Source organism: Monodelphis domestica, chromosome 4 (genome assembly GCF_027887165.1).
Source record: "Monodelphis domestica isolate mMonDom1 chromosome 4, mMonDom1.pri, whole genome shotgun sequence".
Taxonomy (NCBI): Eukaryota; Metazoa; Chordata; class Mammalia; order Didelphimorphia; family Didelphidae; genus Monodelphis; species Monodelphis domestica.
In genome coordinates this window covers 135,758,791-135,830,879 of record NC_077230.1, presented here as the reverse complement: position 1 = coordinate 135,830,879, position 72,089 = coordinate 135,758,791, and the positions used below count along the sequence as shown (strand labels likewise).

General features: G+C 36.1%; 1 long non-coding RNA gene across 1 annotated transcript; it reads left to right on the top strand.

The window, feature by feature from the left end:
• Nucleotides 1–35,003: 35,003 nt before the first annotated feature.
• LOC103102681 (uncharacterized) lies at nucleotides 35,004–58,122 on the top strand. The gene is made up of 3 exons (XR_008911175.1): nucleotides 35,004–35,085; nucleotides 36,125–36,204; nucleotides 58,046–58,122. It is a non-coding gene; the product is annotated as an uncharacterized LOC103102681 (long non-coding RNA).
• Nucleotides 58,123–72,089: the final 13,967 nt, after the last annotated feature.

The following is a 72,089-nucleotide window of genomic DNA, read 5'->3' as shown; positions in this document are numbered from 1 at the left end:
TCCGTCTCTGTGTCTCTCCCTGTCTCTCTGTCTCTGTCTCTGTCTCTGTCTCTCTCTCTCTTTCTCTCTCTCTCTGTCTCTCTCTCTCTCTCTTTCTGTCTCTCTCTGTCCCTCTCTGTCCCTCTCTGTCTTTCTCTCTCTCCCTCCCTCTTTCTCTCTCTCTCTCTCTCTCTCTCTCTCTCTCTCTCTCTCTCTCTCTCACTCTCTGTCTATCTGTCTGTCTGTCTGTCTGTCTCTCTCTCTGACTTTGGGCTTGCTCAGTGACATTTGGTCTCTCTCTCAGCAGTGTGGGGAACTCTGGGTGGCATTTTGGCCTGCTTGGTGGGTTTTGGCATTTGTGGCTTGGTGGTGAGGTTACTGGGAGAAGCTTTGTAGCATGGTTTAGGTGAGGCATCTTCCCTGAGCAACCTTGGTGAGTTCCTGATTCCTCTTTTTCTTTACCTCCTGAAAGGAGACCCCTGATCTTGGAGGAGGCCTTGTGGCTGGAAGCCGAACTAGAATTAATCTTCTGAGAAGGCCCCTTGGTAGAGGCTTCTGAACTCCTGCCTGGCTCAGACTGGGCTGGAGCAGTCCAATTCTCTTTCCTCTCTCTCTTCTTCCTAATTTCTTCCTTCTATTGTAATTAAACCACTATAAAATCCCAATCTGAGTTGAGTATTTTATTTGGATTGAACTTAAATCCCTGGGGACCACTAAAATAATATATTCAGTCAACAACCCTAATTTTACCCCTTACACCAGTAGCCGACTATATTACTAGATTAAAAGTGATAATAATGATTTACTTCTATAGCATGTTTCCTCCAAGAAACTGAGCACTTTCATACGTATTATGTTTTTTCTGGTGGATAGGGAAATATCTCATCTTATTCTTCTTCATTTTATCCATGGAAAAACTGAGATTTATATTAACAGAACTTAGGTGACTAGACCAAGGTTACAGGCAGATGGGACTAAGCCAGGTCAGCTTAAGTCAGATATCATTGCACTGTACTTCATGCTCTCTGTGCCAGTGAGTTGTCTGTCTCTTAGTCTAAAAAAGGCATCATCTTGCCAAGCAGATGCACATTTCTTATGAATGCTTAAAGGAGTGTAAATATGTTGATTTCCCCCTTTGTTGGGAATTTTCAAATTCTATTTTCCATAAATGAGAATCATGTAACCCAGAAAGATCAGGCTTGTGTTTGATCAGGCACAGTTTCGGATATTTACATATTATTTGTGCAACCTTAAATGATGCTGATTGTTAGCTCTGTCAGGAGAAAGGCAGCCTGTTTGTAAACCTAGAATTAACTCAGGAAGACAGGGTGAGTCAGTGAATATGATCAGCATAACCTACTAGTACAACTTGGGAAAAGAACAAATCGATCACTGAATGAATGAAGCAGGCATTTACTAAACACTATGTATAGAGCATTGTGCTTAGCCCTAGAGATACACACAGAAAATAAGACAATTATTGCTCCTAAGGAGCTCACCTACTAATGGAGGTGAAAAATGGAAAGTTTGAATTGTAAGTCATTTGGAAAACCCTCCTGGTCCTTAGAGTACAATGGCAGAGAAAATATTAATGCCTCTCCTTCAATGTTATTTAATGTTACTATTCCAAAGACTTTGAGGTTCAGGGGCAGAAGAGAAATGGTAAAGGTGTTGATGATGGCTCGACTTGCATAGCATATGCTACCTTGTGTTCAAGAGAATAAGTTAGATGTGGGAATCAAGGAATAAATTCCATGTATCTTTTGGTAAAGATAACAACGGCAATAACTACCATTTATATAACACTAGGCTTATAAAGCACCTAAAATATTTTCCTATTTTGTCTTTACAAGAACCCTGAGAGGTAGGTGCTATTTTAGCCCTATTTTAAAGATGAGAAAACTGAGGCATCAGAGATGAAATGACTTGCCTATGGTCATAGGATAGTAAATATCTGCAGTTGGATTTGAAGCACTCTGTTCATTGTACCATTTAACTGCCTCTAAATTTTTTAGCTGGTCTCTCTGCGTGACATAGTGGGAATAAGGCAGCTGGTTTAGGTCATGTGCAGACCATAACAGTCCATCATTGCTCTACTATTTTCTGTCTGTGTGACCTTGGACAAGTAACTTCCCATCTCTGCTTGTTACATTACGAATCTGCACATGAGGAATTGGAATTATCAGAACTCTGATGTCCTTATAGCTTTAAACATATGATTCAATTATCTTGGTGTGGATGATTGGGTAGGGGTTTGGAGATTCCTGCTTGCATCCTGATTCTGTTAATACACAGCTATGTGAATTTGGGTAATTCACTTAATTTTCCTGAGGCTCAGATTTTTCATCTGTAAAATGGGAATAATAATGCCCATAATACACACCTCTTAGAGTTTTGCTACAATCAAATAAGATAATATGTAAAGCACTTTGGTGAACTTTAAAGGAATATAACTATTTCAACCACCATTATGGCATGGAGATATCAATTCATTCATTTCACAAGTATTTGTTAACATTCATTATTCTCTGGCACTGAGTAAGGTGCTGAGCATATAACAACAACAAATACAAGTCTCTGCCCTCAAAGATATTCCGTCCAACTGGTCCTGTCTTAGCCTTTCCAAGCCTTTCGCTTCATCTCTAAAGCTTCTACTCCTTTGCTTAATCTATTCACTCCTTGAAAAATCCTAAAGTTCAGACCAGACAGTGGAACAAAAATATGTTCCAGATATTTGGACAAAATTAGCCCTAGGGATTCCTTGACATTCTTTCAGCTAATAAAGGAAATTCATATTCAGTGCAAAGAATTGTAAAAGGGACTGATGTAGGAAGAGATATAAAGTTTAAGTAACTTGTTTGTCCCTGACCTCATGGAACCTAAGGTCTATCCAGTAAGACAAAATGATACATCACAATTAATCATAAATCAAAATGATAAGAAAGTGAATCCGAGAGATTAAAAACAAAGTGCTTTGTGAAAATCCACAGTGTAGAGTTCTTGGCCAGCTCCTAGCATTGATCCCATTGGCAGAGCATGGATAAAATAGAAATAAATGTTTATTTAAAAACTGCAAAGTTAAATTTTGGTTCATATTGATTTTCATTTTTAAATTTTGAATGCTAAATTTATTACTTGATGGTACAATGACCCTATGACTTAGGACCAAAGATTATTCATGGGGTTAAGGTGGCTTCTCTCTCAGCTCTCTCTCTCTCAGACTGATAATTACTCCTTTGCCACCAAGTGAAGCATGACCCTGAGAAGTTTAAGGCAATCAAATCTTTAGGGGAAAAAAATACTGAACAACTTCAACTTTCAAAGTTTTGCTAAGATGTTCTATTATCTCAGCATATACCATTCCCACAACTGTAAAAAAGCTCATTGGATTGCTATGTTCCTCCTTCCAATTACATTGCATCCAGCTGTACTTGTTTGTGAAAATACTCTAATTACCAAGCACACATTTAATTAAGCACCTTCTTAGCCACTTAGCATGAAATCCTGAAATTTCTAAGAGTGAGAGTCAGTCATATGAGACAAATAGGAAAAAGTATAATAGCCCCACCTGTTCAGAATTGGTGGAATAAAATGTATGTCTGGAGCAATAAATATTCTGTATAGCATCTTCTACTTTATTGTTTTGCAAAATTGCTTTTAAGTCACCATTAATGCTTCTGGTAATTAATGAAACCCAGATGGAGAGTGTGAGAGACTGAGGCCTATCCTTCATTCAATCTTCTCTGAGGAGAATGAAGTTGAACTTGAGAAGTCATTGTTTCCCTCAAGATTAGTCTGAAAAGATTCTGGTCCCCTTTCCCTCTGGCTTTCGTTTGACCTTCATGAAGGTCTCGACTTCTCTGACTTTCCATTTCCAAGCTTCTTTTACTGAAATCCCTGTTTTTAGGACCTTTATTTATAGTTTGTAGTATGTTATATTTAGTTTCTTTATTATTTAGTAATCAGATGCCTCCTGGCAACTTCTTTCCTCAGAGTGCTCTTTGCTATATAGAATGTCCTGGAGGACAAATGGGAGGACATAGAGGAGTTTATAGAGTGAATAAGGAGGGAAGGAGTCAACTTATGATGCATTGTATAGATTTCATCTTGAAATATAGTGGACAGGGTTAGGAAAACATTTTCCTTAGGAGATAAGTTACTTTGATGATGATAAGCCACAGTTTGCATGCCACTCTGAAAGGCAGTGAGGAAATATAGACAAGAAAGATGGCCTCAGAACCAGGAAGATGTGAGTTTGAGTCCTGCCTCTGGCAGGTTCTTGAAGTGTGATGGTAGCCAAGTGATTCAACCTCTGAGTGGTCAGAGGAGTTGTTGACCTGCATTGGTAGAGAGTTATTTCTTCATAGAGTTCTCTATGACACAAAATCACAATATCTGGATATTCATGTAAAAATCATCTAATGACCCAATTGGTTCTGAAAAAACATGGTAGGAAACATTGTTAGCACATTAATTGGCTTCATAGGAGCAATGTAATAAGTGAGCGAGTGGACAAATAAATTTATGCCAGGGCTTTGTGTCTTTGTGGCTTTGTTTATATTAACAATATTATGGCAAAGTCCATTTTGTCCATTTATGTGTACTGGACAAGATGGCTGTGTCTTCAATGGTCTGAGGCTGCAGAATATCTTAGAAAAGAACAGGGTATCAAGGATGAAGTTTTGGATGATTTCCACATCTAATAGCAGAAGAGCAATAAAAAGAACTGCAGAAATGAATAGAGATGGATCAAAGTAAGTGGTGTTCTTGGATCAAAGGTAAGAAAGATTTGGTTTCTTTTCATAATTGGCGAGTCACCTTGACCTTGAAACTATGCCACATCAAAAGTTGTGATGTAGTAAAAGGTAGTCAGAACGAAGGATCAACCTTAGTTTAGGCAATTAGGTGGCTGGGAACTTTGACTAGTTTAGACTCAATAAAATGGAGGTGGGCAACAGCTAAAGAAGAGATGGTTCAGAACAGTTGTCTATATAAAGAGTGACTCTTATCTGTAAGTATCATAATAAAGCCACAGAGTCAGTTTTAACTGTGATATCTAATTGCTCGTAATCTCAATATATCGGAGTAGCAGTTCTTTCTGTTTCTGGCACTGTCTTCAGTCCTTACATGGTTTCTTGAAAACTCCATATCCTTCTTTTCCTCCTTTCTCCAACTTCTTCTGAATAAACATTTCCTTTCCCTACATAGCTTGATATTGAGCAAGTCTTTTTCTATTGTTGTTATTTGTTTTTTTCCCTTAAGGATGATAAAAGGGAAAAAAATTAAAATATATAAAATTGTAGAAAACAGAAAGGGTGAAGGATATAGAATTTTATCAGAATATATCTGTAATCTTCTGTTGCCTATAAATGCTTGGTACATTTATTTGAAGCACAAGTAAAATATACAGAAAACCCAAATCAGTAGTTAAGGAATGAGATATTTAGCCAATTGTACTAATTCCCACAGGTCAAGAAATAGAGTATTGGAGAGGATATCTCTCTTTTTCCTGAATTAAAGCTTTTTCAATATGGCTCTATTAAATGATTAGCAAGAAGAGAATCTGTCATTTAATGTAAATCACTTCATCTGACTACAGACACGGGGGCATTTCTTTCTCTCTTCTCCAGCAGTTAGGAAGTCTATAAATTTGGTGCCGAGTGACAGGTGGAAAAGGTCTAGCTAGAGCCCAGAACAGTTCATCAAAAACATTCCTGTCCCATTCAGCAATCTATCACAGAGTGGTGTCCTGGCAGAATATGATATTTCAGCCAAAGCAAAAGGAATTGATATAGAGGTGGAGGAGAAAAAGAGGGCATACAAGAAGCCACAAAGTCAGACAGCAGCAATAGACCAGAACAAGAAAGTAGGTTCTTTGGGTGGCATTTACTTGCCCTGCTCTCTTCTCTGTGGTCATAGGCAAATGTTTGCTAGACTTTTCTGACTGTAGTCTTTTTCCTGCATCAAATTGCCTCCACCATTTGCCTTTATTCTGTAAGAGTAAAAATTGCCTTTCAGGAGATTTGTGGCAACTTTGGACACATAGCAGAAGAGCAAGGTGACTGACTTAGGAGGATCAGGGCATGACAATCAGTAAGACCATATAACAAAACAATTAATAATAGACTGTAGTGACTTTTGACTAGTGAAGAAGACTGGTGGAATAAGCAGATTTTGAATGAACAGTATTGAGAAGGGTTTCTTTTTATTTTAATGTATTTTTAAGTTGCATGTAAAAACAACTTTAATATTCATTTTCTAAAAATTTGAGTTTCAAATTATTTCCCTCCATCCCCTTTCTGAGATGGTAAGCAATTTTATCTAGGTTATACACATGCAATCATACAATCATATTTCCCATATTGATCATGTTGAAGAAGACACCAAAAAAAAAAAAAACCAGGAAGAAAATAAAGTTAAAAAAACACACACTTCAATTAGCATTCAGTGTCTCTCAGTTTGAGAAAGGAATCTTATTTCAAACTTTGTTTACTGGTTCTTTCTTTTTGTAGGATAAGATGTGACACTTAATTTTTAGTTGATATGTCTGAAATTTACTAGAGCTGACTAAAATGCTTGTTCTCTTTCTAGATGGTTTTCCAAAGTTGCACTTTCAAAATGAGATGGCTTATTAGAGGTACACAGATTTAGAGCTAGAAGAAACATGAAGATCATCTAATAGAAACTGAGACTATAGGAGACTAAGAAAGGCCTAGGGTCACAAAGATAATAAATAGAAGAGATGGAACTTGATTCCAGGTCCTCTGACCTTGAGTCTATTCATTGTCTTCCATACCAGAATCAAAGATATTTCTGAGTAAGGCAGCATATCAAAGTGTAGACTGTTAAACCAGAATCCAGTGGTACACAGAGCTTTGGAGAAATGTTAGGGGAATAATATTATTAACAATAATGGCTTACTGGTGCCCTCTTTAATAATAGCTAGCATTTATGTCACACTTAAAGGTTTGAAAAACACTATATATGTGTTATCACAATCGATCTTCACAATGACTTCTGGAGTTTGGCATTTTTATTATACCATTTTATAAATTTTGAAACTGAGGCTGATGAAGATTCAGTGACTTTTTCAAGATCACATATTAACTGTCTGAAGCAGTATTTGAGGCTTACCCAATTTCAAGCCCAATGTTCTATATACTGAGGCTCTTCACTACCAATAAAATGATAACCACTTCTGCCCCTAAGAATTCTAAAACACATATTGATTTCTGTTTTAAACTTTCTGAAAATATTTTTTTCCAAAAACATTAGGTCATATTTTATTATAGTGTTTTTGAAACCAGAAATACTTGAGGCATCTAAGAATTTTTTTCTTAAACATATTTTATATAGTATAAAACTTAATAATGAAGCACCGGCCACACAGTGTTTTTGTGCACAATCATCTACTTCACAGATGAAAGTGCACAAAGACAATCGTCATCCTTGGTTACCGAGAGAGACTACTACTACTACTACTACTACTACTAATGAAGCACCAAGGGTAGCTATAAGAACTATGATACAAACCAAATGTGTATTGGGTCCATTAACTTATGTGGTGGTTGAGATTTGAATTTATCTACTATTTAAAAGTTTGGTGTAATGGAATGAGCATTGGATCTGCAGACAGAGGATGTAGGTTTGAATCAGATCAGCTATTTACTATTAAAGTGACCTGGGATAATTCATGTACCTGGCGGTCAGCTCCCCCTTCTCTAAAATGAGGAGGGCAGTAGACTAGATGAGCTTCAACATCCCCTTCCCACTATACACCAGATGATCTTCAAAAGATAGGTGATGAAATCAAATGGCAAGTTACTGGCTACACAATCCAGGACTGCTTTATTCCTCCTTTTACAAAAATTGTATTTTTCTGTTTCCAGATGACCTATAGATATAATTGTTAATAATCGTTTTCTGACATTTTGTGATCCATGTGCTCTTCCTACCCCTTCCCAAGACAGTCGGTAATATGATATACATTATACGTATAGTATCATGAAATAGATGTTTCCATATTCATGTTGTAAAAGACATATGTTCATTATATTAAAAAATTATGAATAAAGTAAAAAATAGAATGCTTCAATCTGCATTCATACTCCATTTTTATCCCCTACAAACACAGAATTCCTCACTTCTCTCTATCCTGCCAGAGCATATCAATTCAATTGGAAACATATTAAGGATCAACAAAATGTGTTTTATTTAATAACAACTTCTTGGACATCTTAAATGGTATGGTCCCCATCAATTGACTCTTAAGAATGTAGAGAATTCAATCCAAGTGGCAATCTTATCAGTTTTATGAGGCTTTATGGTCAAAAGATTAAAGTTTCTCCACATTTCATCACAACGACTCTGGGCCATTAAGAGATATTCTGATTTATTTACCGTTTTTGAGAGGGGATAGGATTGGGGAAAACAGCATCATCTCATCATCACAGCAATGTGTTTCCTAAAGGAGATAATGTTTCTGATGTACCATAAGAACTCTGACTGATTCGATTTTTAATTTCTGGGAATAGGTTTATATGAATCCATCTATACTCTCTTACCTATTATTTACCCTCTTTCCAACCTGTGATCAACAGCCTACATTTGTGAATTCACCAGCCACAGTAATGGATTCATGTTGTCAGATGTGTGAGTAAAATGGGGCAACTGAGGCTTTGCTCTAGCACACTAAAAACAAAACAAACCCTTCTGCTGTGTTTAAAAACATTAAAAAATTTCTCACCTTCCATTTTAGAATCAATTCTGTGTATTGGTTCCAAGGCAGGAGAGTGATAAAGGCAATGGGGGTTAAGTGACTTGCCCAGGGTAACATGGCTGGGAAGTGTCTGAGGTCAAATTTGAATCCAGGAATTCTTACCTCTAGTCCTGGCTCTCCACTGAGCCACAAAGCTGCCCCATCAACTACTTTTATCTTAATTGCTTCTTATGTTAATTTTAGAGAATGTGTGACTTTTGCTACTTGCTCCTACCCCACTTCCTCAAGGGGACAGAATTGGTAGTTCTGATTCTGCAATCTGTAGCCACAGAATATATAAGCCACAGCTTATATGGAAATTACCTTTTATAATGTAAATTTTTATAACAGTATGTTCAGATGAACTGAGTTAATCAATCTTGACTATTCAAAACCAGTTTCAGCCACATCAGCAAATGTTCACTCGAACTTACAATTTATCCAATTAATTTAGCTTACTCTTCATTCTTGTAAAATGTGCCTTATCTCCCTTGGGACCCTTTATTTCACATCTGCCAACCGAAGAAGACATGCAAGTCAAAAAGCAAGAGGAGTTAGAAATCAGGGTGTAATGAGATTATGGGAAAATTAACTTTATTCTTAAATTTACAAATAATATGGTGATGTGAGTTTTGGTATTGCACTGGGGCCAGGGAAATACATTGCTGAGAAGAACTGGCACTAGAAGCTTTATCAAAGAACAGGAAATTATGACCTAGCTGAAAAGACTCAAAGAAGAGAACACAATATTCTCTCTTATTGGTCTTAAGCAAAGAAATTAATATCTGCAAGAACTGAAGCCAGGTTCTATTACTCTAAGAGTTATCTGTTTTGTTATTTTCAGAAAAAAATAACTGATTGTGTTTCATTTCCTGTGAATAGCTTTATTACTACTTATTTCAACATTCACCCATTTAGACTAGAAGGGTTATAAATGTGCCATTTTTGTGTGCCTATTTTAGCTAAGGAGACTTTCCTTTTGTTTATTACTTCTCAAAGGAAATTAGCATATTAGGTTAAAAACAGAATCTTCTCTTTTAATTAATAAGCCTATGTATATAATTGCCAAACTCTGGAAGAAAAGACATAGGATCAAAAAGTAAACAATGTAAAAGACAGCAGAACTCTGCATCTAATTGACTTAATTTATTAGTATAGATTCACTTATTACTGATAGTTCAATAATAGAAAGTGCCTTAGAGATCTGCTATATCAACCCAAGTATTTGATCAAGTAATTGAAAAATTACTTCATTTTTACTTATTAGTTCATTCATTTATACAAATTAGGGAACTAACCATCTAAGATGTTTGATTTTTAATTCTGGGTAGTCCCACTGCCCCCTTCTGGTACCTTGCTGCTCATCCCTCTTTCTCCTCAACTTCAGGATCCTTTCATTTTGATTCCCTCTTCCCATTCTCTACTCCTATAGACCGGAACTTCCCAGACATTATCCAGTGATTGAGATCTTTATTGCATAGACACACTTCCTGAAATAGAAAGTATTCTCTCCCTTCTCAAATATTCTTTTGTTTAACATTTAGTCTTTTACTCAAAAAGTGTTACAAGCAACCTATGTGGCAAATAATATTCAAGGTGCTAGAGGTACAAAGATACAAATGAAACAATCCTGGTCCTAAAGGAATTTAAAATCTTTTGGAAAAAACAACTTGCATTTTTATTCTAGGTCTCTCCTTTGTTCCTCTAAGCTCAACCTTAGCATGGTATTGTCTGAATCCCTCCCTACTAGAATGTGAGGCAAGGATAGTCATATTTAATCTTTCTATCTTTACCCCTGCCTCATCATTTAGAATATTGTCTATCAGTTAGTAAGCATTTAAATATTATGTTGTTATTATTTCTAAAATAGGATATTGACTCCTTTCCTGGTATTGGTAGATCTTGAATGAATCATTAAGATTTTAAGAGAGATTATTTTTGGTCAAATATACCCATGGCTGCTAGTTCTCTACATTGTAAACAAACAAACAAACAACAACAACAACAATAAAAACAAAACTCCCCCCCCCCCTTCTGTGTCCAATCCACTGTAGAGTTGTGGACAAGTGAGATACAGAAGCAAGGACTTGATTTATAAGGAAACCTCATGCAGGAAGGAAATGGAACTTTGGTTGGCAACAGGAGATGGGACTAGAACCTCTAGTTAAGAAAAACAGACGGACAGTTGAAAAGGAGTTCTATTCCCTTCTGAACTGAAAGGGAGAAGAGCATCTCATTGAGATTAATCTGATGTGATCCCTCATCCATCTGAAGAACTCAGAGTAGCCATATTTCCTCAATAGGGGTGGATAGAGACTTTTTCCCTTTGGGGAAGACAAGAGACTCTCCACCCATTTCCCATTAATATCTTCAATAGCTTTATCTCTCTATATTAGGAAATTACACCAGCCTGACTCCACAACATCTTCAGGGACCCAGGTCCCTAGACCTTAGGTTAAAATAGAAATAGGAAATTACTATTTTTCCCTCTTCCCTGAACCTATCATTTCTGAATCTCCAAACAATAAATAGACTTTATTAATTTAGAAGAACTGAACATCTCATTCTTCCAATGTACTAAGGGGGTCAAGATAATATTCATCCAGGGAGAAGAACAGAAACCAGAGATTGAAGTGGGTTTCCTCTTTACCTTTTAGCTCTGGACTTTGATCCAACCTCACTTTCTCTTGGGCAGTTCTGCCTCGGGGGAGGAAGTAGTGATCCTATTTATCTGTTCCCTTCCTCTCTTGTACCTGTCAAGCTTTGGTTCCTGATTCCCCGTTAGTACAGTACATGTAATTAGTTTAATTTCAGAACTAATTTTAACTTCTAGACGATTAGTTCTAGAAAAGACCCCAGAAAGTCCAACCCCCTCATTTTATTACCAAAATAATTGAATCTCAGAGAATAGAAGTAATTTAACCTAGATAATGGAGTTATGTATCATAATACAAATGAGCAAGCTGAAGCCTTTAAAATTATAGGTATATTTTATAATGGTGCCTTTATGAATGGCCTCTGGGAGGCATCATTAATGTTTTGGCAAGTTATCTTGGCCTCTTTCACTAGATTTAAGTGAATCTCTGTTCTTATTATAATTCATTAATTAATCATTTATTTATTTATTTTTTGGTATTTGGTCTCCTGATCATTTCTGAGGTGAATTTTAATGGCTATTCATGGCTCTATCCCACTCTGTTGACTCAGAACCTTTAATTTGCTGTGTTTTTTTGGACCTGAGTTTTTTTAGGCATCCTGATGACCCTCTGTTCTAGGGGGCCCACCATGTTGGTGCCAGTCTCAGTAAGGACTCAGGAAACCCCAATCTGCTTTAGTCTTACTGCAGCTCAGAACTTAGAACTCAAGTGATCCATCCGTCTCGGCCTGTTCCAAGCAGGGATTAAAGACCATGCGTTAGTGGTCATAAATAATTTCTTAGGATGGGTTACTTTTCAGCTAGCTGATTCTATACTTCTTTTTACTATTTTAGGTTTTAATTTCAAACATGTAGAGATAACATGTATAGAGTATCATGATTATAAGTTCTTGTAGTACAAGTCTAAAAGTTCCTCTTGTTTCAATGTCTAGGTCCTTAAAATTGCTATCATCACTACTATTGTACACTGTTGTTCTTTCTTTATGGTGGTCACTGGATCACAGTCTTAGAGTTTTGGGTTTGTTTGTCTTTTTCTGACAAATTCAACAAACTTTCTAGCTGAATCAAGCCGTTATCACTGTCTTTGTGGAGGAGTACTGGCCTGTTTGGGCTCCAAATTCAGTTCTGAAATAGAAAGTGTTAATCTGTTGTGAACTATTTCTTTTTGCAATGACTGATGTACACTGGCTTGAGACTAGAGAGAGCTAATAGTATGGGATACTTGCTACAGAGATAGAGAGATGTTGCCACAGGGGAATGCTCTGGGGTCTGCCTACTGATCTCTATGTGAGGCTAATGGATCAACATTTTCCTAATCTCCTCCTACCCTCTTCCTTCCTCTCTCCCTCCCTTAACCACCAGCTTCTTGAAGCCTTTTGGCTTCCTCCCTGAGTGGACAATAAAATACTCTAGTTTTCTTTCTCAGGTAAGGGGTTTTATTGGAAAACAACAGGATGGGAAACTGAGGAAAGAGGGATGAGGGTTTCCCTAATCTATAAGGAGAATTTTAGGGTTTGAGAAATCAGTCCAATAACAACTGTGACAGAGGGACTGTTAGAGAGAGAGAGGACAACTGTTTCAACTGTTTAAAATCTTCTTTCTTCTTCATAAAGCCACCAAGGTCTCTTAGCCTAATTTCAGAAGCACCCCCTCAAGGGTCCTTCAGCCTGGGACAAAAACTAACAAGATCAGTTCAGCTTCTTCCCCCTCAGCCAGCCACCAAGAAAAGTCTCTCCTTCAGCCTGGCTTTCTTCCTGTCTTGGTCAGTCACCCCCCAGAGAGAGCAGTGGTTTCTCAACTGCTCTCTCCAGCCAGCTCAACCGCTAACTCCTGGGAACATTCCATTTGGAACCTTCTTCTTGACTTACAGACAGGTCCCCAGCCTTGATTCTTGCATCTTGGCTTATCCTGCAGAACCTCTCTCTCTTCAAGTCTCTATCACAGTTTTTTGTTTTCCAGTGGGTTATCATTTGGATAGCCCCTATTAGGAGCCTGCCTACTTAGCCATCTGTTGCTATATCATAATTATCTTTTGACATCTCATTACCTCCTAATTCTTTCATCAGGTGGATTAATATCTCATTTCTCTCAACTTCAGTCCCAGACAAAAGTAAGCAACTCATGGGAAAATGAATAGTGAATTATGTCAAGTGCATTGAGGAAGCAGGTAGCTAAAAAGCAGAGTTAGACCACCTTGATTCAAACTAACTTGATCCTTTAAAGAGTACAACACTCTCCGTTACTGGCCATCATGTCTGACATAAAACATGGAATGCAGAAGGAACGTAAAAGCGATGTTTCCATCACTGAAGACTGGGCAAAAGAGGCAATAGCAAGAAGGAAGGAAACTGATTGTCTATATCAGAAGTAGTCTGGCTGAAAGTAAGCAGAGTTTTAATGTGCAAAGATTTTATTTTTAGGTCCTTATTTGGAGGGAGAAAAATTGGATAAATTTGAGTGGGATGAGACATTAAGAGAAATGGAAGACCTGCAGAGGCTAAAATACTGAGACATTAAAAGGTAAAGTAAAACTACCTGCAATTGTCACCCCCAAACTAAGAGACACCAGGGAAAGCCTTCAGATGCAAAATATAAAGTCCCTATCTTAGAAAAGATGGATGATTTGCATATCTTCATTGCCTATGAAGGTACAGTAGGGCAATGAATGTCTCACCAGGACTTAGACTTTATTCATGTTGTCCTCAATTTACATAAAATTCCCAAAGAGATGTGAGTAATGAAAAGTACTGATTACCACAAGGAAACACCAAGGGTTATTTACAGAAGGAAAGGACTTTTGAATAGGAGGGATTTGTGTAAAAGGGAAAAACAAATCCTGAGAAATAAACTCACTGAAGTGAAATGTTAGAACTTTGTGGGAGTCAAAAGGAAGAAGCTTCAAGCTTTTGCTGCTCCTAAGCTAAGGGTTATGCTTTGCTCAAAGAGCCTCTACAGCCCTCTATTTGAAAAAGAAAAAAAAGGCAAGATGGTACAGCTCCAGCTAAAAAGAATGTATCTCCCTTTAGCTTTGGCAGTCACTGAAAGTGGAAAAAAAGTCAAAGGCTTTGAAAAGTAAGTTCAACTTACCCTGCAGAGATGCTGTAATCAGAGAAGAGCCAAGAGCTTAGCCTAGTAGAAGCTGCCCAGAGGAAGAGCAAAGTGGCCTTGCCAGCAGCAATAATCTAGTGTCAGTGGCTTGTCCAATACTATTGAGCAGCCTGGGGCTGCTGAAGGGCCCCCAGGGAAAGAGTGAAGTGCTTATCCAGTTTTCTAGTCCCAAACTTTTTTTTTTGACCTATGTACCTCTGTCTTCCCATTTAAAAAATGTAAAAATAAATGAAATAAAGCAGCAGCAACATGTTAGACAACAATGAATTGTGCAGTGAGTGGAAGAGAAGGCTGACTAGAAAAGAAAGATTCATATGGCAAGAGCAGAAGACAAGAGATTGACAGTTAAGTAGCATTTCAGAATTTTCAAGACAGAAGGTAGGGGTGGAGCCACAACAGTGGCTTAGTAGCAGGGAGAGCTGAAACCCCTCTGACTATCCTTCCAAACTAATCTTTAAAAGCTCCTCCTAATGACAAGAATCAAAAACCAATGGCAATATGGAATGAGGGGACTTCCACTGAACACAACTTGAAAGGTAGGCAGAGAGAGTTGATTTTCACAGGCTAAAGGGGAACTGCAAGCAAAACTGCAGCCTGAGGAGTGCTGACTGACCAACCTCCACTTGCTGCACCAGGTTCAGCAAGTGTGCATAGACTAACTTTGGGATCCCAGGACCAGGACTACACCAACAAAAGAGCTGCTCAGACCCACCCCTTGAAGTCTTAAGCTCTGGCACCAGCCTGCAGTGACCCTTTCAAGCCCTCTTTGCTTCTGTGAATAACTAGCCCCAGGGAAAAATAGCTCACAGTGCTGATCCCTGCAAGCCAGCCGCAGAGGAAACAGAATCACTTAGCTGTTTTTGGGATTCCCAGTCCACAGTGTAATATTAAAAAATTAATATTATACCAAATGTAATATTTAGAAATTGGTTTGGAAATATTAGTTTAAAAAGATTATTGAGGTTACTGGTTGTAAAAATAATTAACCCTTATGTCACAAGGATGATAGTAGCTTTTAACAATTTAATTTTAATATAAATATAGTCTAAGAAAGAAATAGAAAAAAATATTTTCTAGCCTACAAGAGTATCTTCTACTTCAGCCATCAACCACCAGAGAGTGAGACCAGCACAGAACTCTAGCCCAAAAAACCCCTTTCCTCCATGCCACTTCCTTTTCCTGTGTGCTAGTCTAGTGCATCAGGAACCAATCAAAGTCTCTGTTTGGAGCATTCCAGCTAAGCTAATGGGCTGGTTCGGATGGGCAGAAAGTTCACAACACTGGGAGGAAGGGATTCCCTTTATTCAACAGAGAATAAAAGGCTGGGAAAATGAGCAAACAGCAAATAAAATACTTAAAGCTTGAAAATTTCTATAGCAACAAAGAGCAAAGAGCAGAACCAGTAGGAGATGGTGAGATCTAAACAATCACATGCAAAACTTAAAAAAAAAAACTCTCAGTATACAAAAGGTACAAGAGGGAGGCCTCAAGGGCATGGACTGATGTGGGGTTTTCCATAGGCCTAGACTAGTCCAGAACCTATAGGTCCTGATGAGAAGTCATTGTAGGCACCTTATGACCCATCTGGCTCATCTTTGATAGACTGACCCATCCAACCAACCCTTGAGCAATTTATAGCATACTTTATGAGGATCCTTGGAAGAGCTGCCTTGGCTATATGGGTCCCTGAATATGGGCCTCACTACCCTTGTACTTTTAGTTCCTAACTCCTTTTTTTCTTGGAAACTCCTACCTTCTGTCTTACAATCAGTACTGTGTATTGATTCCAAGGAAAAATAGAAGTAAGGATTAGACAATAAGGGTTAAACAACTTGCCCAGTATCAGATAGGTAGGAAGTGTTCTAGGCTAGTCTTGAACCTAGGACCTTCTGTTTCTAGGCCAGGATCTCAATCCAATAAGCCATCTGGCTTATCCATTGAGTAAATGTTTTTGCTAAAGATCTGAATCTACTACATCTGTGAGGATCACTATTCATAAAACCCCTTAGAATCCTGGGAAGAATAATAGCCATACCTGTTAGAACCCAATCAGTGACCGGGTTAGTTTGGCAAATGAATCCAGAAGGGCTCTTACATAAACATATTCTAGAATGAACATACTACAATGCAAAAAACATTGGCCCTGGAGTCAGAGGACCTGGTTTCAAAACCTGCCTCAGTCACTTGATATTTGTGACTTGGAGAAAACCAATTTATATACTTGGGCCTCAGTTTCCTTATCTGTGAAATGAGAGGGTTTACTAAGTGGCCTGAGCTCTTCCTGCGCAAAATCTATGATTCTCTTGCTGCTTAATTTTTCTATATGTTAATTAATAAATCATTTGCCTTCAGAATATGGTATTATGAATAGGAGACTGAGGTGATGGGGGGTACAAATTAATATTAATCAGAGCGGTCTGAATCTTTCATAGTTTTCATTTTTTCTCTCAAATGACTGAATGAACATTGTCATGCCTACATGTGAAATATGATCTTTAAAGGCAATATTTGGAAATGGATCTGAGGATGATCACTCACCCTTTCCCTTGGGGGCACTTTGTATCCAGTGGCAAATCAATGAGTAGCTGCTTCCTATCCTATAGACTTATTCACCACTGTGATATTTGAGAAATTTTACTCATGTGCTGCAAAAATAAAGTTCAAAAGATAAATATAGATCATAGATCCAGAAATGTAAGGGACTTAGAAGCAATCAAATCCAACCTTTTCATTTTACAGATGATGAAATTAAGGCACAGAAATGTTAGGAGATTTTCCCAGGGCCATACAATGAGTAAGTTCCTAAAGTGGATTTGAACTAACTTTTTTCCCCCCCTGACTCTCAGTCCAGCAATCTAATCTCTTCTCCATGAAGTCTTTATAAGGTCTTAACACGGAGACAAATTATCTCTGTTTCTCTCTGGTTATTGAAAAGTATTTCAAGAGGTCAAAGGACTTTTGGAGAACATGTAGATTTAAGAAGGAAGAAATTTCACTTCGTGGAGAGCTTCTAAATGCTATTAGTACTAATTCAAAGTAACAGAGCAGAGATGGAGTTACTCACCCATTTAACCCGGAATTGTCATCAGCCATAAAAATAAGTCTTTGGAAAGTATTAAATTATGTAAGTACATCAATGAAGCGGCTTCAGTTAGTTGTGTTGGATCACTATTATTCAAAACTCACTTGTCTCTTACAAAACGGTGACAGTCTCACTGATTAGCTCTCAGGTTTGGCAGAGATGTTGGAAGGGGACATTATTTCCAACACTTAGGAAGCACTGAAGCTCAAGCTATATATATATATATATATACATATATATATATATATATATATATACACCTATATGTGAAAGAAGGGAATTACAAATGACTTATTTTCCCATTAATATTTCCATGCTCACTTTATCACCACCTACACCCAGTCTGTTGACAAGTCCTATTGATTTTAACCATTACAATGTCTTCTTTTATGGAAGAAAAACTTTTAGTAGAAATCAAAAATTCACAATGTCTTTTTATATACGTCTCCTTTTTCTCCTAATATTGCCACAATCCAGATATAGATTCTTTATCACCTCACTCTTGGATAATTGTAGTAGCTTTTTACTACAATGATACAAGGTGAGGAAGAAACTGTATAGTTGGTTTGTCTCCCTGCCTTGGGTCTCTTCCTCATTCCAGTCTATTTGCTACTCAGCTGCCAAAGTGACCTTATTAAATTGAAGGTCTGATTTCATCATCATCTTACTTGATAAACTCCAGGAGATCCTTATTACTATTAAGATTAAATGCAAAATTCTCTTGTCTGGCTTTTAAGTCTCTTTACAAACTGGTTCCCTCCTACTTCCCCAGTCTTACATCTTACTCTCTTTTTTATATTCCATGATCTAGTGACATTAGCTTTCTGGTGATTTTTCATATATAATACAAAATCTCCCATTGCTGCATTTTCATTGGCTATAATTCACCCTTGAAAAGTTCTTCCTCCATGTCTCCCTCTCCTGGATTCCCTGGCTTCCTTTCTGTCCCAGTTAAGATTTCTCCCTTCTGCCCCACATATCCTGTAGGTTTGAAGTTGCTTGAATATTGTCTACCCCATTCAGATGTCATTCCTTTGAAGGTTGAGGAAATATTTTTGCTTTTCCTTGTTTCCCTAAGGACTTAGTACTGCCTGGTGCATGTGAAGGACTGAATATATGCTTGTTGACTTGACTTTTGGGGGTGAGACAGAATGGAAATGGGAAGGAATTTCCCCTTTCTCTATAGAGCTCATGAGAAGATTCTAATTTCTTTTGGTGGTCTCTCAGGATTCAATTTAATTTAATAAACATTTATTAAATTTCTACTATGTGCCAGGCAGTCTTTGCCTTCAAGGAGTTTACAATGTAATGTGGAAAGTAAATACTTAATAGGAAGCTGGAAAGTGTGGAGGAGAAACCAAGAAAGCCTGACTTAGGGGCATCTTGTTCCATCAAATTAAAACCAACAGAGCTGCAGATAGAGAGGACAGTGAGCTAAAAGTCTGAATCCATCCTTCTATAAAGGAAGACTTTGAGAGAAGATGTGTGCTCTACCCTTTAGCTCTCTAATCAGAGGGGACAGGTGGTGGGAAGGTGAGTATCAAAATTTTTGCCCAAGACTATTGTGAGTCATAGGGTCATTCAATGACTTTGGAACTAGAAGGAGGATTAGAGGCTATTATCTCATTTTACAGATGAGATAACTGGGACCGTGAGGATTTAAGTGACTTGTCCAGGACTGCATAGCTAGTACCTGAGGCAGAATTTGAAAATAAATTCATCTTGCAAAGCTCTCCATCTATTCAATATTCTGTGTAAACTAGGTCTCAGGGCAAGATTCAACTGATTACAATAGGAATAAATTAATTCCATTCCCCAATTGATTTATTGCCCTAATCAACTTCATTCAGAAACTGGGAAGTTGAATTTCTTTCTCCTGGATTGGGAGCTGTTTCATGCCACAGCCTTGATCTAGGCATTTTGCTGCAAATGGTATTCAAATGAGTTTAAATAAATGTTTGACTGGGAGACTGAAATGATCTGTAGTTATAAGTAGATCCCCTTATTCCCAACCAAATTTCTAATTAGGGCCTGGTAATTTATCCATGCAAACTTTCTTCTTTACCGTCAGGTAGTCACAGATAGGACCCTCCTCCTTCTCCCCTTCACAATCTGAAAGGCAGTACAAGGAGATTAGATTTCATTTGATTCCACTAGGTGGCTGGGATTAGGTTTCTCTTGCTAAAGCATTTAATTTGGGGTTTAGCACTTTTATATGCCTTCTCTGTTGAAATTCTTGGTGCCTTGTCTACTTTAATCTGAAGAAAGGATGTTTGTTCTGTCTTGCTTTGGTGATTTCGTTGGCTTTGCATAAAAAACAATAATAATTATGAAATGTAAAGCTGTCTCAATGCTATTGACAAGCCAAGGGATAGCAGGTTGATCTCAAAAGCTTTAAGCACAGCAGCAGGCTTATGCAGAGGTTAAACAGTGAGATACCAAGGATTGAGCAATATGCCTCCAATGAGATTTAGGAAAATCAAAGGGCAAGCGCCACTTATCAGAATCCCACTTAGAAAACTGCCTCATTTTATAATTTTCAAGAGCTTAAGGATGGAGTTATTCACCCCCTTCCCCACCACACACACACACACACACACACACACCCCAGCACTCTCCTAAAATGTTAATGAGGAAATCTGGCCTAGACAAAGAATTTTAATTTTGTTTCCTCATCTGTTTAGTGGCATTACCAATATGATGCACTTTCCCAAGATATTATGGGGTTTTGTTTATAAAAGGCTTTTAATTCCCCCAGAGTATGAGTTTTTTTCCCTTTCTTATCTCAGCAGCACAGAAAAGGACTTTTAAAGGTCATCTAGTCATTCCCCTGTCTCTAAACAAAACTTTAACTATCCATGAAGATAATAATCTGTCTTAATTCAAAACCTATTTCCTTTCTTCTCTTTGAGGAGATTCTCAAAGTAGACTATTTTTAGATTTTTCAATAAAAAGTTTCCCATTTCTGGTATAATATTTCCATTAAGAAAAAAAATGGAAAAAAGAAAGCAGTAGTGGCAATGTCACTGGGTGCTGGGTTTAAAAATAAATCCAGTCTCATCACTTTGATCAATTTGAGGGAGTCACTATCATCTCTTTTGGCCATCAGTGCTGATTTTCTTGATGGTCTGCACAAGCAAAGCAAATAAATAGGGAGTGAGAGAGACACAAGTAGATTCTAGAGTCTGGTCACTTCATTATTTCAATAAGCACTTAAAGAACCGTTAAGATTTAACAAATTCTTTTTAAAGACTTTTGGGCTATAAAGAAAAAAAAACAGTTCATATTTTCAAGGAACCAATGATGTTTTAGGGGAAACAATATAACCACATATGAGTAAATGCAAAATATTTGCAAAGTACATAGAAAATAACATAATAATAACAATGATAATAAGGACAATAACAAGCTAACATTTAGATAGTGTTTACTATGAGCCAGGCACAATGCTAAGTACTTTACACTTATGATCTTATTTGAACTTCACAACAACCCTGGAAAATAGGGACTATTATTATCCACATTTTACAGATGAGAAAACAGAGGTTAAAGGGTCAAACAGCTACTAAGTGTCTGAGGCTGGATTTAAACTCAAGTCATCCTGACTTCAGGTCTAGCACTCCATCCACTAGACTATCTAGCTTCCCCTAATTTCATGGGAGAGGGTACTAGTAAGGTCATGGGATGAGAATAAATCTCATGTAGGAAGGTGTGCATGAGCTGAGCCTTGAAGGAAACTAGTTATTCTATGAACCAGAGGTAGAGAAAAAGAACATTTCAGACATTTGGAAAATCCTATTCCAAGATCCAGAGATATAAGTTGAACATTAATGAGGGATATCTAGCAAGCCCTTATTGCTGGGCTATAGCATGAATGAAAGAGTATAAAATGCAATAATCCTGGAGCAGGAGATGGGTGGTAGTCTGTGAAGCACTTTAAATGTCAAATGGAGTAATTTGTATTGTGATAAATAGAAAGTTATTGTTAGCGTTCAACTTGTTTATGTTTAAGAATGTCATTTGAGCACCTGTGTGGCAGGTGGATTTGAGAACAGTGAGACTGGAATCTGGAAAACCAAGCTCTCATATTGACTAGGTGAAGGGTGATAAGGGTCTGAACTAGGAATGCAACCTTTTAAGGAGAGAAAGTAATCGCTGCAAGAAATGTTAGAGGTTTATAAAAATCAGCAATGCTTGGCAACTGAAAGGAAATAAGGAGAAGAGGGTAAAGGAGGAAAAAATGATTAAGGATTAATCTGAAGCTATAAACCTGTTGATTAGAAGGATAATGGTATTCTCCCCGACAGAAATAAAGAAGGTTGGAGGATGGATAAGTTTGGGAGAAAACAAAATATTTTATTTTTTGAACATGCTGAATTTGAGATATCAGTTGAACATAATAGATGGAGATTTTTAGTTGACAATTGATAACTGGTTTTTCAGAACTTAGTTGAGAGATAAAAGATATTAATGTATATTTAGATATATGATAGAAAGAATAATTTAAGTCCTGGGAACTGAAGAGATCTCAGAGAGGAGATAAGAGGACTCATGTCAGTGGTCCTCAGTTGCTCTAGTCAGTCATTCAATTAATCAATCATTTATTAAACATATACTAATTAATAGCTACTTTCCTAGGCACTAGGAATCCAAAGACAAAAAGGAAACAATTCCTGCTTTCAAATAGCTTACAATCTGCAGAGGCGAGAGGACATGCATGAATAAATATATTTTGTGATTGGCTAGAAATTTTGTTTATAAAAGGGAAAAGATATAGCATGATATCTTGGGGGGATGATAAGGTCAAGTGAAAGTTTTTCACAGATATGGGAAACTTCCAAACAGATGATCAAGTCAAAAAAGAGAGATCTTAAACTATTGTTGGGAGCTGGCTTTTCCCCAACTCAAAAATGAAATTACTTGGACCTTCTTAATGAATTCAAGTCATTTTAAATTCTCAAAAGAATCACACTGAAAACTTGATGTTTTCTAAAGTTTCTGAAGTTCTAAGGAATCATATACGTTTCCCCCCATTCAGCTCCTAATTATTGCAAAATGTGACAAGTAATTCACACTTCCCCAACTCTGTTCTCTTTTCCTCCTTCCTCCCCCTGAATTCTTTAATCATCTTAATACTGTCAGCTATGTCAGCGAGATTGTGTCCTTTAGTACCAAGGAAGAATATAACAGCCAATCAAAAAGAGGGAAGTTGTCCAAAAGTTCTTCCTTTCAAGCCCAGGATGGTAGACAGGGTATATAGTAAAGCATATTCACAAAGCCAGTGTCTTTTAAGAGAATCTCTTGAATTTAAAGAAAGACAAAAATATTCATCAAACTGATAATTCACAGAAGAAATTTAAAAGTTTGAGACAGTTCTAATTTACATTTTCATTGTAAAATGCATATCTGGAGGTATCAAGTATCTGCATTTGTCAAAGTAAAATACTCCCTCATTCTTTTCTTTATCAATGTTTTCAGTGGTCAGGCATCCTCCTCCTCCACAATTCTGGTCTGTGTTTCCTCAGAAATCTTTCCTAGAGTACCTATCCAGCAAGGAATACATCACAGATCATGGAATTTTGAGTTGGAAGAGACCTTAGGGATCGTAAAGTCTAACCATTTAATTTTTTAAATGAGGAAAGAAACTCAGAGGGGTTAAATGACTACTTGATATCACACAGGTATAAGGAGAATAATTGGAATTTGAACACAGGTGTTTCAAGTTTAAAAAAAGGAAATTATATGATAGATGTTACATGATCTTTCTATTGTCATCTTTGCTTTTCATTGGTAAGCTAATAAGCATTTAAAAAGTGCTTACAAAGTGCAAGACATTGCGTTAAGCAATGGTGATACACATAGAAAAGCAAAAAAAAAAATCTCTTCCTTCAAGAATCTCACATTCTAATGAGGGAGAAAAAATGTAAAGTGGGTACATACTGAATAGGAGAGAGACAGAGATCCTGAGATATATAGCCAGATTACAAGTGGGGAAGCTTCCACTAAGGGAGGGACAGCAAGAAACTGGCGAGATCTCTTGGAATATAGGAGGATCTTAGGCTCCTTCATTAGTAGGGGATGGGGCAGGGGGAAACATTCCAGTCTTTTTGGTGCAATGGGTGACTCTCTAGTCAGTCACTCATGATAAATTCAGGTGAATGGAGGGACAAGTAGACACACCTAGAGAGCTTTGTTTTTTCTCTATCATTTTTTGTTACCATTTATATACACATATATAACATAATGCAATATGTAACACAACAATAATATGATACATATGATTTCCTCTATGTAAAACTTATAATAAATATGCTAATCCAAGAGAAGCAAAGTCTCACATTAGCTGTCTGAAAATGTTTCATTTTTCCTCCTTCCCCAAGAAGGCAAATAATATGATATAGGTTGTACTTTTTTTCATTAGTTTATATTTACATAGAATACATATTTCCCTGTTTGTCTTGGTGTGAAACAAAATACATATCGCTAAAGAATGCAGAACTTGGTTTCTTTATCTGTAAAATAAAAGGTGTGGCCTCAGAGGTCTTCATGGATGCTTTCATTTCTAAAAATATGACACTGAAAACAAAATACGTATTACACTAAAGAAAAATGCATGGAGGAAATAAAGTGAAGAATAGTATGTTTCAATCTGCATTCAGACTTTATATTTTCCTATAGGAAGCTGGATATAATTTTTTGCCAAGAATTCCTTGATGTTGTCCTGGATCCTTGCTTTGCTGATAATAGTTAAGCCACTCACAATTGTTTATCATACATTATATGTTATAGTTGTTACTGTGTACATGTATGTTTTGGTTCTGTTCACTTCATGTTGCATCACCTCATGAAAGTCTTTCCAGGTTGTTGTTATTGTTGTTGTTGTTCTTGTTCTTGGTGTGTGCATGTGTGTGTGTGTGTGTTCATCTTATTTATCATTTCTAATGGAACAATAGTAATCTTTTACAACTATATAGCAAAACATTTTAGCCATTCCCCAATTCACTGATGAGAGCCTCAATCCTCTAAACTATAGGAAAGGACCACTGGGTCTTTCTTTCTGCCCAGAAGATGATCCTTTCTCTATGTGTTGTCTCTCTCTATTAAAATTGTTTCAGTGAACTGTGAGCTGTTTGAGACAGAAGTGTCTTCCTTTCAAATGTGTAGTCCCAGACATTAGCACAATGCTTTGCCCTTCATAAGCATTAATGCATTTTCATTCATTCATTTATTCAGTCAATGAAAAAAAATTTTTGGAGCAACATGTTGGTTCTCTTTATATAGTACCTCAAATATACACATATATAAATATATACACACTCACATACATATATGTTTATATATACATGGACACAAGTCTATTCCTATGTATTGATATGTGTGTGCACATAAGATGTGTCTAGCTATACATGTATGTGTAAAGAGACCATGGATGAGGTACTGAGAAAGAACACAAGCTCTCAGAGTCACAAGCAGCTTTGGCAGTGGAGAACTCAGGATGCAGCCCAGAGTGACCTCCTCTGCAAACCTGTACTTAATCATACATGAAAAAAGAGATGTTCACTAATAAGAAACACTCGAATCATTAAAAACATCAACTGAAGAGATTTATTTGCTTCTTATATACCTCCAGGAAGATAAATAAAAGGGAGAAAATAAAGGCAATAGGCAAAGATAGTACTAGAAGCAGAATTATAACAGAGATCAGTAAGAGACTTCTTTCTAAAGGTATCCAAGGAAACAGGGATGAAGGCAGAAATCTGGTAGAGGTAACAGTGAAGGGAGAGAGCTTAGGAATTGTGGGTAAAATCTGCTGACACTCCAAACTGATTGTCCCATCCATTTTGCCACCTGAATAATCAGTGTCTTTTTCATAAGTCAATTCTGACAGGCATTTCTGGTTTCTGTTTCAGGAAGACATCACCTGAAGATTAGTAGGGCAGGTAGTGGAGAACCTGTGGTCATGGTATATATTGAGATAATTATATAAGAATTACACTAGAGATAGGTAGACTGCAGTGCTTTGTAAAATTTGTGGGGCAAATAAGAGAAGATTTACTGGATTACAAAGTAACAATAGGAATTCAGGAGGAAGAGGAGTTAAAGGAAGAGGCAGTTTCTTTAAATACAAAAGTTTTTAGTTTTTCTCTCTCTCTTTTTTTTTTACAAAATAACTCAAAAAGTTAAAAAAAAAGTAGAGCAACATTTTTCAAACATCTGAGTATACACAATCTGAGTTACTACAATACCACACCATTATTGCACATGAAGAATTTGATATTATATGTATTTATCTCATCATATGAGCTAATATTCATAAAGCACTCCACATAGTGCCTGGAAAATAGTAGGCATTATATAAATATTAGTTATTGTTATTATTATTATAAAAGAATATGTATAATTAGAAAATCTTGAACCCTTGGACTTCATCTCCCATAATCCTTTTCCCTTCATTCATGTTTGCATTTGTTACCTGTGTATATAAGCTGGTAACTTCTCCCTTTTCTTTCTTTTCTCTTGCAACCAAGACTGAATTGACTCCCTTTTAACTTTAGCTTTTTATTTTAGCTATTATTAACAAATCTTATTAAATACAATACTTGAGGTTATTGTATATTAATTTTTAAGCTTACAGTGGTGAAGTGGAAAGACAATTGGATTTGGAGCCTGGGTTTACCCAATCTGCATTGGGTAATTTCATTCATTTATTCTTCATTCATTAAGCAGGTTTGAATCACAGCTATCCTCAATTTCTACCTGTGTAACCTTGTGCAAATCTTGTTAACCTTCCTTCTTATCTATAAAATGAGGGATTCAGCTAGATGGCCTCTAAGTTTCCTTCTAGGTCTAAATATGTGATACTATGCTCAGGCTAGCTAAAATTGGAATCAACTTCTAACAAATCTTATTTTGCTGTAAAACCATGGGCACTTTGGAAATCAGCGAAGTATATTATAATTTCATATTGACACAACAAAGAACTGGTCAATGAATAAAATGCTAATTTATTCAAGAAGTAAAAACTCAAGATTGCATGCTCTATGCCCTCTTATTAAGTTAATTTGATTAGCCACCAAAGCTAATTCCAAAGATCTTTGATCACATTGGTTCAATTATATGTAGGGAACAAAATTAATTTATCACTCCTGGACCCGTTATGCTTCTTGTTTTCAACCCTGATCCCTGGTGAACACTTTCATTTATTTTAGTAGGTAAAATTTGGCCTCATGCTCTCTGACATACCTTTATCTGCAAGACTGGGATTTTTCCTTCACTCAGCAAAACAGCATTTTCGACTGCACCAAAATTCAGCAAAAATGCTCCAGAATGAAATCTTCCTTTCATTTTTATAAACTCTAACAGTCCAAATGAGTTGGCCTTACCTTATCAGGAAAACATTCTGCCTAGTTCTGGTTGGTGTGTTCAAGAAGCTAAATAATTAAATGAGCAGCACAGTATTTTATTAATTGAAAAGCAATCTTTCTCCCTCTCTGCCTTGCAATGTGGAGTCAGACAATATACATTGGTTAAACCTTGTAAATAGCAGAGTACATAGTCTCTTATCTTAAAAAAAATAGAAAATGTTTATCTATGTTAATTGAAACTGTATAGAGATTTTTGCTGCTTTCTTTATTTCTATATCCTGCTAAATAATCACAATTTTTACCTCATAACTGACCTCAGATGCTCACTTCCTTAGTCTCTGTATGTCTTTATCTTTTGACTTTTGAATCCTTTTTTCTATTTCATAATTCTCTGTCTTCACCTTCCTTATGCCTCTTTTTCTCTATCTGTCTTATTTCTGCCTGTAACTGTTTTATCTTACCTATCTACCTTCTACTAGTGATGATATGACATGTACACTCCTGGTTCTCCTCCTACCTAATTGCTCCTGTCCATGTCCTTTGCTGGATCTCCATCTGGCTCATTCCCTCTAATTGTAGATGTTCCATAGGACATTGTATTATTCCCTCTTCTCTTTTCTCTCTATGCCTCACTTCACTTGTTGGTCTCATCAACTCTCCTGGAGTTAAATATCATCTTTATGCTAGATCTCAAATCTACCTATTCCTTATCTCATTCCCTAACCTCCCATCTCCAAATACCTTTCAGAAATATCAAACTGACTTTGCAATAGACACCTTAAACTCAATATGGCTAAACCTGATCTCCTCCCCAGCCTCCCAAACCTTCCCCCTTCACAGCACGGATGCTGAAGGCAACATTATCCTCCCAGTGCTCTAGGCTCCCACACACAAGATGTTATTCTTGAATCCTCAAGATCTCTCATGTTCATATCCAATCTGTTGCCCAAGTCTGTTGATTTCACCTTTGCAACTGCTTTCAAATATTTGTCCTCTCCTTTGGGACTGTTGCCACCCTGTTGCAGGCTTACATCTCTTCACAACTGGACATTGAAATACAGTAGTCTGTGAGTTGGTTGGCAGGCCACAAGTCTCTCCCCACTCCAATCCACCCTTCATTCAGCAGTCAAAATGTTTTTGTTTTTTTTCCCTAAAGCACAGATATAACCACATCACCCCTATAAACTTCAGTGATTATCACCTTCAAGATCAAAGATATAAAAGAAACAGTCCAAATGCAAATTGAAAAATACCATTCTTCATTTTCTTTCCTTCATCAATTACGCTCTAGTGTAAGTAATATGTAGGCTGACTCAGGGAAATATTTATTATATGGCCATATAGGTATGATGTTACCTATCTCCTTGTTACCTGTCTCCTTGGGGAGGGAGATGGGATGGGAGTGAAGAGAAAAAAAGAGAATGAGAAAGATAACTTATGTGAGAATTTGTTTCTCTTGGATAAGCATATTTATTACATATCTATAACAATATATAATATTATTGCTATGTTGTACATTATATATGTGTATATATACATATATGATAATTATCCCTCAAAAAAATTGAAGACAAATTTTCTGATATTCGAAGCCCTTCATAATCTAGTATTGCCCTCCCTTATCTTTCCAGTCTTCTTATGCCTTACATCCCCTCCCTGCCACATACTTTTCCATCATCCAGGGACACTGGTCTCCTGGATGTTTTATGAACAAGCCATTTCATCACTGGGTTCCAAGTATTTTCTCTTTACCTCCTTTATGACTGGAATGTTCTTCCTCCTCATCTCCTTCTACTGGCTTCCTTCAAATCTCACCTAAAATCCAACTTTTTTAACAGTTAACTTTTCATAGTCTCTCTTAATTCTAGTGCCTCCCACCTGTTTATTTTTTAAATTTGTCCTATATAGAGCACATTTATATGAATGTGTTTGTTGTCTCTCCTATTAGGTTTTCACTCATTGAGGGCAGAGACTGTCTTTTATCTTTTACTGGTGTTTTCCACAGTACCTGGCACATATTATTACTGCCTGACAAATGCTTATAATGCAGATTATTACATGTTTCTTCTCTTTTTAGTTCTCCTTTATTTGTTGCCTTCCCCAATAGAATGTAAGCTTCTTTAGGGCAAGAACTGTTTTGCTAACTTACATTTGTATTCCCACCACTTAGCACAGTGCTTAGTATGTGCAATGCTTTAAAATGGTTTTGTTTTAATCAAGCAGTCACTTAATTAATTCTGGGGCTCAACCTCTTTGGGGTTGGCAGTTTGCAATATTGTTGTTGTAATTGAGTTGCTCAGTTGTATCTGACTCTTTATGACCCCATAGACCATAACATACCGATATTGTCAATGAAATTTTCTCAGCAAACATACTAAAGAAGTTTGTTGTCTCCTTCTCCAGTGGATTAAGCCAAAAAGAGCCTCGACCTTGTCCAGGGTCACACATCTAATAAGTGTCTGAGGCTCAATGTGAATTCAGGCCTTCCTGACTTTAGGCACAGCATTATTTACTGAACTACTAGTTGCAACTATGGTATAGTCAATCTATTTCCAGGGATTGCTTTACTACTACTGGGATTTCCATTTAAATCCTTATTTTTGAAGGACTCTCAAGTTAACAATTAAAAAGAAATGGGAAATTCTGAATTTCCCACTGCCAACTCACTTCCCCCCTACCCCAACCAGTTACCTTGAATACAGTGGTATATCTTTGTCGTCAGATCATATTCTAGCTTTATATTGATAAGAAAGGATTTCTTTCTAATTCTGAAACAACCCTTTCAAGGTTCTCTCTTCAGAAAAACAGAAAATTCCACATAAGTCTAGAGAAATAATGACTTTGGACTCAGGCCAACAAAATTTTTCCTCAATTATTGGGAAAATTCCCTCAAATAATCCCTTCATTTTTTATAGAAGCATATAAAAACTGAAACATATTTTTAGGACTTTAGAGATAATATCTCATTTCAATTTATATCCTTATGAGTAAGGAAGAATTGACGATTCATATGGTAAGATCTTTGCTGATTTCAAAATCATAGCAATTTTACATCCTAGATTTTCTAGGACAGTTCTGCTTTCAAGAAAAGAAATAGTATACTTAAAATGTTTTAAGAAATAATTTGCTTTTATTAACAATGGCTTGCCTGGTTTCAGGGTTCAGAAAATATGGTAGCCGTATCCATCCTCTGAAATAGATGGGGAAAAGATCTAATCATGTTCCTGACCATTGTGCCTATTCAAGAAATTGTTACTGGTTTACTTGTAATGTTTTGATTTTATTTTTAAAAATTAATTAATTATTTAAGAATATTTTCCCATGATTACATGATTCATGTTCTTTCCCTCACCTCTTCCCTCCCCCATCCCTGAACTGGCAAGCAGTTCCACTGGGTTATACATTTTCATTGTTCAGAACCTATTTGCATATTATTAATTTTTGTAATAGAGTGATCGTGTAAAGTTAAAATCCCCAATCATATGGCCATTGAACCATGTGATCAATCATATATTTTTCTTCTGTGTTTTTACCACCACAGTTCTTCCTCTGGATGTGGATAGTGTTCTTTCTCATGTCTCTCAGAATTGTCCTGGATCATTGAATTGCTACTAGTAGAGAAGTCCATTATATTCAATTTTGCCATAACATCATTTTCTGTGTACAATGTTCTCCTGGTTCTCCTTCTTTCACTTTGCGTCAAATCCAAGAGGTCTTTCCAATTCACATAGAATTCCTCTAGTTCATTATTCCTTTCAGCATGATAGTATTCCATCACCATAATATACCACAATTTGTTTAGGCATTTCACTATTGATGGGCACAGCCTTATTTTCCAATTTTTTGCTACCACAAAGAGCATGGTTAAAAATATTTTTGTATACTTCTTTCTTTATTATCTCTTTGGGATACAAACCCAGTAGTGGTATTGCTGGATCAAAGGGCAGGCATTCTTTTAAAACCCTTTGGGCATAGTTCTAAATTGCCCTCCAGAATGTTTGGATCAATTCACAACTCCACCAGCAATGCATCAGTGTCCCAATTTTGCCACAACCCGTACAAAATTTATTATTTTCCTTTACTTTAATATTTGCCAGTCTGCTAGGTGTGAGGTGGTACCTCAGAGTTGTTTTGATTTGCTTTTCTCTAATTCTGAGAGATTTAGAACACTTTTTCATGTGTTTATTGATATTTTTATTTTCTTATTGGAAAACTGCCTGTTCATGTCCCTTGACCACTTATCAATTGGGGAAGGGCTTCATTTTTTTTTTTGGTACAATTGACTTAACTCCTTATAAATTTGAGAAGTTAGACCTTTTCCAGAGGTTTTTGTATTAAAGGTTTTTTTCCCCAAATTTGTTGTTTCCCTTCTAATTTTGTTTGCATTGGTTTTGTTTTTACAAAACCTTTTTTAATTCAATGTAATTGAAATTATTCATTTTACATTTTGCAATACTCTCTATCTCTTGCTTGGTCTTAAATTCTTTCCTTTCCCATAGATCTGACAGGTACACTATCATATGTTCACTTAATTTACTTGTAATTCCCCTCTTTATATTTGTCATTTACCCATTCTGAATTTATCTTGGTACTGATTAACGTTTTAGAGGTAGGAAAAGGGAAAGAGTGACAAAATGAGACAGAGACATGACAAACAGGGCATAGAAGAAAAATGGACAGGAATTATGCTTAACAGGGCAGTGAGGTAGCTCAGTGAATCGATAGCCTAGCCTTGAGATAGGTCATGGGTTCAAATGTAACCTCACACACTTCCTAGCTTTGTGGACCTGATCAAGACAATTAACCCCATTTGCCTAGTCCTTACAATTATTCTACCTTGACATAAATACACAGTATTTTTTCTAAGATGGAAGGTAAGGATTTGAGAAAAAAAGAATTAAGCTTAACTTTCCAACTGGCTGGGCTCATTGCCATCTCAGCCCTGTTTATACTTTCTTCAACTCATTTTGTACTACGTAATCTGATTCCATTTCCCAAAACAATTCTTGATAGATTGAATATGAAAAGAACTTTTATTCAGAGATTGAAATGTACATTTTCCTCAGTTTCATTAATAGAGGGTTCAAGTATTCTTCTATTAAGTAAGAACAGTTTTCCTCAAGGGAAAGAAAAATGAGAAACTTTCAAGTTTATGCATCTAGAAATATAAAGGATATTATGGCTTGCCTTTTGTCATGTTATAAAAATAATATTATCATTAGCAAACAAGGAATCAAAAGGTTTAGATAAGCTATTGGAATCTAAATTTGAGGGGACTGTCTGTAGTTTAAAACTCATAAGATGCAGAAGAATTTGTTTTTTAAAAGGAAAATAAAGTAAGTCAGCATCAGGTTAGCAGTGGAAGACCACTGCTGACATCTACTGTTCATGGAAAGCTGACTGGAAAGTTAAGCAGGCTCTTGAGAAAACTCTATTGAGAATAGCTATATGCTTCAATAATGAAAATCTAGAACCAGACCCTCATTTATCTCAATTCAACCAACATTTATTAAGCATCCCTTTTATGGTAAGAAGTGATACAAAGGCAAAAATAAAAATAGTTCATACCTTCAAAAAGATCACATTCTATTGGGGAGAGCTTCTAACACGAATATCCATGGGTATAATATGGGGTAGAGCATGAAGAGAGCAATGATGAGATCAGACAAAATGACTATAGAAAACATGGAAAAGAGAGAAAAACTAGAAGGATCAGGGATGGCTTCACAGAGGAAGATGGTAAAGTACTTTGATCAGATCTCTAAGAGCAAGACTATTAGATTAGAAAGTGTCTTAGTTTCAAATTCTACCCCTGATTCTTATAACCTATGTGACCTTGGATAAACATATAATCCCCCAGGGCATCAGTTTCCTCATTTGTGAAATGAAAAATTTGGAATAAATGCTTACCCTGCCAGAAGGCAAGTGCACAAATAATTTTAGTACAACCACAATTAAATTATAATTATTCCACCTGCTTCAATACTTCTAAAGATTTGTAAGCTCATTAGTATAGACCATATTCCTTCAATATTTTTATAAAGTATTTCATCAGTTGCTATGGTCATCACCCAGTGACCAAGCTTATTTAAGCCAACACTCAGTACATCACTTGACTAATACTAATGACTTTCCAACTTATTCTGCCATTTCTGAGCTGTGTTCTATGAGAATTGCCTTGAAGAATTCTACTTCTGTTGTTCATCAGAGTAGAACTTGTTAAAATAAATTAATATGATGACTTATTTTGATCATATGTAAATAAATAGATTAGAAAGAAGCATTATGAAGTATTGGATAAATAGTCAGCCTGGTTCATGTATAGCCTATTATAAGTACTGATTTATGACTCTTAATAAGTCATTTTACTTCACAGTGCCTCAGGCAATTCTCTGAGAATACAAGTTGCAAAGCAGATGCTCACTAGTATTTGTTAGAAAGAGATTCTTCTATGGTGGTTTCCTATCCCATTGAAATCACATGTGAGTTCTAATTTGACTATAATAAAATAATTGGATATTATGCTTTTTAGCAGATTGGGTCAATGTATTTCAAGATATATATATATATATATATATTTTGTGTGTGTGTGTGTGTGTGTGAAAATCTCTTCATATAACTCTAAATTTTGTATTTTGTAAAATTTGTAGGAAGAAGAGATAGCTCGAATCACAGATGCAGAAAAAAATTAACCCACACTCACTCTAGGGAGCCTAGTGGTGTATTCTATTGATATAGTAGGAAAACATGAATATGTTTTTAGGATAAAGGTATCTTTAAAGTCAATGTTGTCCCTATGCTTATATTAGTTTCTTAGGTCCAGAGAAGAACAAGAAACAGTTTCAAGGAGAACAAAAATATCTATTGGAAAGAATACATTAGCAAGCCAAATAAATCCCATCTGTTTGGAGGAGATAAGCTATCAGGAGATGAATACCAAAGGCTGGAGGTAGGTTTAATAACATCAAGTATGTGAAAGATCATTACAGGGTAGTCACTAACTGTTTTCTATTCACACACCATTTTGTGCTATGCAACAATAATTTAGCAGATTATATCCAAGGAGGCCAATAGAACTGATGCACCTCCAAGAGTGCTTGCTTACCTTACTTCCCCTAACATGATAGCGTCACTTCTTAATTCTATATTTTGAGGACCATCTATTGTGATTACTTCCCCTTCCTTCCTTGCCTTCCCTGTATTGCCTAATTAGAGCTTCATCAGAAAACACAAAATGATATGAAAATTAAAGTAAATAAAATGCATTTTGGAAAGGAAAATCTATTGCAGAAATGAAATAACAATGATATCTCAGATCATAAAATTAATATATATCAGGAACATTACTTCCTGAATGCAAGGGCAGCTCTCCATCTACTATGGCATGCTGTCTCTTGCATTTAAATTATTATGGCATTGCTCATTAACATAGGTGTATTAGTGTATTAACCAATTCTTTTCATACTCCATATGGGATAATAATGTCAGATTTGCCCTGGAGACAAAAAAGTACAAATGGCAAACATATTTTAGAATCAAATTAGAAACAGTTGTTTTACAATTATAAGTTTATTCTACTTCCATTTTTACTTCTCCAGATGCCTTTTAGATTTCTTGGGTCAGTAGGCATTCTAAACTGAACATGACCAACTCATTGTCTTTCCTCTTGACCCCTACCCCTTCCAAACTGCCCTTTTACCATAGAGAGGAGTACTCTTTCCCCAGTCCCTGAGGCTTGTAATCCTTGTATTCAATCTCTTGCCAAGAATTGTCAATTTTATCATTGTCATATCTCTGGAATATGCCTCTTTCTTTCTACAGTTTCAGACTATTGCAGTATTGTGTTGGTGGGTGTCCCTGACTCAGATCTCTCTCTACTCCAACTTATTCTCCATTTGGTCACATAAGTGATTTCTTAAAACACAATTATAACCATGACATTCCCCTACTCATTATACTCCAGTGGCCCCCTATTATCATGAGCCTTAAATACAAAATACACAGGAAGTGATGTAAAGAACTGCCATTATATTTCATGTCACTTCCTGTGAGAGGGACTTTGGCAGTGGAACTTGACTTGGAGGAGCTCAACTGTGAGACCTCAGACTGCTTCCCTGAGATGATCACGTGGCGAATGGTAAGGCTGTATTCCCTTTTCCTTGACCTTTCTTGAAGTACCAGCCTACAAGGAGGCCCAGCTAGACTTAATCTTCTGGGAAGGCCCCTTTTGACTAAGGCCTCTGGACTCCCCCTGGCTCAGATCAGGCCTGAGCAGATCTTCTTCCCTTTTCCCTCTCTCTCCCTCATTCTTAATCTCTTACTTCTATTGTAAATAAATCACAATAAAATTTCATTCTGACAAGTATTTCATTGGGATTTAGAATTTAAATCCCTGGCAACCACTAATATATATATATATATATATATATATATATTCAGTCTCAACCATAAATTTTACTCCTAACATTATGCCTGAGATGCTCTCACTCCTTATCTTACCTTGGCCTCCTGGTTTTCATTTTAACTCTCATCTAAAATCCTATATTGTATAAGAAGTCTTCTCCAAGTCCTCTTAGCTCTGATATATTACCTTTTTAAAATTATTTCCTATTTATACTCCATTTAGCTTGGTTGTCTATATTTGTTTGCTTGTTGTCTTCTCTATTTGACTGTGAAAACTTTGAGGGCAGACTGTCTTTTATTTCTATTTCTCAAGCCCTAGTATATAACAGGCACTTAAAAAAAGATTTATTGACTGACTAGTTTCTATTCAAAGAATGATTTAGCAGAATATCATCCAGAAGTGTAATTTTAACATTTCTTGCAAAAAATACCATGGACAGAAACATTTCAAGACCTCTGGGACCCTCTGAACATATGGATGACTGCATGCACAAAATCCTTCATTTTATTCCACCATATGACCCCTTTAGCCTTTCAGTTGGATGCTTTTCAAATGTTAATTCATAAGTTTCCTTAAAAGGATTCCTCTTTTGCCAGTGTTCCCTTTTTTCCCTCATTCTTTTGAGGAAAAAAGAAATAATCTACTTCTCTCTCTTTGCTTCCTTTCAAATTAAGTAGATGATAAAATTGTGTTGCTGGAGCTCATTATTTTTTTTATCCAATATTGGCCCAGAGATGAGCTCATCACATGACTCAAATCTCTTCTCTTTCAGTAATGGTCTCCATCCTTTAGATCATCTTTCATCAAAAGCACCTCAACAGGAAGCAGCCTCAACTTGCCAGTCACCCTCAGGTATTAAGCCCCTTGATGTTGAAAACAGAGAATTCTGCCTAGCAACACCATCAAGACATTTGATTTTATTCTCCTCTGACCATAAATGAATTGCATTTCAAATACTTCCATCAATTTTAAATTCCAGAGACTTCAATTGTCAAGTTGACCTGGTGGGCAGAAATGAGGCTTAAGCAGATCAAAGTCAAACACTAGATCCCAGCAGGGAGGACTTACAGCTGGTCCAAACAGCCTCACATTCTGCACAAAAGATCAACAAATTCAGTTGTCTGCTAGAGATTCAGAAAGATGATAATTCTAGCCTGAAAATCTTTGCTTTCTTTCTTTTTATCTACCCTTATTCAAGTTCTGCAAACAGACCTGTATTTCCTTTTGTTGCTGCTTAGATGTTTTTTAGTCATGCCCAACACTCCATGATCCCATTTGTGGTTTTCATGGCAAAAATACTGCATTATTTTCTATGTCCTTCTCTAGCTACTTTTTAGATGAGGAAACTGAGGCAAACAGAGTTAAGTGACTTTCCCAGGGTCACATAGCTAGTAAGTGTCTGAGGCCAGATTTGAACTGAGGAAGATAAGTCTTCCTGACTCCAGACCCAATACTTTATCCACTGTAGCACCTAGCTGCCCTCAACATATTTTATTATATGCTTTATCTAGGTATAATTTTTCAGGATTTTAAAAATCCCGAATGAATTCAACTATCCACTTGCTTTTGACCTTAGTTAAGCACAGAGATTCATACTTTATTGTGCGACTTCAAACATTTCCCCCCTATGTAGTCCTTATAACACTGCTACTAAAAAGAGATGAAGGAGAAAACATGAGTAAAGACAAGCTGCCAACATGACCTTGTGTTTTCATGTCTGGTATTTAATGTCTAACTCTAAAACCTTGAATGGAATGGGAAAGAGCTAAAGATACAATCTGTGACTTTTTTTCTTTTGACCAGTGAACCATAGATATGGAGATTAAAGATTTTAAATGCCAAGACAACAACTGTGTTTTAAAAGTGTTTGCTATTTGAGAAGTCGAGCCATTGGGACCAATCCCATATGCATCTATCTATCTATCTATCTATCTATCTATCTATCTATCTATCTATCTATCTATCTCTATCATCTATCTGTCTATCTATCTATCTATCTATCTCTATCATCTATCTGTCTATCTATCTATCTATCTATCTCTATCATCTATCTGTCTATCTATCTATCTATCTATCTATCTATCTATCTATCTATCTCTATCATCTATCTGTCTGTCTATCTATCTATCTATCTATCATCTATCTATCCATCCATCTATCTATCTATCTATCTATCTATCTATCTATCTATCTATCTCTATCATCTGTCTATCTATCTATCTATCTATCTCTCTATAATCTATCTGTCTGTCTATCTGTCTGTCTGTCTATCTCTCTCTCATCTATCTATCTATCTATCTATCTCTATCATCTATCTATCTATCTATCTATCTATCTCTAGCATCTATCTATCTATCTATCTATCTATCTATCTATCTATCTATCTATCTATCATCTATCTATCTCTCTATCATCTATCTGTCTGTCTGTCTGTCTGTCTATCTCTCTCTCTCATCTATCTATCTATCTATCTATCTATCTATCTATCTATCTATCTATCTATCTATCTATCTTTGTCTGACTGTCTACAGGAAAGGACAATGAAGCTTATGTAGGTTAACCCTGTTGTGTGTATTTAACATAAGTTTTTACCTCTTATTCCATTTGAAAATCCATTTTGGTCGTTATCAGTTCCATTATTTGAGTGGGTGCACATAAGTCCCCTGTGAGGAAGCCAGATGCCATGGCTCCCTAGCTCCCTGAAGAGACTGGCCCTTAGTCTCACATAACTCCTCTTATCCCAAAGAGTGAGCTCTGACTCAGACTGAGGTCAAATCTGTACCACCAGAGAGATGCAGAAGGAGGACACCAGAGGCTTCATAAAAGAGGGAACTGAAAAAGTGAGGTCTCTTTTTGGGCTTTTCTGCTCTTGGCCCTTTGGGGCAGGAGTCCCTTGTTGTCATGGCTGCTTTTGGCCTGTGAATGGAGATAAGCATGGCAAACTGAGATTAATTAGGCTTGACCAGGTGATCATTCTCTCTCTCTCTCTCTCTCTCTCTCTCTCTCTCTCTCTCTTCTCTCTCTCTCTCTCTCTCTCTCTCTCTCACCTTTACTAATAAATAATTATAAATTAACATACAATCTCTAGAGAATTTTCATCATAACACTGTAAAGTAGGTGCTATTATATTCCTCACTTTATAGATGAAGAGAGTGAGACTGTGAGAGGATAGATTATTTCACCTGGCTTTCACAGCTAATGTGTCTGAGTTAGGATTCAAAATCAGGTCTTCTTGATTCTAGGTGTGACACTAGCCACTGAAACACCTCATCTATATCTGCAGTACCAAGTAACTATCTAGTTCCTAATTTCAGTCCTATGGGGCATTTGGAACATCTACATTCACTTCAATATTATCCAATTCGAATTCATTATCTTCAAAATAATCTCCTCTTTCTAGCATCTCTACTTCTGAAACAGTACTACTCTTCCATTAGAAGAAATATAGGATTCATCTTTGATTCTTTAAAAATTCAGTCTTCAGATATCAGAAAAAAAGTGAAATGAGGTTTTTGTATGGCCAGCACCCTTTCTTAGGTGAAGTTACATGTGACTGAGTGCTAATATCCATGATATTCATTTATAAAATATTTGCCTTGGAGATCATGTTTTGATTTTCTCCTAAAGATTCTTTCTTCCTACTTAGTTACTGGTAAACTCTGGCTTGACCTAGCACAACATTCTGTTCACTCTACTGGATCAACACTTAGACCACTCTTCCCTTGTTTCCCCAGAAGGGTTGTCTTCAGTCTTTATTCATTCCCTTAAACACCAGCACACATTGGCCCTATCTTTCCCAGAAGTCAGAAAGCATAGATTCTCCTATTTCATCTCCCTTATTAAACTATTCGCTCATGAACATTTTATATTCTTGTGTACATTCTATCTGGGCTTTATCCCTAGGAAGATATTTCTACAAGCACCAATCTCCTATAGACCCTCTGTCATGTTTGGACCTATGTAAGTTAGTAGGATCTGTGTTAAAAGATGTCAGCTTTCTAATTGGTCATTCTGCTTCTGAGCTCTCTGCTTCAGTCCACTGTCTTCTGGCCACCAGGTTAATAATTTTAAAACCCAACTTTCATCATGACACTTTCCTATTCAGAAGTTTTCAATAACTGCTTCCTAGATTCCCCTCGTCATTTTAAAGGTCAAGAGTAACTGGGAGGAAACTTGTATTTATCCAAGTACATTATTTTAACCATATTGCTCTGCTAAGCAGCTAAGGGTAGCAAACTCACTATGCAAAATTTAGCTCAATGCCTAACTTTGTCTAAAAATATAGGACTTGGGGACACCTCTCCTCTCTCCCACTCAGATGGTGTTCATAGATATTCATCCCTTATTTCTCCCCAAACATCACTCAAACACCAGTCAAGCTTCCTTGACTTTTTGACCCACCTTTTTTGCTTACTTTAAGTATAGTCCTGCAATACATTTGCACAATTCTACAAATGGTCTTTACAAATCCAGTGAGTAAACAACACTATAGTTTTGGTAACAATTTGGCAAAAAATATTCATGCTTTGCCTTAACTTATCTTCTTGTTACTTGGCTTGGAATTCTGTGGCCATATTGGGGATTCTTCCCTATCTTCCTCTGGGTATATAATTGATTCAGCTGATTTCTGTCTGTCAAGGTCTTATATTGTCATACTACAACTTCCTATATTTTTTAAAATAAAATTCTTGATAAAAATAAGACTAAACATCCTGGCTGGGGCTGAATCTTGTAAGGCCATTAATAAACACTAAAAGGGAGCCTATTCTTAGACTCAGGGTCCTTGTTTAGCAGCTGTTGCTACTTTCACTCCTACCTCATCTCTCATTTTGTCCTTTGCTGCTCCTACCTTCTATTGTTCAGCTACTATAACATCAATGACTTCACTCCCTACAGGGGAAAAATATGCTAGTGTATTTGGCCCTTCAAAATTTCAACCTAACAAGACTATGTAAAGTTATTTCTTCTTACACTAACATACACAATTTCTTTCATAGCCAAGAGAGCAACTTCTTGCTCTTTCCTTCTCTCTTTCATTTGAGTGGCTTTTAATCCACTGAGATACCCAGCTGCCTCCACCCCTTTTTTAAACCCTTACCTTCCATCTTAGAATCAATATGGTGCATTGGTTCCAAGGGAGAAGAGTGGTAAGGTCTAGGCAATGGGGGTCACTTGACTTGCCCAGGGTCACACAGCTAGGAAGAGTCTGAGGCCAGATTTGAACCCAGGACTTCCCATTTCTAGGCCTGGATCTTAATCTGCTGAGGCACCCAGTCACCCCTTTTAAATTTTTTTCCTCTGTATTATATCTTTTATAGTTTTTTTATGAAATCCTCTCATCAAAAGGAACTCACTATGTCCCATTTCACTTTTGGGCAGCCATAATTGCATTATTTATTATGTATTGCATGTGTATTAAGGTCAAATTCATACCCTTATTCAATATGAAAAGGTATCTAGGGGTATGTTCATTTGATTCTGTATTAATCCATTTATAAGACCCAGGTAAGAGAAAATATGTAATCAGCAAATACATTAATGAGGCATGACTAACATGAAATAAAATTGTATTATCATCGAATTTCACAGTTGGATGGGACTTCAGCACCCATCAGTCCAAACTGTACCTGTAAAAAATGTCATCTCTAAAACATACCTAACAAGTAATCATTCAGCCTTTAATTGAAAACTTCTGTTGAGGATGAATCCATTGTCTCCTGAGGCATTCCACTATATTTTTATATAACGACTTACTAAGAAGTTTTTCATTATAAGATGTGAGTGCAGGCCAGAGAGGAAATAGAGCTGCTCTTGCAGTCAGAAAGTGCTGCCTCTGACACACACTATATGTGTGACCTTGGGGTAAATCATTTTATCTCATACTTACCTCCCAACTTAACAGAGACAATAAATTTCTGAGATGTCAATCTGCATTGGAAGATTTCCTCACTGAAAGTTCCTTATGACATGAATTCAGTCTTGTAGTTTTGGGATAGATCTTCACATTGACTGCATTGGCCATGTGCCTTCCTGAGGTCTTCTTGGGAGAGACTGATTCTGAACCTTACCTTCACTGCTTTGTCTCAAATCCCACCAGAAGGGTAACTAGCAGTTTCTGTGCTCAGGGGAAATACACAAGCCATACCCAAAAACAAGTGTAAAATATCCTGGGGGAAACCATGAGGTTTTGTGGGGAATAGGCTAAATCCCTGTGGCAAAGAACTCAGCTGGTCTATAACTGTAAATTCCCATTTTAAAAAAATTAATTCTCAAACTTTAAAAAAATTATGAACTTAAATATATTGATGAAGACAATAAAACAACAAACATCATTACAAAGAAGAAAAAAAATAGGTTCATTTATGGAACTAAAAACTGTTATATACAGATTTTTTTAAGTGGATATTCAATTTCCCACAATAGGAATTAGTAATAATAGTAAGAAAAATTTTTTCATTTTGCATATTCCTCTTGAATTTTTCATTTTTTCCATCTCTTTCCTATATCACTACCCAATAACTAAATATCCTTGTTAACTAGATGCTACTCACCCCAAGTCTCATTCATAGATCAGGTTCTTAGGGAGATAAATATCTCAGGTATTGGGTACTCTCTGGGTAAAAATTAAATGTCTAAATCTATATTTTATTCATTCATCTTCAATGATGCATTCACCTTTCATAATCAGTTGACACATTTAGTTCAAGGTAAAGGTATTTACTAAATAACATAATAGTATGAACAGAAGTAACAAAGCATCCCCCAAATAATCCCAACACTGGCATTATATGACATACAGTGCCAGTGGGAAGAATGAATACTTACAGGTAGTATACTAGAAAAAAGATACAAATATAAGGAATACATATATGACTAATGAATCATATACCTGCAACACTACAGGGTGCTAATAACTTTTCTCTACACATGGTTACCCAATGATGTTCAGGGTAAAACACTAAGCTAGGCTATCTGAGCCTCCTCCTCTCCTTGGCTCCCTGAAGGTAAACTCTCTGGGCTTGTTCTCTCATGGCTACATCAATTCCTTTTAAGTTAATTGCTTAATTGCAATACACCATTACTGATGGGGTGGAAGAGAGAATTCCTTTTCCAAAAGGATTTCAGATTGACTGTAGTAAGAGACAGAGTCTTTTCCTTGCTAGAGTTAGGTTCTTCTTCCGTAACTGACTCAGTTAACCCCTAGAAAATATGCTTTCTTGAAGGACAAAATAAATCCTCTTTTGATTGATTCCAGAGTTCTCAAGCTCCATTTTTACTAGTTATATAAGTAGGTGTGGCTGATCCTTTAGCTGGTCAGTGACTAGCTTGAGTTTGATTGAAGAAATTCTTTACACCTCCTAAGGGAGCCAAGAAGGACAAGTCATTCATTATACTTTCTTTAAGTGTACAATGGAGATAATAATACTTACAGTATCTACTTCCCAAAATTGTTTTAGGGAAAATGGTCTAAAAAGTTTAGTAGGGATGAGAAGTGGAGTTAAAAAAAAATTTTATAAAGGGAACTCCCAGATGAAGTAACTCTGCAAAGGCACAGTAGCACCTATTGTTTGCACCAGGTAGGTTGGAGGCACAGTAAATAGAGTACTGGGTTTGGAATCTGGTAGACTCATCTTCCAGAGCTCATATCTGGTCTCAGATAATTACTATTTATGTGACCTTGGATAAGGCACTTAACTTTTTTTGCCTTAGTTTCTTTATTTGTAAATTAAGCTGGAGAAGGAAATGGCAAACTAGTCCAACATCTTTGCCAAGAAACCCAAACTGATGCCACAAAGAATTGGAAAAGTCTGAAACAACTAAACAACTATTATTAGATTCATTCATTCAGGAAGCCAAGTGATATAATGGATAGAACACTGGACTTGGACTCAGGAAGATCCAAGGTGGCCCTGAGCATGACATTTAAATGAGATAATAATTATAAAGTGCTTAGCACAATGTCTGACACAAAATAAATTCTAGATAAACGCTAGGTTTTATTAATTCATTGAAGAAAAGTGATTGCAGTGGTTTGATTAACCTAATGGACAAATTTCTTTCTACTTTTTGGAAATTCTAGGCTTAGAGAATTACCTAATGTATTAAGATATTATTTGACATATCCAGGAACATGTAGTATGTGCTACAGTCAGGATTTGAAGGTGGGTCTCCCTGACTGCCAAGTCAATTCTAGCCACTATATTTTGCTTCCCTTAAATTTAATAAACAATATTAATTTCAATTATTATTAAGTTTTCATTTCAATAAAGCCTGACTCTGTAGGAGAGACCATATTCTACCCTAAGAAAAAGAAGTTCCTCTTTATATTAAGGTCCCAATTTGCTCAATAATATGGCAAAGTGAGTAGAGCTCTGGCTTTAGAGTCAAAACACCTCATTTAAGCCTTGCCTCTGACACTTACTAGCTGTGTGACCACAGAAAAGCCTTAATCTCTTAAAAAATTACTAACGCTAGAATTATGGAATAGTGGAGAGAAATGTCTCCATTATGAGGCTTTATAACCTAATGAAATTATGTTTCCTTCCCATATGAATGAATAAATGAACCAAATGATAACCAAATACTTCAAGGAGACCCAACCAGAAAAAAAGGTATCCTTACTTAATAGCTGTATGACCTTGGGCAAGTAACTTAATCCTATTTGCCTCGGTTCTTTATCTGTAAAATAAACTGGATTAAGAAATGGCAAACCACTCCAGCATCTTTACCAATAAACCCACCAAATTAGGTCACAGAGAGTCAGACCTGAAAGAAACAGTGTAACAACAACAGTTTACATGAAGGATCCAGCTTGTTCATCATCATCAAACTTTGGAAGGGGATCTTGAAGAAGTAAGACTTGAGGAAGAGAGAGAAGCAGCTAGAATTTTGTTACAGGAAGGAAAGCTCAATGGGGGCAGATGGAGAATGAATGCCAAGCAGAATTTCTTTCAAGCAGGGAGACAGCTGAACTGCTGGGAAGAGATTAGAGCAGTAGGTAGGAGTGTGAAGAGTGATGGGTGATAAGAAAATGCAAATGCAGCAGCAGGGCTAAAGGGACATACTATTGCAAGTACTGTAGAATAACAATCACTAATTGCTCTGCAGACCTGGAAAAGGATTAAGGCTTAGGAAGCAATAAGCTTCTGTGTGACTTACACAATGTCTAGAGGACATCCAGTGTCTTTACTTTGTGTAGTGCAGTCTGCTGATTTGGAGAGTTCTGAGGAGTTCTAGAGGGAGAAGAAGTAAAGTATGAAAAAGACCTTATTTCCTGGGGAAGCATTTTGTGTGCCTCATTGGTAGCAGCAAGCACAATTTTCCTGTGGTTGAAGATTATTTTCCATCCTAAACTCTCAATCCATTCCCAGGCTCTAAGAAACACAATTAGATGTTCATGTATCCATTTGACAATGAGGATGTTCCAAATTATGTTACTTTCAAACTTGCCATTTAAAATGAGGGCTTTGAGAACAGTAGATACTAAGGAAGATGAATAATTAATGTTTGCATAATGACAGCCTTGCCTGCAAGTCTGTTGGGGAAGACTGACAAGCTCCCACACATATAGAAACTGAGATATATCGTTAGGGTTTTCTTTTTCTTTTTTTCTCTCTCATTCTTTCCATATATAACCAGCTGAACAAAACCTTCTAAAAATCCATTCTTGGCATTTTCATAACATGCCATTAGCTAGTCCCATGTGTCACAACAGGATAACTTTATATTACTAAGATTTCAAAGAATTCACTGGGAAAACCACTCTGGAAAGAAATGGGCCTTGTCACCTACAGCTAAACTCTCACAGGTCTGGTGGAGGGGTCAGTCTTTTGCTGAGTTAATGAAGTAACATGGACCTCCACCTACAGTTTACCATCACCTTGTCAGTTTGGTTTACTCCCCTGCCCATTTTCCCTTTAGTAAGTGGAGCTGTCAGAACTAAGAGTTTCCTTTCTTTTTGTTCAAGCACCTACTTTATATTCATCAAGTGAGTATGTGGCATTTTATGTCAAGAGAAACACATTTGCTGTCAGGAAGTGACCCAAAGGTAATAAACCATGAATTATCTTTAAAAACCCAGTAAAGGATTTGGAAGTTACAAAACAAGTCATAAAAGAATTCCTTACACTATTTCCTACACAATATTTATTGAGGAAGACTAGAAGATGGCAAGGTCATTTTATTATACAAATCAATGGGCTGCAATGGTAATTTCTTTTATGATTTTTGTTTGTTTCTAAACTGGAGCAGAACCAAATTTGAGTGTGAGGTATGGGAGATGAAGTAGACCAGACTTCCCATTGTCTGAAGAGTAACTAAAAACAAGCTCTCATTCAACAGCCTTTAAGAATGCTCGATATCATGTTAGAAACAAGAACTTCTTGTTTCAAATAAAGAAAATGGGAAAGATGTAGATTATAATAAAAACAATGATATATTGTCTGAGAGAAATATGGGAGAGTGGATAGTCAGTCAATAATGGAGCCACTAACACCTGAGTTCCAGTCTTAAGACTTCCATATATTGGCTGACTAAATAGGAACAAGTCATTTAATCTCTCAATACTTCCAGCCAACTCTCTTAGACTATAAGTTACTGATAGTGGAATAATTAACCTCCCACAGGAGAGGGTTTGCAAATCAGTAGTTCCCTACTCAGATTACAAGTCTCAATATCCTCTTCACACACATCTATAAATATGTTTGTATTGATATTAATTATATAGAAATTTTTCTCCATTCATGGCTACTTCTCCCAAATTTAGCTTTATCCTTTTATTGTACCTTGTTATATATTTCCCTAGAGTGTTTTAAGACAAAAATGTAGCAAGAATACTTTTTTTTTACATGGTCCTTCCATGAAAAATGGTATTGGTTCCCTGCACTTAATAGACAATGGTGACCCTGTCTTCACATATGTCCAAGTTTGATGGAAGTGAAGGTGATCAATTGTGTATGCATGAATAAAGAGCTTTGACTGAATCATCTTAAAGAGGAAAAAGTGAAGGTTAAAAGTAAAGGAAGAAGAGAAATGAGATAAAATTAAATGAGCTTTTTTTCTGTTTCCTATGGGCTTATCATTTGGTTATTCAATGACCCCAGCAACCATAACTTATAAGATTAGAGGTTATAGATGAGTTGTTCCTCTATAAATATGACATCACAGATCTAAATACAAACATCAAAAAGGGGATTTTAGGAGGAAAAGATTTGGAGAAAAAAACAGAAAATAAGGAAGCAGAAGACGAGAGAAAATGATAAAAGAAAGTGCACACAACAAATTATCAAAGATATCAGAAGGTGGAGGAGCCACTGAAAGATACACACATTAAAATACCTTTCATGGACCTGGGGATTGGTCTAATCATTATTAAAAAAAACAATTATATAGTAATGCAAAAAGGTGAATAAAACATTTGACAGAGATCTGCTGCTAGGAATATACTTTCAGGATGCCAAAGAAAGGGAGAAAGTCATATAAAGTGAGAAACAAAGCCAATAATGGTTGGATGATTTAGAAATTGTGAAACATGAAAGAAGTAGAAAGATCTGGTTTTAAATCTCATTATGTAAACTGTGTGATCATAGACAATTGACTATTTTTCCTTTTATGTCTGTTTTCTCATGTTAAGTGATGACCCCTAAGGTCTTTCCAGTACTGGAGTCATGTTTCTAGTCCATAAGAAGTGATAATTGGGGCCAGAGGTGGTTCAGTGGACAGAGAGCCAAGCCTGTAGGCAGGAGGTCCTGGGTTCAAATCAGAACACAGGTACTTCCTGGCTATGTGAAGCTGGGCAAGTCACTTGACCCCAACTGCTTAATTGTTACTGATTTTTTTTTTTGCCTTGGAATTGACATTTAGCTTAAAAATCTAAGGCAGCAATTGAGTTCTCTTTAAAGTGATAATTATGAGCAATTCAGAGAAACATGGGAAGACATATCAATAGATTAAGAGCGAAGTTAGCTAAATCAGGAAAACAATACAACCACATCGATGTAAATGAAAAAAATTACACATCATAAAATTAAATAAACTTTAATGATATGATTATAAGGACAATACCTGGTCCCAGAAAGGAGATGAGAAAATGCACTTCAATCCTTTCGTTGGTGAGGTGGGTTTCCATTTACTATCCAATGTTCTTTATGTCTAAGTGGTTTTGTGAAACCTTTAGGTTTTTGTTGTCTTAAATCTTTTCTTTATGGGATAGCTCACTCTAGGAGAAAAGGGAGAGCATATTCAGAATTGAAAATGATGTAAAAATAAAGGTCATCAATTTTTTAAAAAATTTAAAAAGGAAGAGGATTAGGAAGAAAAAAGAAAATGAGAGAAGAATAAAAAATGGACAGAAGTGATAGGAAAAGGAATGGGAGGAGGGCAAAAGAGAGAATCTCTCTAATGGGTCCTGTGAAAAGACTATTTTTTTGATCAGGGTTTCAAAGCAAAGGGGCCAGTGAAATGAATACTGCTTCTCTTATGACTCAAGAGATAATGGGATATTGAAGTCCTTTAACCCCATACCACTGCCTAACAGTTCATAAGGCAGCCTTGAAAAAGCTTTTTTTAGAGTCTATAGCTATTATATTTTATGTGCACACAGTCTGCTTAAGGGGTTCTTTTCCTCTTATGGAATTCTTGTGTGTTTAAAAACATATTTAGGTTCAATAATGGTTAATAATCATTGATGTTTTAATAACTTCTCTGCTGATAATTTAAGGGCATGAAATATTCCATTATTAATTATATTCTCATATACAAAATTGATTTGTATACCATACCAGCATGAGAATGTTGGAAGCTGATTATTACCTTTTTAAATTCTTTTTTAAAAGAGTCACTAAATAATCAATTATTAAAATGAATCTATTACAAAATTCTTTTATCCATCAGTCAACAGTTCCCAAGTACTTCGAGTTGGTGTACTGGAAAAAGCTATGCACTAAGATTCAGAAAGAAATGGGACAAAATCCCACTTGTGATATTTCAGTGACCTTGTATCTTCACTGAACTCTAAGGGGAAAGTTTCTTCCCTTTGTAAAATAAGAGTTTTGGATTGATGGCTTCTGCAATTTATTTCACCTCTAAAACTATCATTTATGAATAACTACCAGTATTCTATGAGCTAGAACAGAACACATGGGAATAAGCATTCCTTGTGTTGCTGACATTTGTAAAAATGTAAATGAAATCATTGAAAAAAAATTTTAAAGGATCAAATTTAGGAAGCATTTCAAGCCTTTGGTATTGTTTTTAAGTACAAAACTAGTAATATTCAAAAGAGAATATTAGGACAGCATAAATGTAAAATAAAAATGGTCTCATACTGAAGGAATAATTATGTGATCAAATCATGTGGCCAGAAAGGACCCCATGAAGAAAGGATGTTAAGCAACAATGATCTGTATTAATTCTATTCACATATATATATGTTCCATGCTTGTATCTTCTCCTTATACTTACCACCATCTGTTATATTTCAATTGGGGCTTAAAGGGAGTTTTGCATAATAATTAGACTATCTGTTCTAAGCTAAAAAACACTTTTATTTAACAATTTATGAAAAAGACTTATGGAGAGATACACAAATCTGGTAGCAAGCACATAAGTCAATGGCAACATATAGAAAGATGTTAAGCTAGACTCCCTTTCTCAAAACTCGGGCAATAGCTACCAGGAAGGGACAAGGGGAGGTTAGAGAAAGGATACAACCCGGGAAGTTGACAGAGTCCTGTCATATTGGGGATTGGGTAGGAGAATCAGGCAATGCTGTGGAGGAGAGAAATTATAAGGCATGCAAAAGGAGATTGATCAGCTGTCATTCAAAGGAAAATTCCATTTGGAATGTTACTGGGAAAAGCAGTTTGGAGCCAAGCCAAAGGTAACTGATTTTCTGGGACTTGGCTGAGGGCTTTGGGCTGATGGTGGTGACTTTGAAGGAAGAATCTGGGTTTATCTCTGGAACTTGGGATAATCAAGTTGGAGGTGGCCTGGCTGATTTGAAGACAAAAGAAGAAGAAGGACAATAGTCCATATATCTCTCTCTGACTGGCTCTGTTTCATGCTAGTGACTGAATTGCCATTTCTCTCAATATCCTCCAACCTAAGAATCACTGTAGATAATAGGGAAATCCCAAACCTCTTACCTTCATTATCTTTCCTGTTTTCCTCAATAAACTCTTATTTGAGATAGTGTAAGAGAAAGAAGTATTTCCTCTGAAACATCATAATTCACCCTGAGTGACATAGAAGGAGACTGAAGAAGAGGGAAAACTGAAGGGAAGAAGAAGGGAGCAAGGGATATTGGAAGAGGGAGGAAGGGAGGTATAAAGGGTAAAGGGTAGGCAAAAAAGATAGCTGCCTGATGTATTAGTTATCTGGTATCCATCAAACATACCCTCCAATATCATCTATTACAATTTGGCACCTGGGGCTGACTGAACTTACAATCCCCAAAACAACCAACAAGATGTTCAAGCAAGTACTCTGTGGGCTAGTTGAGCTGGCAGTCATTATGGCTTACTGGATTTATAACATCCTACATAGTAAGATGACCACCATGATTATTGATTTGGTGGGATATCTGGGCAACACCACGATGCTCATACTACAATGGCCATTCCAAAAAGAAACTGTCTTTTGGCACATTATGACTCATTTATATTATCTCCATAGCTGCCATACAGACACTGACCTATATGAAGAACATCTATAGATTTGTAATCCCCCAAAAGGCAGCACAGATAATGGTGGTGGATACTAATTTGGAAAATGTTATTAAGAACATGTTTGAAGAATTTATCAAGGAAAAAGGGCTAGACCAGATTAAGGACAAGAACAATGGCCAGACAGATAGTGCACCTAAAGAGAAAGAGAGAAAGGCAAGGAAAACAAAAGGTTAATGCACAGAGAAATGACAGTGACAAGGACACTAAGCCTGATAGTGAACCTGAAAAAAAATTTTTCCACTAAAGGATGTCACTAAGTTATCAAATACAACTGGTATGTTACAATCCAAAGTGCACAGACAGTTTACAACCCAGGAGTTTGATTCCCTGAAGAAACAGATTCCAAAATTTATTGATCAGCCCTATAAGATGCAGAAAGAACTCAAATGTGCTTTCAGGATCTTTGATCCAGATTTCCAAGATGTAGAATTTCTCTTGTCTGAAATATTTAGTCTCCATGAGCATCGTGACTAGTTGGCCCACAGAGGAGCAAAGGGAAGACTTTGATTTTGCAAATCCCACAAGCATGACATACTTAAAAAAATATAGGGAAGACTTGCTCCAAGCTATTAAGCTCTGTTGTTCAAAGCCTAATGCACTGGCAAGATTTGACAAACTCATGCAAAATAAAAGGGAACATCCAACTTCATTTATAGATCATCTCTCTGAAATGGCTGAATCAATTATGGGTTTAGAGGCAAATACTGATGAATCTACTAATCATGTGAGAAGATAGTTTTTGAAAGGGTGCACTCCTCACTTGAAAATTTTTTTGAAACATTACTTCCCAAAGTATGGTACTGTGAGTCTGATTGAATTATGTGAGAACTAGACTTACCTTCATGAAAATTATTCAGAACAACATAAACAAATGCAAGATTTAAAAGAAAAACTAGAGGTAACAGAGAAAAAAGTAAGAGACAAGGAGATTGAAGAAATCAAGAAGCTAAATACTATTAGGATATACACAAAACCTACCTACAAACCAAAAACAGTACAGAGAGAAACTAGGCAGTGCTTTTTCTGCCATAACAAAGGACACCCGACTAAAGACTATTTTCTGAAAAAGAAATATGAAGTAAATAACAAAGCCACACAATCTAGATACAGAAATCAAAATTCCACTTGCTGTTCTCATTGTAAGCTAAAATCCACACAACAGGCAACTGATTTACAGGAAATGCAACAGGCTATTAAATCATGAGTCAAACCTAAATATTCTGACACGGTTAGGAGAGAATTATGAAGCCAGGTCTATAATGTATGTAGTTTGTTACATGGAGATAGAAGAAATGGTGTAAAAGAGACTCATGTTAAAATGAAGAGAAAAAAGATAAGAAATAGTGAAAATTCAATACAAGAAAGTGAATCTGTAAGTGATAGCAAATGCAATAAATCAAGAGACAGGCAGAGACAAGTAAAACAGCTAGATGCAGGAGTTAAAGACATCATGTCTCAAATAGTAACAGAGATAAGAGACTTAGAGTAAAGCTGTATAGTAACCACACAGGAAAAAAGTACAAATCAAGTCAAAACATTCTTGGAGAATTTTTTTCAGGGCACAGGGACTGAATTGTGTAAAAGGAAAAGACAGACAAAGTCACAAAAACGCAAGCACTTGGCTCTTGCCTTCAACTGTCACATTCCAAAAGGAATTTTCCTTTGACTGATCAATCTCCAGCTTCTTGTCCTTTTGCATGCCTTATAATTTCTCTCCTCCACAATCCTCAATGGCTTTAGTTCTCACCCAGTTAGACAGGTGGACCTCTTTCCAAAGTCCACAGAAATGACAGTTAAGATGTGTTGAAAATGACCAGAGGCATTAGAAATGGTTCTTCTGATTTGTTTTATCAACTATGAAATTTCCAGGCAGGAGGAGATAATTACTAAATTTTTATGAGGGATGGAAATTCCTAGCATGGAAAGTTTGAAGTATAGAATATTCTAGAAAAGGAGAGGGTACAATGCAGAAGAAAGGGATATAGCTATAGCAAAGTGAGCCTGAGACAAATGACTAGATTCATTAACTTTTTTTCTTTCAGCCTAGCATGCCCTTTAGTTACTACATTTGGCAAGACATTGAGGGACTGCTTTGTATAGAGTATCGAATTTATAACTGAAGAAGAAGCCAAAATAAAGCAAGGACCCTTTCTTCAGCAGTTTCTAGTCAATTTGGAATGATAATAGTATAGAAATTAATCCATCATTTATGATATAAATAAGTCTCTTTCTATGATGTTAGCTCAGCACCAATTGGTAAAGTGGAAAAGTCATTGGCCCAGAAGTCTGAGTACTTGAGTTCAAATTCTATCTCTGATGTTACTACTTGCAAGTATATTTCCCTAGAATCTAGTTCTCTCATCTGTAAAATAAGGCATCGGAATAGATGGTCTTTGATGTACTTTCTTAATCTATAATGCTGTGACACTGTAATTATAGATCGGAAAAGTGTTTCTGTAGCATACTGAAGAATGGCCAGATCAATGTCTACATCCCTAGGTGGGGTGTGTGGGCTGCCACTCTCTCATAGAAATTGTTTTCCTAGTTGGGCCACTCCATGGAGATTTTGAACTTTTCTTCCCTAGTAGCATCTTGTCCACTTTTGCTTAACACAATTAACTAATCCTAATAGAGAATTACATAGAAGATGCTTATTAATAAGCTTTTAAAGATATAGCATTTTAAAACAACATTCAAAACTGAACATGAACATATTCATTTAGGAGTAAAATTCATCTTAAAATTGTTCCCTAACTGTTAGCAGTCTCCTGGGAAATATTGATTCCAGCTCCAATATTTAGAGCAGTAGAGCCACATTTTATTAAAAAACAGAAACTTGTTTCTGTGAGACACTGAACTTTAACTCCCAGAACTGACTGTTCTTGGCTTCTCTTTTAGATTGGGCTCTGCTTATCTTATTTATTAAGGAGGGGAAGGAGGCAAAATGGGTAGTTTCTCCCCTTTTTCCTAGTAATGCAAAAAGCTTAGCAAATAAGGAATTAGAAAGAATTGTTTGAATATTTTTTTATCCACTGTGAACTGCTCTTTTCTCTCTTTCCACACACATATGAAAATAGGGGTTTTGGAATGTACGTAACACAATGCAAAATCTTTCTTAATTCTGAGAGCAAATTTCTATAATCATAAAAATTCTATAATTTTTATAATCAGCTTGTTCTTACACAACCAGATGCAAAGCTAATAGACACTTCTTTCTATGGGGAAGAGAAAGGAAATAATATCATGAAGCCCTAGCTGAAAGACCTGTGTTCAAATCTCTTTGTAATCTACTATCTTTCTAAGACATTTTTCTTGGGGTACAAGTAAGTTTGCATTTCCCTTACTTGGAAAGAAATAACAGAGGAGGGTTTTTTTTTTTCATATCAGAGCATTTGGGATGGGTGAAATTGAATTTCCTGAATTAGGATTAACATTAAGATTCGAGATTTAGTTTTGGGGTTTAGTAAATTAGTGACAAGAAGAAAATCCTGTCTGACTTGGAGGTCTAGGTAGATTGGTAGAGAGTCAGAGACCTGAGGACTTGGGAATTCTGTTGGGCCTAATTTCATTTTGGTTTCCTGCTCAGAGAGGAGGTTGGAAAGCTGGGCTTTTGGGGATTCCTTGAACCTTGTGTGACAGTTTGGAGAGGAGAGAAAGTTGGGGATTTGGGAAGAACTTGGGAAGGAATACCAAGAGTTGAGAAGAAAGAAGATCTGTGTTACCCTGTGTGTGGTTATGGAGTGGAGACAGGGTTGAGGCCTAACGGGCTGAGAAATCTACCAAGCAGAGAAATCTGCAAGGCCCAGAGCTGAACAACTATAAGGGGGCAGATGATTTTAAACTATAGAAGGATATACTATCAGAAATAGGTTTAGTTAGTTAGAAATTGGGTTTAAGACAGATTTAAGGAGAGAGCGTAGGCCTGGGATCCAGGCTGAAGTGGACTTCGTGAGAAGTCTCCAGTGGGGTGTGGGTACCTAGTTATCAAATGTCAAAGGAAAGATTTGAATTCTGCTCTGACTCTATTCCAGAACTTTACCTGCTTTGTATTAATACCTTCTTCTCTTATTCACAAGCATCTATGGCAGCCACAGGCATAAGGATAAATAATGGCTCTGTATGTGGCCTCAGAGGCAGGACATGAACTCAGTTCTTCCTTTCCTCTTCTTCAACTCTCTACCCACTAGGCCATGCTCCCTTTCCACACAATTACTATATTATGAATATTTATTTATGGCAGAAGGGCAAAGGAGAGTTAGGACAAAGTTATATTCTTAGTGTCTAACAAGGAGAAGAAGCTTGAGTTATAAAACCACCAAATAAATTAACCATTATATCTAAACAGATCTGCCAGAGGGTAGTATTTTCATTTAGTGGCAAATACAATTAAGCAGACATCCAATTTGATGCAAATAAAATCCTCCATATATTTGGTGGTGTCTTTACACCGATATAAATTGCAACAGGAAGCAATTTGTATAAATCACTATTATTCTAGAGAGAGATATATAGAGAAAGCAAATCTAATGTGACAGATGTTATAAATGTCGTCATTATGGCTTTTCATCTCAATTCAAACTGTTCATAGACTTCCTCCACTGATTGTGTTAACTAGGGGATTGTAAGATCTCCTGTCCTGGCAGGCAGCAGCTTTGTCATGCGGCAAATGTGCTCAGTTGTGTTTAGGATCTTCATTTTGCCGTTTATAAAGATGGCACAATATGGTAGTCAAAGTAAAGGGCTTCCAGATTGAACCCGTGAGCCTGATCCTTGGGATTAAAAAAACAACAACAAACAAACCAAAAGCCTAAGTTGGATGAAAATTCTAACCAATATACTTACTCTTCCATTTGATCTCAGTCTGGACACTGACTTCTAAAATAATTACGTACTACAGGGCAGGCATTTCTAATCAAACTGTTGAAGCAAAATAATTCCGTGCAAATGCATTAATGGATTTTTGATTTTGTCAGTTCAACACCAAAATTATGCTAGTAAGACAAACCAATGATTCATTCATGCCCAGGCTTCATATTTCAGTTCTACTAGCTGTATAAACATTGGAGTATGATTTGATTTTGCTGATCCTTAATTTCCCCTTCTATTAAAAAAGGCCACCACAGAAGGAAGTGATGAAATATTGAATACAGATGGAAACACCATTTTTTTACTTCATTTGTACCATGAAATTTTCTCTGATATGAGTCTTCTTTTGTATTATGATGAATATGTAAATATTTATTATATGACTACCTACCATCTTGGGGAAAGAGGCAAGGTGGGAGGGATAGAACATGGATTAAAATGTCAGAAAATAATTATTGAAAATCGCATCAACATGTAATGTGCAAAAAATTAAATTAAATTTTAAAAAATCAGTCATTTATTTAGACCTTATCTTGCTATGTAGTGTGTAATATTGGTCTATACCTAGTTTCTGCCAAGTTGCTTTCCAGTTTTCCCAGCAATTTTTGTCAAATTTTGAATCCTTATTGCCAAAATTTAGATATTTGGGTTTATTAAGTATTAAATTACTATAGTAATTTATCTTGTGCATTGAGGACCTAACCTATTTCTCTGATCCACTCAGATTCATAGCCAGTTGCAGATTGTTTTGAGGATTATTGGTTTGTAATATAATTAAAAATATGGAACTGGTAGGCTACCTTCCTTTATTTTTAAAAAATCGATTCCCTTGATATTCTTGATTTGTTCTTTCAGATGAATTTTGTTATTTTTTCCAGTTCTATAGAATAATTCTTTTGCAGTTTGATTGGTATGGCACTGAACAAGTAAATAATCTTAAATAGAATTGTTATTTTTATTATATTGGTATGAGGAAAAAGTATTTTTCTATTGCTTAGATATATCTTTATTTGTATGAAAAATATTTTGTAATTGTGTTAATATAACCCTTGAGTTTGTAGGGCAGGTAGACTTCCAAGTATTTATGTTGTCTACAGTTATTTTACAAATTTTTATTTTTTTATTTTAAAATGTTTTTTTTCCATGTTTCCATGATTTATTTTCTTTCCTTCATCTTCCTTCCTCCCTCCCAGAGCTGACAAGCAATTCCACTGGGTCGTACAAATATTATCACTTGATACACATTTCCATATGATTCATTTTTGCTATAGAGAAATCTTTTAAAGCCTAAACTCCAAATCACATACCCATATATACATGTGATAAGAGATGTCATATGTTCTTTTTTCTGCAATTATTTTAAATGGAGTTTCTTGTTCTACCTCTTACTGCTAGGTTTTGTTGGTAGTATAGAAATACTGATGATTTCTGCAAGTTTATTTTATAACCTGCAACTTTGTTGGAGTTGGTATTTGTTTCAATTATTTTTTTAAGTTCTTTGGGGTTCTCCAAGTATACCTTAATGTCATCTGCAAAGAGTGATAGGTTTGTTACTTCATTCCATATTTGAATTTCTTCAATTCCTTTTTTTTTTCTCTTAGTGCTATAGCTAGCATTTTTGGTATAATATGGAAAAATAATAGTGACAATGGACATCTTTGCCTTATCCATGATCTTATTGGGGAGGATTAAAGTTTCTCCCCATTGTAGTTAATAGTTGGTTTCAGATAGATACTATTTATCATTTTAAGAAAGGCTTTATTGATTCATATCTTTACTAGTGCTTTTCAAAGGAGGAGGGGTTATATATAATTTTTTAATTGACATGGCCAATTATGTTGATAGTTTTCCTAACATTGTGCTATCCCTGCATTCCTGGTATAAACCCCACCTGCTTGTAGAGTATAATCTGTGATATCTTTCTCTAATTTCCTGATAAGGTTTTATTAAAAATTTTCATCCATATTCATCAAGAAAATTGATCCATAGATTTCTTTTTCTGTTTTTGCTCTTCCTGGTTTAGGTATCAAAATCATATTGATGTCATAAAAGCAATGTGCTAGGACTTTTAATTTCTATCTACTTTTTTAATATTTTGTACAATATTGGGATTAATTCTTTCTTAAATGTTAGAATTAATTTTTAAACCCATCTGGTTTTGGTGATCTTTCTTTGGAAATTCATTTCTGGCTTGTTCATTTTATTTTTCTTTCATTTTGTAACATCCCCCCCCCCCTTTTTCCCAATTACATGAAGAAATAATCCTTGACAATTGTTTTCTGATATTTTACAATTCAGATTCTCTCCTTCCTTCCCACCTTCACCCCAAGATTATAATTACTTTTATATAGGCTATGCCAGTGCTTTCATGCAATGCATATTTCCAGATTGCTCATGCCATGATGAAAGACACATCGCACATATAATAACAAACTCATTAAAGAAATGAAGTGGAAGATGGCATGCTTTGATCTGCAGTCAGACTCCAATTGTTCTTTCTTCAGCTATAGTTATCTCACTTTAATTTTCTAAGGCAGAATTTTTCAAGTATAATATTTCTCTTCTGTTAATATTGTTAAATTTATGGTTGGACTGAATATTTAATTGGTCCCCAGGGGTTTAATTTATAAGTCCCCAATGTTAATTACTAAAGTAAAATGGAATTTATGATAATTTATTTTGCAATAGAGTGAAGATTTTAAGGATGAGATAAAAGGAGAGAGGCATCTCATAAATTTTTAAATGTTGTCTTATTGGTGCCATCCTATTTAATAAAATTTTTTATTCTGGTATTTGTTCTTTGCACCACTCATTCTTCAGTATTAAAATATATACATTCCAATTAATTTTAATCCATAAATTTATAGACCTTTATTGTATATATTTTATTAAATGATGGACTGAAAAGCATACATTTAATATTTCTTATTTTCTATTTAGTTGTGTAGTTTTTATACCTTAATACATGGTCAGTTTTTATGAAGGTGCTATCTACCACTGGCTAAAAGGTATACTCCTTTTTATTCCCATTTGATTTTCTCCAGAGGTCTATTATATAATCTGTTTTATAAGATTCTATTAATTTCCTTAATTTGTTTCAGAAGGAAGAAGGAGAAAAGAAGACAAAGAAGAAGAAAAAGAAGAAGAAGAAAAGAAGAAGGAAAAAGAAGAAGAAGAAGAAGAAGAAGAAGAAGAAGAAGAAGAAGAAGAAGAAGGTGTTATATTTTGTTCTGCCTTCATACTCTATCAGTTCTTTTTCTGAAGGCAGATAACATTTTTATCATGAGTCTCTGGATCATTATATTGCATAGAATAAGGAGGTCATTCACAGTTGTTCATCAAAAAGTATTGTTTTTATTATGTACAATGTTCTCTTTTCTATTCATTTTGCATCAGTTCATCTAAGTATTTCCAAGTTTTTTCTTTATGAAATAATCTTGCTTGTCATTTCTTATGGCATAATAGTATTCTATTATAATCATATCCCACAACTTATTCACCTATTCTCCATTTTCCTCATTTTCCAATTCTTTGCTACCACATAGAGAGCTGCGATAACTATTTTTGTATAAATAGGTCCTTTTCTCTCTTTTTAAAACATCTTTGGGATACATATATAGAAATGTCTATATCAAAGGGTATGTATAGTTTTAGAGCCCTTTGGGCATAGTTTCAAATTGTACTTAAGAATGATTGGATCATAAGAAATGATGAATAGAATGTTTTCAGAAAGAGCTGGAAAGACCTATCTGAACTGATAAAGAATAAAAAAATCAGAACTAGGAGAACATTATACACAGTAACTGCAATATTGTGTAATAATCAAATGTGATAGACTTTGCTCCTAACAGCAATATAATGATCCAGGGCAGTTCTAAGGAATTATGAAAAAGAATGCTATCCACCTCCAGAGAAAGAACTGTTGGAGTAGGAATGCACATGAAAACATATGAATTATCTCTTGTTTATTTGGGTATATGTTTTGGGGTTTTAGTTTTATAAGTTACTCACTTACAAAAATGAATAATATGGAAATACATTTTGCATGATAATACATGTATAGCCCAGAAAAATAAAAGTCTGAAAAAAAAAGAATTGTTGAATCAGATTACAACTTCACCAAAAGTCTCTATTTAACTTATTTCTTGATTTTTTTGTTAGATTTATCTAGTTTTGAGAGAGGAAATTTGAGGTCTCCCAATTGTTTTACCATGTATTTCCTCCTGTAAGTCATTTAACTTCTCCTTTAAAAATGTGGATGCTATACCATATAGTGTATATATGTTTAGTATTGATATTACTTTATTGTCTATGGTAACTCTTAGCAAGATATAATTTCCTTATATATTTTAATTATATCTATTTTTATTTGGCTTTGTCTGAGATTACAATTGCTACTCTTGCTTTTTTTCTTAAACTTCAGCTGAAACCTAATAGATTCTGCTCCAGCCCTTTACCTTTATTCTGTATATGTGTCTCACTCTGTTTCAAAAGTATTTCTTGTAGACAGTATATTGTAGGATTCTTCTTTTTGATCTATTTTGCTACCTATTTCCATTTTATGGGTGAGTTCATCCCATTTACATTTACAGTTATGATAATTAACTCTGTATTTAACTCCATCTTGTAGTCTCCCTCCTTTCACTGTCTCCATCCTAATAAGTGATTTAATTTTTTAATATAAAAATCCTTACCTTCCATCTTAGAATCAATACTGGTTGTAGGACAGAAAAGTGTTAAAGGCTAGGCAATATGGGTTGAAATGATTTACCCAGGATCCCAGAGCAAGGATGTGTCTGAGGTAAGTTTTTAATCAAGGATTTTCTGTCTCTAAGCATGACTCTTAATCCACTGAACCACCTAGCTTCTCCCAAGTGGTTTACTTTTGAGCATTATCTACCCAAATCTATTTTCTCATCTCTCAGTCAATCTTCCCTTTCTCTTATCCCTATCCCTTTTTAGTTCCCTATAGTGTAAGATAGATTTCTAAATCCATCTGATTGTTCATGTTATTCCCTCTTTGAACCAAATCTGATGAGAGTAAGGTTTCAACATTTCCCACAACTCCTCTTCTCTTCATTTTCATCGCTCTTTTGTGTCTCTTTTATTTGAGGTAATTCTCACACTCTATTTCTCTCTTCCTTCTTCTCCTAGTGCAGTTCTCTTTTTTGTGACTTAATTTCATTTTTTCTATGCCATCCCATTGTACTTAATTCACATCCACATCCTCTTTCTATGTTTATTCCTTCTAATTGCCCTAGTATTGATATAGTTCCTTAGAGTACAAATATTATCTTTTCATATAAGAATATAAACAGTTATTCCTTGTTTAATACCTCACAAATTATTTTTCCCATTTACCTGCTTATGCCTTACCTGAGTATTCTATTTCGATGTGTGATTTTCTATGCAGTTCTGATATTTTCATTAAGAATGTTTGAAAGTTCTCAATTTCATTAAATATCCATTTTTTCCCTGAAGGATTATACTAATTTTTGCTGGTTAGGCAATTTTTTGGTTGTAATATTGTCTCCTTTGTCCACTGGAATATGATATTCTAGGCCTCTTATCTTTTAAAGTAGAAACAACTAAATCTTGCTATTCTGATTATAGTTTTACAATATATGAATTATTTATTTCTGGATGCTTATATATCTTATTTTTAATCTGAAAATTCTCCAATTTGTCTACAATGTTCCTTGATTTTTCATTTTGTGATCTCTTTCTGAAGGTGATTGATGATTTTTTTTTCCATTTCTATTTAACCCTCTGATGCTAGGATACCAGGGTTGTTCTCCTTGAACATTTCTTGAAATTTGATTTCTAGGTTCTTTTATTGATCATGACATTCAGGTATTCCAATAATTCTTAAATTATCTCTCTTTGGTCTATTTTCCAGGTCAGTTGTTTATTCAATGAGAAATTTTACATTTTCTTTTATTTTTTTCATTATTTTGATTTTGTTTGATAGTTTCTTGATGTCTTGTGGAATTATTAGTTTCTATTTGACCAATTTTAATTTTTAAGGATTTCTTTTCTTCAATGAGCTTCTTTTCTAGTTGTCCAGTTTTCCTTTTAAAAAGTTGTTTTCTTCAATCAATTGTTGAATCTTCTTTTCCATTTGGTTAAGTCTACTTTTTAAAAGTAATTATTATCCTTGGTGAATTTTATATATTTTCCCCCATTTTTTGCTTCCTTTTCCAAGTTGTTGACTCATTTCATCCAGGGTTAGCATAGGGGTTCATTTTGGAACCAGTTGTCAGGTCCCCTTACCATCTCTGGCTTGATGACTCCCAAAGTTGCTATTCCTTTTGTTTCTTCCACCTAGTCCCACCCCTGGTTTTTCATCCTTTTGGATTCCAGGCCAGATTTTACCTCCTCATCACAGATCTCTTTTTCCAACTTCATAATTTTCTTAGACTGGAGGAATGTTTCACACTGACCATTTGTTGGCTCTTCCCCTCCAGAATTCCATCTCACTATTTTTTTTAAATGTCTTTATTTAAAGTGTAAAAACATCATCACAAGTCAACTCATCCCCTCTCTTCTCTCCCTGAACCATAGAGGGCATCATCAACTGACATTCTGTCTATCTATCTGTAACAATAGCATCTCTTAAAGAAATGATTTCCCCCCTTCCCAACAGAAACTGCTTCAATATTCTTTATCAATATTATTTATAATATTGATATTAATATATATTATTATATTAATATAATCATATATGTATTACATTACATAATAAATAATATTAAAACCACTTCAATATTCTTTATCCCATTCCATCCTCCCTCTATTATTTCTTCTCTATTACTGTTCTTTAATCTCTATTTGCTTCTCTGATAACTACAAATATGACAATATCCTTCCCATCTTTAAAACAAAAACAAACAAAAATATTCTCACTATATCCAATCACCTCCCCTAGCTTTAGTTTTAAATCTCTCATTTTTTGGTGACTAAACTCCTTGAGAAAAGTGTGTAAACTTATTTCCTATACTTCTCTCAATCTCTTTTAACAACCCTACAATGTCTCCTAAATTCATTATGAAACTAAAACCACAACAAAATCTAATAGCCTTTTTTCTTATGTTTTAACCTTCTTGTCTTCTCTATAGCCTTCAATATTGTTCTTTCTCTCTTCCTAGATATTTCTTCTCACTAGGTGTGTGTGTGTATAACATACATATATTGCTTTCACAATATCACTAGATATATCACTTCCTGTTTTATCTGATTACCCCTTCTTTATTTCTTTAGCTGGATCCTTATAAAGTTATCATATGTCATGTAAATTGTCCATGAGTATCTTCCAGAAATTTGCCCTATATCTTCTCTCTCTGTCTCTGTCTCTGCCTCTCTCTTTCTCTCAGTCTCTGTCTTTCCACATCTTCAAGCAACATAGCACCTCAAACATAGTAAGCACTTAATAAGTATTCCCTCATAGACTGACTGCTTTTCCATTCTACCTGAGGTCTAGTTCCAATTATCTTGGAATCTCAGATCCCTAATAGCTCTTTATACTGACATTTTTCTATTCAATGATATCTTTTAAACCAGTAAGTACAAAAGATGAGATTATCTTAAGTCATGTCTGGCTTGAGAAAGCCACATGAAGTCAATGCCACATAGAAAGGAAATAGAGTTAAACGAAGTAAACCAACATGTTAGCCGTGTCTGATCAGGTATGTCCTAATCTCTACATTCCACTATTTCTCTGATAAGAGGTTGGAAGCATATTTTTTCACTAGTCTTTTGATGTCACTGTACTGAAGCAATGTCAGTCTGGAATCAGTTGACAAGTTGAAAGCTGACTACCACTTTAGGAAAATCATTGAAAATTTCTGGGCTGTAGTCTCATTTGTCAAAAAAGAGATTTGGTATAGATGGGCTTTACATCTCTAAATCTCTGATTTAGGAATCCAGAGTTCTGAAGCCTTAAGCATTTTCTATTACATTACTACTAGATCCTCCCCAATATTGTCTCCAGGTACCTAAAGACTTTTCCTAGCATGTGGTGATGTAGGCATTATTGGCCCAGCCTATTGCCAGTGCTTGATCTGCTTTCATCCGCAAATGTTTCATAGGGTCCCCAAGGTGATAATCCAGCTCAGTCTTGATGTTGATGTTGCTTCTCAGCAGTCAGCACTGTGGACACCTGTGTATCTCTGTGAATGAATTATAGCCTCACTCTTTTCTTACATTTTCTCTGCTCTTACTTTGTCTTCTGAATTCAGCTCTCATTTTTATAATCTACTTTGGTATACTTTCTTCAGAGTTTGGTGCTGAGACCACTGAATCATAGAACTTAGAAACTTAGAGTTGAAAATGATTTTACAATTTCAAACTATCTTGTCATATATGAGCAAACTGAGATTTTTGGCAGTGAACAAGGAACTAAGTCAAGGCACAGAGAGTATGAATTTAATATAAATTTGAAAACCCATTTGGGTCAGTATCAGCTCCACTCTTTGACTGGATGCCTTATGGCTCCCGGACCACTTGGAAGAGCCTGGCTCTAGTCCCATATGACTCTTGTATGGAGGACAGAGATGGAAGTAGAGTCAACTAGAAACACTCAGAAGCCATGGCAAAATGACGTTATGAGAAAGGGCACTGGAGAAGAGAGATCCTTTTATTGGGTGTTCTGCTCTTTCCTTTTGGGCATTGGGGCTCTTGGAATTCAGGGGCTGGAAACTCTTGTTGGTGGAATGGACACAGCTGGGCAAACGTGTATTAATTAGGAATAGCCAGATAATCATGTATTTTTTTTCTTTTTCTCTCTAATGTTTACTAGTAAATACTTATATATGAGTATATAGAAATTTAATCACAACAAGGGCAAGTTAGTGGTAGATTGAAACTAGCATAAAAATCTTTTGCATTTCTCTTCACTATTCTCCTCATTATGCTAAATATAGTTTTAAACCTACAAATTTCCAAACTGATCTCATTTTATTAAATATAGGGAATGCTAATAACAATGTTGAGAGAGAGTACAATAGATTAGCTAGAGATCTAGCTGGATGAGGAAAACCTGGGTTCAAGTTCTGCCTCCAATGTAGACTGATTCATAGCTCTGAGCAAGTCACTTAAATTCTCATTACCCTAGAAAGCACAACGACATTCTAAATTGCAAAGTTATTGTTAAGATGCATTGTGATGGAGGAAGCTTCTTTACCAGAAATTCTCTATGCTAGTTAAATTTCACCTCTATACTAAATAAACATCAATTTTAATGAGTGCATATCCATGAATGAATGAACAATTGAACAAAAGAATGGTTGAATGATTGCATGTCTAATGATATAGTAGAACTGTACAAGCAGACTGGACTGTTATGGAAAGGCATGTATTTTGCTTCACCAAAGATGATGAAGTTGGGCCCTTGGTAAAGGGCACATGATAGGATTTGGGGACAACAAAGAAAGTATGTATTTTTCTCCATGACAGAGGCCCATATCAACAATGCCTGGTGACAAAACCATAAAGATTGCCCACTTTGAAGGCTAACAAGTGTGAGGAAAGGCAACTTCTGGACTATTTCAAAGTAGGCTCTTTGTGAAATCATAGCCAATGCTTTGGACTTTGTATATATAGTAGTCTCTCGGTGATCGAGAATGACTATTGCCTTTGTGCAGTTTCATCTACGGTGTACCCTCATGTGGCTTTGGAGTCCAAAGGCTGAGGCGCACAGTCTGTGGCACATGGGGCCTGGGACGCCAGTTGTTATGGGAGGTGCGGTTGAGGCCTGGTGTTGGCGTTCACGCGCAGCGGCAAGACGTCGACGTTGCTCATCTTCAAAGGCGGTGGCGGCATGGTGAATGTGGGCTCGCCAGCTGCTTCTGACAGAGGCAGCGAGTTCTAGTTGCTTTGGTGTAATGCCAGGCCACTTCAAGTTGGACTTTAGCTGATCCTTGAATCTTTTCTTCGGTCGGCCTTGTTTCCTGAGTCCAGCTGACAGTTCACCATAGAACACCTGTCTTGGTATTCGCTGTGGGTCCATGCAGATGACGTGTCCAGACCATCGTAGCTGGGCTTTGAGGACCAGGACTTCAATGCTGGTGGAGTTGGCTCTGTCGAGGACTTCCTGGTTGGTGATTCGGTCCTGCCATCGGATCCTCATGATTGACCGGAGGGAGCGTTGGTGGAATTGCTCCAACTGTTTCATGTGCTTCCAGTACAGTGTCCATGTCTCACAACCGTACAGGAGCGAGTGGAGGACCACTGCGTTGTACACTTTGAGCTTCGTCGCAGTGCTTACACTGCTGTGTTGGAGGACTTTGGAGTGCAGCCGCCCAAGTGCCTGGCTGGCCTTTTGGATCCTGGCATTGATCTCGTGGTCTAGGGACCCGTCGTTGGCGATGGTGCTGCCCAGGTACTTGAAAGTGTTGACGTTAGAAAGTTGCGTGCCGTTGATTGTAATGCATGGCTGGTTCGTTGGCTCCCTGGTGCAGGTTGGAACAGCACCTCTGTTTTGCTGAGGCTGATAGTCAGGCCAAATAGTTTTGTTGTGGTGGAGAACCTGGCCACAATGGTTTGAAGATGATTTTCTTGGTGGGCCATGAGAGCACAGTCATCTGCAAAGAGAGCTTCCAGGATGAGTCTCTCTGTTGTCTTTGTTTTTGCAGTCAGGTGGCGAAGGTCGAATAGTGAGCCATCCAGTTGGTATTTGATGTAGACGCCCAGGTCTAGATCCATCACAGCATGTCGTAATACTTGGGTGAAAAATAGGTTGAATAGTACCGGAGCGAGGACACAGCCTTGTTTCACGCCATTGGAGATGTTGAAGCGATCGGAAGTCTCTCCACCAGATAGGACTTCCCCTGTCATGTCGACTTGGGTGTATGGGGTGCTCAGGGAGGGGTAGTATCTCTGGTATGGAGGGCCTGTTGTGCCCTCCTAGGGCAGCTCTCCAGCCTCTGACCCCCACCTGACACCCAGCTCTCACTTGTGGCTCCCAGTAGCTGCTAGCATGTGGCAGCGGCCACACCCCGGGCAATGGCTTTGTATCTTTGCCTAAAAGAAATGATGTGGTTAGAGAAGCACCTTCCAGTGGGCCTTGTAAATGCCTGAGTCAATACTGACTGTCCAAAGGTGCTTTCTATAAGGACATCATTTCTCATAGGCAAAGATGCAACTCATCCAGGAGAAATTATCAGAATGAAGCTACAACTAAATGGACTAGAAAAGCCCAAGACAGCCCTTGACATCATTGAGAGCAAGGCTTTTTGAGTTACATGGACAATGCATTTCCAGTCAAAATAAATATCTGTTGTTCATATCCATCAAGTCTCACTTTTTGGGATATATGTGATGGATTGTTATTCCTTCTTTTAATACATACTTATAAATCTTTTTTGTGTTAAGCATTTCTTATATGGTAGAATAAATAAATGATATATTGTTTTCTTGATGCCTACTCTGTACAGGAAGTACCTGAGCTCAAGATATAATGAGAGTTAAAAAAAAACTATCCTCAAGCAGAGGACAAACTGAGGGAGTTAAAACACCGAGAAAACCAACTGCTTGATTACAGAGGTTGAGGGGACATGATTGAGGAGAGACGCTAAATGAGCACCCTACTGCAAATACCAACAACAAGGAAATGTTTTCAGAGCAAGGACACATGTGATACCCAGATGGATCGCCCATTGGCTAGGGAAGGGGTGGTGGGGGGTTGGGGGAGAGGAAAAGAAAATGATCTGCTTCCAATGAACAATGTATGAAAATGACCAAATAAAATAATGTTTAAAAAAAAGATATAATGAGAGTGTAAGAAAAAACGGATGCTCTCTTTGTTTCATGTTCCCTCAGGTGAGGATTGAATTCATTTTCCACTTTGGGTCAGCACATAGCTCATTTTCTGAAGGAAGAATGCTTCCTATGCTATGGAGAACACATTAATGAAATCATTTAAGTATTTTCTGTGTACCAGGCATTGTGCTAAGTACTATGGATACAAATATATAAGTGAGACATTTCCTGCCCTCATGAAGTTTTTAACCTAATACAAGGAAGCAATATATTTATGATAGTGGTCATCAAGGAAAGGTTTTATGGAATGGGAAATCAAACAGATGGTGAGTAGAATCATTGAGAAATCAAACATCATACTCTTTCTAACAGGAATACGTGTGTGTGTGTGTGTGTGTGTGTGTGTGTGTGTGTGTGTGTGTGAAGGTAAATATCTACTTAGAGTGAGAATGAATGGCAAGATGGAAAGAGTGGAGAGTTGTTTGGGCTGTGAAATATGGCTAATTCTGGGATCATATAAATTAGGACTTTGTGAATTTGTATTGATCACTTACCAATCAGGACAACTTAGTCCTGGAGCAAGAATTTCAAAACAATTTATCCAGAGTAATTTATCCCCCAATCCCCTTCTTCTCCAATCTGCATGGTAGTACATGATTTCTGTCACTCCGTTTACCAAGGGGTGATAACAACAAGAGAAATGATGCTCAAAACATTTATGCAAAGTAACCAGGCTATATCTCACATCACTTGTTTTAAAAGTGTAGAAGAGGAAAAGGTGAAATATTTTAATCTGATTCTTACTACACATTGTTGTTCATTCTTCCTTTCAAAGAGGATCAATAACATCACTGGGTGATATCTGGACTTTGCATAAATTGGATTTAAGCAAGGCAGAGTTGCATAGGGTCAATAGCCTCAGTCTCTCTTCCAGAGACATTGTCATCCAATGGCAGGACAAAAGTCAGGAAAACTGGTGATGGTCCAGGATGCAGGGAATGACCTTTGTGCCTTAAATGTCTGACCAAGCTCTGAGAGTTCCACAGCACTTGCTTCTGTCACTTTCCTGGCCATTGGTTGTTCTTGTCCTTATATCCCAGTGGGGAAAGTATTCACCTGCTTGGGGCAGACATGCCCCTAACTGACTGTTTGGTTTGAGGTCCATCTGTGGTGATAGTTTACAGGGGTGTGGCCACTGCTTATGTTATAGTTTCTTGGGAGCTAGGTGGCCACCAAGGGAACAGGAGCCACCCTGAAAGGGGCTTGACAAGCCCTCACATCAAGAGATGCTAGACTTCCTCGAATATCCCCTATGCCCCATTACTCATAAGACTTAACTCTTAAGTCTTAACATCCCCATTTCTCAGTTTCTTCATACAGAAATGACAAGATTGGACTAGATGACCATTGCAGTCCTTGCTAGGTCTAGATCTGTGATCTTAAGTTAGACATTCTTTGCTTTGTACATAGATCGACCCAACACTATGCATTTTGTCTTGGCTTTCTTTTTGTTTTGCAGGTGCACAGTGTGCATTGTGGTACTCCAATGTGGTGACATCTCTCTTCCTTAGGAACTAAAGAGAAACATCTTTGTTTTAACCATTATCTAAGGCCTTGCCTGTGCTACTGTGCCACAAAATGAACCAATTATGGAGCTCTGTTGACAGAGAGCATGACATGGTGTTTGGCAGGAACAACATTATTATTTCCTATTAGCAACAACCACAGCACCCAAACTCAGGAAAATGTCACTACTTTTGTCTCCTCTTAGATGTAATTAACAGGGATTAATTAATTAATCAATCAGTAATTAACCAGCTTCTAGCCTGACCATCTCCCTTATTGATGCCCCAAATATGCATCATTCAAGTGAATGCTTTGCTTTAAAAAGATACTTTAGAATGCATTCTGTGCTTCTTACTATGGCCCCTAGGGGCCAGTATGCCATAATTAACATATATATTAGAAAAATATTTGTTCATTTTAGTTTCCTACATGGAAGAGATCCCCTATTTTTTATTATCAGAGCAAAAATCAACATACTCTCTAAAGCTTAGTGCTGGTATATTAGTATTTCAGAAACTCAAGTGTCATAAGTAATTTTAACTAAACAAAGTGATAATATATGCTTCAGAAAACCACCTGAAAGGATAATCAATTCTATATTTGAATTTGGTTCAAATAAATCCCACAGTATGGATCAGCACCTTGCATATTCCTGCTAGAATTTCTACAAATTATTGGCAATAAAAAGTCTTACTTAAATTTGTTTGGAGAAATGCATACATTTCCCATTTTTCTTATACTAGAAGGTTGGTCTTCCTAGATTTACTGAAATATTTCAAGCCACTCCAAACCCTCCCCCCCCCATATAACTAATGGTGCCCTGCTATTTCTCCATTACAGTTCCTGTGTGTTTATGATTATTCTTAATCTAGATTATAAAAGCACAACTTATTATTATGCATAATCTAATTGGAATATGTATATCCCAGATATATAAGACCCAGAGTTAGAAGAAGAATCAATTATACTTAAAAACCCAAATATTAACTGACATAGACTTTTGGTATATTTGTAAAATGCAAGGGGAGAAAACTCTTCAACAGGAAATCTAGACTAGGTGACATATAATATGGCTTCTGCACTAAACTTCCATGAATCTTACATGCGACTTGAAGGTTTTTAGTGAAATATTTGACTCACGGATTCCCCCCCTCCAGCTATTTCCATCTCTAATATTACATATTTTATATGTAGGATTTTGCATAGACTGTCCCATATGCCTTTCTTTCAATTTAGTTTTTAAGAATTAGGTTTTTTGTTTTTTTTTTTTTTTTTGGAAGGGAAGGTGAAGGAGTGTGATTCTGAGAACCATCTATTCTTAGCCACAACATCTTTCCAAAATTTTGTAAATATTTTTATTTTTTCTGTGCACATATTTTATCTCTCCAGTATTAGGTGAAAAGGGTCAGGCAATTTTTTTCTCATTGTATCGGCATTTTCTTGCACATAGTAGGTGCTTAATATTCACCCACAATTGAATTGAATTGGAAAGTAGCACCTGAGAATGATTGTATTTTGGTCAACATATGAACTATATTCACTTCAATGGGTTTCTAATCTTAATTACCTTGCTATACATATCAGGCAAGTTTTCTTACACTCTGCAATTCTTGTTCATGCTTTTCCATAAATCCTCTATTGAGAACCCACCCAAACACGCTAGAGGCATTTCTCTACGTCATTAAAAATTTAGTGGATTCCAGCATAGCATTCAGCCTTTCCATCTGTTGTCAGTCTTCTGGTAAAATGTTTTGGCCTACTTAAACCCACTTTGCAACTTTCTATTGCCCTTTGGGGTTTACCTGCAAGAGAATCTCTATTCTCCTGATACCAGGTTGCTCCATGATTCACACACAGCCTCATAAAATCATCAGGAAAATGCTGACATTAAAAAGGTCATTGTTTTGTGACAAAAGGAGTATGGTATAGTAGAAAGGGCACTGAATGCAGGGTCAAAAAGTCCTAGGTTCAAATCTGACCTTAGATACTTCCTAAATATATTATTCTGGGCAAATGATGTCTAGTTTTTTTTTTTTAATTCATGAATGAAGAAAGTGGATTTGAAAGCTTCCAAAGCACCTTTTGGTCCCAAATCTATGATACTAGGATTTTTTTCCTTATTTTTTGAGTGGCAATGTGATTATATAGAAAAAAATGGAACTAGATTGAATAGTTGGGTTTGAATCTTAACTGTGACAGGGTAAATTATTTAATTAAATCTGTCAAATGAGCAAGGTTCCTCAAAGTACTTTCCCAATTCCAGATCTAAATAATAAAATTGAGTTCTTTGGACTGAATGGCAATATTATATCATGTTTGTTATTGTTCAGTCATTTTCAGTCATATCTGACTCTTTGTGACTTCATTTGGAGTTTTCGCTCAAAGGCACCAGAATGGTTTTCCATTACCTTTTCTAGCTCATTTTATGAATTTTATAAATGAGAAACTGAGGCAAATAATAGAGTTGAATAGCTTGACTAAAGTCCCATGGCTATAAGAATCTGAGGCCAGATTATTTAGAAACTTTTAGAAATAAACCTTTAAAAAGTTTTATAGAAAAAGTAAACATTTTGTCATTGAGCATACTAATGTGTTATGCTTTTTTTCACTCAATCCGTATGGAGAATATTCTTTGCTTTATTGGGTTAATCTTAATTATAATCTGAACCTAGCCATGAAAAAAAGAATATTTCCATATGCACAGAAAAACATAAAAGGAAGATTCTTTGTTACCATCTTCATTTTATACTCTTTTTAAAGTACTTAAGCTCTATACATTATTTTCAAAACTGCTCTGCATCACTATTCCCTTCTGAACTTCTTTACTGTGTATTAAAAATGTTACACTGACCCTTTAAAATATCACTATTTCTACACTCCAATTCCAAATAAATGAAGGAGAGAAAAAATAAAACAAGAATAGTCAAGAAGAATGAAGGCAGACAAAGGCTTATTTCAAAAATGTATATCTCTGTATGTTATTGTCCATTGTCTTTCTGTTAAGTCAGTCAGTCAATAAGCATTGATTAGGCTCCTACAATATGCCAGGCATTGAACTATGCACTGGCAACACCAGGAATGGAAAAAGACAATCCCCACTCTCAATTTGCTCAGTCTAATGGGGGTGGAAAAGTGTTTCATGATGGGTCTTCTGGAGACATGGGAAGCCATTGTATTGATTAGAGTTGGGAAATCTTTTAATTTTTTTTCCCTTTTACAAAGGGATCCTTGAAGAAAACATTCACTTGTTCTGTTCTCTTAGATTTTTAAAAATTCCAATGTAGAACTTTAATAGTTGGCAGCCCTATCCCCAAAAGATCCACATAATACTAGAAATTGTTTCCAGTTTTACCAATCTACTTGTCCCCTATAATCATCATGAATACCGTATGTCCTAGTTTAAAATAAGAGCCTGAAAATATAGCCCTTTTCTTCTTCCTGACTTTCTAATGTTATTGAGAACTATTTTAATCATTTCCAACCATAACCATGCTCTGTCTCCTCTTCTAATTCCCTCTTACCCAAAACTTTATAGCTTATATCAAACTTCTCTTGGAGAGAGAGGAAAAAACATCAATAATATTCTTAATGGCACCTGCCTAACCAATTCAACTATTTCCAGCTTTTAATGCTTCTTCAAAAGCCTATACTATAATATGACTGCTAAGATGAGAGCAGGTAGAAAAGATTTTATGACAGATGAATTTCCAATTTTAAATGGCATAAAACAGAGTTGTGTCCTTTCTTCCCTTTTTAGTTTAAATAAGTTGGCAGAACTTTTTCATGAGCTGGTTGAATATCTTCCAGTTAAAACAAACAAAA